This window comes from Corapipo altera, unplaced genomic scaffold (assembly GCF_003945725.1).
Source record: "Corapipo altera isolate COAL_440 unplaced genomic scaffold, ASM394572v1 74, whole genome shotgun sequence".
NCBI classification, from domain to species: domain Eukaryota; kingdom Metazoa; phylum Chordata; class Aves; order Passeriformes; family Pipridae; genus Corapipo; species Corapipo altera.
The window spans coordinates 3,347,961-3,418,204 of NW_020884934.1; the positions used below are offsets into that span (position 1 = coordinate 3,347,961).

At 48.8% G+C, this 70,244-nt stretch overlaps 1 protein-coding gene across 3 annotated transcripts; it reads left to right on the plus strand.

Annotated features, from left to right (window-relative positions):
- Positions 1-9,157: 9,157 nt before the first annotated feature.
- Positions 9,158-50,324, plus strand: SLCO2B1 (solute carrier organic anion transporter family member 2B1). Of its 3 annotated transcripts, XM_027660080.1 has the most exons (15): positions 9,158-9,426; positions 18,460-18,550; positions 22,818-22,955; positions 23,039-23,201; positions 25,221-25,439; positions 26,496-26,594; positions 28,295-28,425; positions 36,233-36,341; positions 40,076-40,240; positions 41,604-41,796; positions 42,675-42,834; positions 45,915-46,078; positions 47,689-47,753; positions 48,573-48,693; positions 49,494-49,668. In XM_027660080.1, the coding sequence occupies exons 2-15, from the start codon at positions 18,470-18,472 to the stop codon at positions 49,666-49,668; spliced, it is 1,983 nt and encodes a 660-aa protein (XP_027515881.1). In that variant the 5' UTR covers positions 9,158-9,426; positions 18,460-18,469. The 3 variants fall into 3 exon arrangements, with proteins under 3 accessions (XP_027515881.1, XP_027515880.1, XP_027515882.1); XM_027660079.1 differs by lacking the exon at positions 9,158-9,426 and having other exon boundaries at positions 18,212-18,550; XM_027660081.1 differs by lacking the exon at positions 9,158-9,426 and having other exon boundaries at positions 18,214-18,550; positions 22,818-22,906; positions 49,494-50,324.
- The last annotated feature ends 19,920 nt before the right edge of the window (positions 50,325-70,244 follow it).

Sequence of the window (70,244 nt, forward strand, 5' to 3'; positions counted from 1 at the left end):
AATTCAAACTAAAAATTAAATTAGTACAGCATTTAGGAACATTATTAAGCTGTCTTTCGTGGAGGCAACCCTGGAAAGCACAACCTTCATGTAGCTGAGACAGTCCAAATTCAATAAATAAAAAATGGAAAGGCCATGATTTATTACACTGAAAACCAGGAGAACATTTACTTTACAGCATGAGCTTTAAATAACATTAAATTGTATTGCCAGGGTGGTTATTTGCACTAGCAGATCCCTGGATGTAACCACCCTCCAGAATTCTTCCCCACCCCAGGCCTTCACTAATTTCAGCTGGAATGACCTGTGGCTCCAAAAAGGTTTGAACATCAATTACGGACTGTTCAAACTCATTTTCAGATCCGTGATGGTGACAACCACATTACCCTCATCTCGCTCTGGTTGCTCATCACATTTTCCTTCTTCCTGAGTCTTCGGAATCAAAACATCAAAAGGCATTGGGATGTATTTACTCCTTGGGACTCCCAGGAACAGGTTGCAATTATCTGAGTGACTGAGGCCATTTTTCTCAAGCAGTCCCATTTCCTGAGCTTTGATGCATTTGGTGACAGTGCATCACACAGGGCAGGACATCCCTGCTGAAACACAGGCTGGGGGGCTCAGCAAAATGGGGCTTCCCAGCCTAACTGGGGCACAGGGTGAAAAAAGGGGAAGTCAGAGAAGGATCTAGGTGAGATGAGCTTGAAATACAAGACAATAGCTGGGTTTATGTGGAGAGCACAGAACTGCAGGGGGAATAACATTGTTGACTGAAGGACATCAAATCAGGGTTCAGGGAAGCTTTGCACTAATCCTGTGTTGTAATGACAGCTTAAAAATTTGGTACTTTGATGAGTTTTGAGATTGACTTAAACCTCTTTAATTTGGTTTCCCGGTATTTAATCTTTTAACTTTGCATTCTTAATCAAAACTCAAAGTAGATATTTAATCTTGTATGTACAAAACGGAAGATTAGGGGAGCCTGACCTGCCTCTGGCAGACAGCTGTTTGCTTCCCCTTTTCCTTGTCCTCCTCACAGTCAGAACATTTCAGACCTGTACAAAGGTCTGAGGAGGAAAAGGAAAGTGCACAAATATCCTCTGGCAGAGGGTTGGAACAATCCTCTCTCTTCAGGGAAGAGTTAAAATCCATCAGAGCCCCTGTGTGTGCTTCTTTTAAAACATCGTTATTGTGACAGGAATATAATTCTCTTTGGGCCAGATTTCTCATGAGAGAGGGAGAGCTATAGGATCAGGGAATTGTTTAGGCTGGGAAAGACCTCTGAGATCAAGTCCAGCCCCAAACCTGGCTTTCACTAACCCGTGTCCCCAAGTGACACATCCATACATCTTCTAAATCCCTCTGGAGATGGTGATTCCACCTCCTCCCTGGGCATCCTGTGTCAGGGCTGGACAACCCTGTCCATGAAAAAAATTTCCTAATATCCCATTTAAACCTCACCTGGTGCAACTTGAGGCCATTTCCTCTCATCTTGTCACTTGTTACTTGGGAGAAGAGACAAAATCCCTCCTGTAAGAGAGTTGTAGAGGGAGAAAGTCCCCCCTGAGCCTCCTTTTCTCCAGGTTGAGCCCCCCCAGCTCCCTCAGCTGCTCCTCACAGGTCTTGTGCTCCAGCCCCTACTATCAAACATGTCTGGGTTTATTGTAAATTCTTTGCAGTAGGGACAGTTTTTAAAAAAATTAGAAATACAGCAACTCTTTTAAGATGGCCAGGTGTTCTTATAGACTAAGAAGTCACTTTAAACCTATTTGATGTTGGAGGGATTCCATGGTGGCCATGAGACAGGGCAGCTTTGGTCAGAATAAAGACCCTTCTTAATCGGCCACATTAGGAGAAGACCAAACTCGATTTCACAATTCATTTTAAATTCCTTGCATTTTTCAACATAGAAACCCCTTTATTTTACATCATTGTTAGTGATGGTTATCTTGGTTTATCTGTTCCTGAATTATTCCAATTGCTTCAATAGGGGCAAAGTCTATGGGAAAGTAATTTCCTGAAGTTCAATAAGAGTTTTGAACTGTTTTCAACTTAGTTTGCTGCCAGTGAGCTAGAATTAAACTTTTCTTAATCTGGATTGTTTCCTTAAAGAGCACATAAGGCTGGACAGAATAGCAAAAATTATCTAGGGTTTTATTTAGAGGAGCAAGGAAAGGTCAAAAGGAAAAAGACATTTTGTATACAGCAAATAAACACAAGAAAAAAAGTCCTCAGCGAATAAAAAAAACATTTCCAGTGTGGCTTCTGACATCTTGATTTTCGTGCAGTGCCTTTGTAACATAAATGTTATTCATATAATACAAGGATTAGGATGAGATCTTCGTTCCCCTCTTGAGGAAGACAGCTCAGGATTAAGAAACTGTTTAGAAACATTCCTTTCTCCACCACCTTTCCTAATTAAAGCTTAAACAGCCCCACTTAATAATCTCCACTTTTATCAAGAGGTCTGTTAATGTCACTTGAATTGTAAGATTATTTTTTTTCTCAGTGGATCCTGTCACAACTCTTGGTCTTTGAAAGGAACAAGAAAAAACAGTGTGAATAACGAGGAAGATCCTTAATCCTCACATTTAATTTTGGAGTGGAAAAAAAAAAATCAGCAAAGCAGAGGTTGGTTGTTCAGTTTTTTGGAAGCTCCAGCTGCTGTTTGACTGTTGAAAAATTAAGAAGTTGAGATGTTCTGTAAATATTTAGTTAAGCCATTGTGTGAAGTCATGTTAAAAACTATGAGGAGTCATGACCAGTATTACATCACTTTTTTTTTCATGGGTTTTACTTCATACCTGAACAGGACAACATAGGTTTTAAAAGGGATAAAAAGAGCAGAAGAATATCAGCAAAAGTACAGGATTTCTCTTAAGTTTTGCACAATATTTTTACAATTTATATAGAAAAAACCCCATGAATCACATTCTAGTGAACAAGAGAGTCCTGGATCTTACTAATTCCCAGGCTTGAGTGGTGATGCTCCAGGATGAGGGTTCTGCAGCACATATGGGAGGAGAATTCTTCTTTTGGATGACGAGCTGCAAACTGGGAGGAAGAGAAAGGCAAAAAAAGGGACATTATGAAAAGAGAAATCCTGTGTAAAGGGCTTTTCCCTTCCTTAGATAATTACCAACACGAGCAGGGTCTGTGCCAATGCTTCTGAGCATGAAGGATGTCGTGGTGCCCTGGGACATCAAACATTCCCCAGCATTGCTCAGTCTGACTTGACATTCAAGGGGAAAATCAAAACTGCTGCTGCTGCTGCTTATCAATAATTTGCCTGTTAAAGGATTTTTTTTGCAAACATGCACAAATGCATCAGCTGGAGTGACTCTGTCTCCAGCTGCTGCAACTTGTTTTCTGCTGTTAGAGTAAAATCCAAGGATTGTTTTTATCAGACAGGACCTCAGCAGAGACAGTCAGGATTCAGCACCAACAGGACTGTTTTCCCAGACACCTGGAGGAGATGAATGAACACCTTGGACCATGCAATGCTTCCTGCCATGGGATGGGAGACCACATTTCTCCCTGAGCAGCTTTCCCTGGAAAGATTTGCACATCAAAAAACTGCAACGCCCAAAAGCCAACCCTGAGCAGTAGGTGGCTGAGCCTGAGCCTCAAATCCCAGTTCCTCTGGGAGACAAACCCAGAATCCCAGCAATGCTCAGCAGCTGGATTCTTGGCATAATATCTTTTTTTTCATTAATAGATTCCCTAAATTTGTGAGTCAGTCATAAAAATTCACCAAATCACAGAATCAACGAGGTTGGAAAAGACCTTTGAGATCATGGAGTCCAACCTGTGACTCGACACCACTGAGTGCCACATCCAGTCTTTCCTTGAACACCTCCAGGGATAAATACCTCGGGAAGTGTTGGAATTCCCAGGTGAGTGCCTCAGTTGCAGCACTGAGCCTTCCTCCTCCCAGTTTATTTTCTCTCCGTTAAGAGCTCCACAGGGCACTCCAGATGACAAAGAATATTTTTGGGATCAGACACCTGATCACATCAAAGGAATAGGAGAGGAGAAAAGAAGGATTAATGTCCTGTATTCCAGGTTCCATCAATGTTTCAGGCTGTATAATCAAAGTTTTATATCCCAGTGTAAAATACACTCTCTGGGTTGTCGCATAACTGATTTTAAGATAGGGGACAGAAATAATCTCTGATGGCTCAAATAAAGGTTTTCTTAAAGCTATTTTTGAGGTTGGAATTATCCACAGGTCACCCTTCCTTACTAAGAAAAAGAATCTGAAGTGCTTGGAAATTTCTCATAACTTTAAAATAATAATCAGGCTTGAAATAATGATTTTCTTTTCATGACAACAGTACACTCTTGCTTTCAACATTTGCATTTTAATACCTCAAGAACAAAGACTTTTCTACATATTGTTCAACCAAAAAGCTGTTTTCCAGTCGAGCTTGTAATTTTTCAATCACGTTAATATCCCTCAAAGCACTTTCATTACTGAGTTTTATAAAAAGATAATTGTGGCTTTTGTAAGTTGTGGCAAAAAACACACATGAACTAAAAAATTTGGGGTTTTTTAAGTTGATGAGGGACAATAGATAAAGAAGTACCTGTGTATTACTGAGTTTTCAAATATTTTATCTGTGGAAACAACTGAAAACAATACGAAGAGTCAGTCCACAACTGACAATGTCATTTCATTTATTATACACTCTTAGGCTTAATCTGGCATAGCGTTAACAGCAAAGACATTCCCATAGTTTCTCAGCAAAATAATTAGACACTTAAAAATCTATTTTTTTATAACTAAATCTATATTGTTACAATTAAGGATCTATTTTATCACAACCAAATCTCAGCTCCCTTGGCTGTTCCCGGTGCTTCAGGTCCTGAAGCTCTGCAGAGGGTTGTGCTGATTTTTCTACAAATAATTTAAATTCATTTTTTCTGCTAGTTTTGGGGGTGTTTTTTTCTTTAAACCAAGCTGGGATGGTGGTTCCCACGTCGGGAAGCAGCAGGAAAGGCAAGACACAGGATGGTGCTGCCACCTGTGGTTTTAAACCAGAAACAATACAAGCAGCTCAGTTCAAACCACAAGAGGAGCCACTGGAGAGGTGACATTTGAGGAAGGAAAGTTGTCCAGGCTTCCCAAAAGAGGAGTGAGAGAGTTGGACCAATTCCTAGTTGTCTCCCCACCACCCCCATCCCAAATTAACAGATGTTTTTGATGAAAAGTCACAGAATCATGAATGGTTTGGGTTGGGAGGGACCTTAAAGCTCATCCAGTTCCACCCCTGCCACGGGCAGGGACACCTTCCACTAGCCCAGGTTGCTCCAAGCTGTCCTTGAACACCTCCAGGGATGGGACAGCCAATTTTGCAGGAATCTGAGGGTTCAAAAAAATAAATAAATAAAAGTTATGATAAATTTCCATTGTAACAAAACTAGAAACCTCTTTTCCTGTTAAGAAAATAACAGAAAAGTCTTTTTTTAAATGTGGAAATCCTGTGATTTCCCGATTTCTGCCTTCCAGAATCTGACACATCCTAGGTTTATTTATTTTGGTGGTGGTTTGGGGTTTTTTTACTAAAAAACCTGAGACAACAAACAAAGGAGCTCCTTATTTAATTTGGTGCTGACTGAAGTCCCAAAAGTAGATGACCCTTTTCTGATGTTCTCTAAAGGAATTACAAATACATTCATTTTGACCTTCTAATTTTGGAACATTATGCTGTCTCTGTAGCACTGTCTGCTCACAAGAATTGAAATTCCAGTTAAATATCTGCCTCAAAACTTCCCTCCTCCGCTGATATAGAAGAATTCCAGGATGACACTCGGCAGTAGAATAATGAGGATAATTGTCACTGTGTTTGCACAGCCCACGAGATTCCTCTTTCTTCAGAACGGGAGGGAAAGTCCCGTGGCTGCGGACAGCAAAGGGAACCACGTGTTCAGCCTGTTACGGTTTTCCTCTTGTGGGCTCAGCAGCGACATCCCCAGGGCTGCCAACAGCTCCCAGGGCAGCTCCTACGCACGTCAAAAGGCAGGATTCAGGCAGGGATTCACAAAGCAGCCCCAAAATATATAAAATTTCCACCAGTGGCCTTCAGCCACCCAGTTGAAATCCCTGCTCTGCAAACACTTCCTTGCAGAATTCCAAACATTTGTGTCCCAGCTTTTGGCTGGCCCTCTGTGAGACGTCAGCAGAGCCCAGCTGGAAAATCCCAGCCCTAATCCAGCTGGTTTTTTCCTAACCCCACATGCAGAAAAGGAGCCTCAGCCACATAAGTGGAGGTATGTTTCATTTGCCATGCAGGGCACTGAGCTGCTCCTTTGCAGTCCCAGTTTAACTCTTGGACCAAGAGCAGAGTTGGAGAAAGCAGCAGAACCTGGGAAAATATAGGCTTCCTAATGAGGCCTTTTCCAGACTGGAAGCCTCAATTTCTTCATCTGTGGACATCTGTAACCTCATACATGTGAGATTTTCTGCACAAGATAAGTGCTTCTATCATTTCCTGCAAACTGCTTTTGAGTGTTCCAAGGAATAGTCCTCCCTCCACGTCCTCCAGAGGATTTAACACCCCTCACCTGGCTGAGCACTTCGTGTCACCCACTCAGTTTTAGTCACTGGGACTGTGTGAACGCTTGGATTTTAATAGGAATTCTCCTTTTCACTCACCCAGGATGCACTCAGGGTCTGCATGTCCAAATATCCGAAGGTGAAAGGCTTGCAAGGACCTAAAAGCTGAAAGAGCTGCGGGAAAGCTTTGGCCAGAAAGTGGCAGCAGCAGGCAGGAGATGGCTCTGGGACACACGAGGTTACAGCAGCAGGGGAAACACTTCCCTTCCAAGGAGTTCACAGGCATTTTAGAATCACAGGATGGCTTGGGTTGAAGGGATTTTAAAGCTCATCTTGTTCCATGCTGTGTCACACCTTCCACTAGACCAGGTTGCTCCGAGCCCCGTCCAACCTGGCCTTGAATGGATGTGCAGCTTTTGGGGAGACCACGGGGATGCAATGGGACATCGAGGAGCTACCTTGGACCAGTGGGATAGAGATTCTCTGGCCAACACCCTGGATCTGGGATGGAGCAGGACTTGCAGCTGTGCCAGCTCAGAGCAGCTCCAACCGAGGTGCTGAGGAAGAGGAGTCAATAGATGGTGCTCTCCTTTCATGCAATATCCCAGTGTGAGAATCCTGCTGGAAGGGATGTCCATCTTTCCCTGCCTCTCTCCAGGCATGGGGCATGAGGACCCCCCTCATCCTGGCCATTTTGGGGGTGTCTCATGCTCCTCTGCTCCTCTGCAGCTGGAGAGTCTCCTCTTCCCCTCCCAAGGAGCTGTGACCTCCCACCCCCAAACAAACGGTGTTTTGTGGTTTTCTAGTTCCCCCAGGACTGTCTGTGCACACCACACACGGCCTCCCTGGAAAGAAAGGAGCTCTGCAGCTGTAAAATATTAATAATATGGGTTTTCAATCCAGTAATGTCTTCCTGAGACACTGCAGAGCCGATGAGAGCTGATAATGTTTATTTTCTCTGCAGTGCATTATCTGGCTGGAGCAGCCCTGCTTGGGAGGACAGCTCAGGGTCACTTGGGCACAGAGGGTGCTGGGACACGCTGGTTCGGCTGTCTCCTGCTCAGCAAAATGTTTCTCTCCTGCCAGAGCTAATAAAGGGGTTGTTTAATTATTATTTAATGAGCTTGTGCAGGGGAGGCAGATAATCTTCCCTTGGGAAACATCAAGTCCCTCTGCCCAGCGTGTCCTGTTGGTTGTCCCATCCATCAGAGTCCAACAAGGAATGCCAGGTGGAAAAAGTGGCTGTGCCTTTCTCTGCTCTTGCTGTACCTGAGTCAGAAAACATCCTATTTGGGGATTTCATCTAAGAACTCTTTGGGATGAAAAGAGGACAGGGAGCTCACCTGAGGTCTCTCCATCTCCCTTGATACTTTATATTCCCCTCAAATGTGACTTTGCAGCTGTTCTGGTCTCCAAGCTGCAACTTTATGAAATCCAAGTGTGAATTTGTCCTGAAAACCTGAGCTGTGTTTGTGCACCTGTTTGCAGCTGAGACAGCCCATGGCACCCGTGTTCCAGGCAGCCCTGGGAGAGCTGAGGGTGTTCACCTGGAGAAGAGAAGGTTCCAGGGAGACCTGAGAGCCCCTTCCAGTGCCTAAAGGGGCTCCAGGAGACCTGGAGAGGGACTGGGGACAAGAGATAGAGGGACAGGACAAAGGGAATGGCTTCACACTGAAAAGGGGTAGATTCTCCCAGACTTCTTACAGCATTTCATCTCACCTCGAACTTAAAAATCAGAGTTTCAGAAAGACAGGGGAATATGCCCACCCCCAATGCTTTAAGCTGGTTTCAGGGACACGCCAGCTCCACCTCGTGCCCAGGTTAAGCCCACACCCCTCGGAGCAGCAAATGTGCACAACAAAGAAAGGGATGCAGCCCACGATCCCTGGGCTGTTGGGACATTCCCTGCTCAGCAGCACAAAGGCTTCCCCCCTTCCTTGCTTGCTGCCCCCCAAACTGCTCAGAGCCAGGAGGAACCACCACTGGTTCCTCCAGGGATCCTGCCCTGGATCTCTGGGAAGGTCTGGTAGAAGGTGACCTGGCACGGGAGTGGAACTGGGCAATCTCTGAGATCCCTCCAAACCCAAACCAGCCCATGATTGTATGATGTCCCTGCAGCATAGAGATGGACAGAGCCAGGGCCAACTCCATCCATGGCACCATGGGCACACAGAGGTCACATCCCAAAACACAACCCAGACATCCAAAGGCACCAGAAGAACCCCAAAGGGAGGAATTCCGGTTTTTCTTTGTAGCTTTAATGGGGGCCACCTGCTTGTGAACCCTGTTTGTCCTCTGGAAACGCCTCAGTGCTCAGAGCAAGAGAGCACTGGGGAGACTTATTGAAAAATAAACCATCCGGGGTTAGATAAAAAAAGTTTCCCTTTCACAAACCCCAGGGTTACAGCACAGCTTCAAAATGTACAAGAATAAATGCAGATAAAGCGAACTGAACAAGAACACGAATGCAGGGCACATGCCCCGGAGGAACAGGACCTTTGCAGGGAGGGGAGAGGGGACTGGAGCCGGGGGATGGAGAGAAAGCCAAGACCAGTTTGGACTGGGACTGCGTCAGCAGCTCCCAAAGCCCTGGGTCAGCAAACCACACGGGCAGCTCCGCCAGTTTGGGACTGCAGTTCCAGGAGAAGGCAAAGCAAAAATAAAAGAAATCCTTTGGAAAGGGACTGCAAAAGTTTCGGTTGAAACGTGCTCCGGCTTTTGAGATTGCAGCCGAAGCCCCACCTCCACACACCCATTCCCACCTCCAGCCCGGGGAGAGAAAGTGGTGAATGGTCCCAGCAGCTGCTGGCAGAGGGAAACTTTCGCTCCCAGCGCGGTGGGATTGGGATCGGGAGAGTCCTGGAATTGTGAGTATGGCAGCACCTGCTCGCTGCGAGGAGATGCTGAGGAGGACTGTGGTCCCGAGCTCGCGGGCTGCCTCCCGGCTTTAGGGGTTGGGAAAGGTGAAGTTTCTCAAGCTGCTTTTTCCCGGCTTGTTTTGCAAGACTCCTTGAGCCACTTTGGCTCGGGAGCTGGATTTTCCCAGCGACTTAAAAAGTGAAGGGGAAAAAACAAGGAGTGATTACACGCCTGTTCCCTGCCGGCTTTCTGCACGTGTTTTGTCGCTTCGTCTCTGTGCTTATTTATTTAGGGTGTTTGGGTTTTTTTTCCTTTTTTTTTTTTTTTTTTTCCCCAGTGAGGCAGCTCCACTTATTTCTCCCTTCGCAGGGAGTTTTCCCAATGCCCGAGGCTGCCGCGGCGGGTTTCTTGTACAGTTTTGCTTCTTCTACTATGGCAACGCCTCTTCCCAGCCGAGACCTTGTGGAAATGCCAGGCGGGCACGGACCTGACCTGTGCCTGGGCCGGCACAGGGGCACCCTGACCCTGACCAAGCCCCGGCTTCTCCAGCAGTGCAATCATGAAATGGTGTGGGTTTGGAGAGACCTCAGAGCTCTTCCAGTTCCACCCCCGTGCCCGGAGCAGGGTCACCTTCCACCAGAATTTCCCGGCGATCCAGAGCAGGATCCCAGTGGTGGTTCCACAAAGGTGACCTCCTGGCTCTGAGCGATTTGGGGGCAGGGGGCAGGAAAGGGTTAAGTCCGGGAAAAGGGGGAAGCCTTTGTGCTGCTGTGCAGGGAATCTGGGAGCAGCCCAGAGCCCACGGTGCTGGGCTGCATCCCTTTCTTGGTTGTGCTGCTCGGGAGAGGTGTGGGCTTTAACCTGGGGACAAGCCCCGTGTTCAGGGCTGAGCTTCTCCATGGGACCTTGGTCTGGTCAAAAATAGATCCTAACCCCGCTTTCTCTGTGTTTCCTGGCTCCCAGTTTGGTCCCAGTGGTTCACTGGGGGTGCTGGTCTGCCCCGTGCTGCAGCTTGGCAGCACATCCCAATTTTATCCCAAACCTGCCGCGTGTGCCCTGGATTGAGGTGGATGAAATGTGTGGTGTTCCGAGCCATGAGGTGGCTAAATGTGGACTTGAGGGATGGCTTGGGAGCTTCATTACCCATCTTTAGCCCCCAGGATTTGGAAAAGTTCATTTCCTAATGAAATGGAGGCAGTGTGTAGGACATGGCAGGGGATGAGGGGAATTTCTGACTTGAAACTTGATTCAAACCCCACGAGGCTCTGAAATGTCATCTGGGGGAAATTGAGAGTGAGAATTTCTGGGACAAGCTCGCTCCCAGGGATGCAGGAAAGGGCTTGTTGCTGTCAGGCAGCTTGGCTGGGGCCAGATGTGGCTCCAGCTGCAGGCCTGGGGACTTCCAGAAAATAATCTCCATTTTCACTGGACTTTCTTGACCTGTCTGAATGTGTCAACCTGGAACTGCCCTCGGGCTGAGCAGGAGATGCCTCTTCCAAAGTATGTGAAAAACCTGGCAGCAGAAAGAAAAGAAGCAACATTCCTCCATGATACAGATGGCTTTGCAGTCCATTAATTTTAAATAATTGGAGAAGGACATGAATTAATTCCCCTTGCTGCCCAAAATATCCTATGCCAGTTCCAGCCTCCAATGGCTGCTCTGAACTGGGGCTTTGCTGCTTGTCCCAACATTACCCCAAAATGTCACCAGTTCTCTCCTGTCCACAGTGTTTCCTCCTGAGCTTTGAAAGCAGCTCCTCTCTTGCCGGTTACGGAAGTTTCTCACTTCCTAAGCTCTGCTCAGTTCCCTTTCATGGCAGCAGCATTTCCCTGCTCCTACTCTTCCATCCATCCCTCTTGTGTGCAGGTGCCTGGCAGCATTCCCAGCTCCTGGTGAAGCAAATCTTATTGGTCTCCCCCAAACTTTTGGGGATGCAAGTCCTGACCCTGGGCAGACCAGATGTGCAGATAGAGAATACTGGGTTTGTTGGGATGTCTTTTTTTTTTTTTTTTTGAAGTTATAGATAATACACAGCAAAAAACCTCTGGATTGCTTCAGGAAGCCTCAGCTCCAGGGAACTTCTGTGGTTTTCACTCGGGCTGTGTGTTCAAGGCACGAGGCTTTTGCAGTGGCTCCTGCTCTTCATTTTGCAAGAGCTTCCCCTTCTAAAAGTTAGGTTTTTTTCATTGGAGTGGCTGCATCTGTCGCTCAGTGGAGCCACTCTGGCTCTGCCTGTTTCCTCCAGCTGCTCCAGGCACTGCCAAGTCTTACAACTCTGCTGAAGGACTCAACAAAGATTCCGTGTTTTTCTCGATCTTCACTCCCATCCAAGCAGCAGGAAAGTACAGAGGAAGAACAAATATCAGGAAGGTATTTATGGTGTGTAAAACCCCAAATCAGGCAAACTCTGGTTTGGGATCAGACTTATGTTGGCAGGTGTTTGTCCATAGAGCCAAGCACTGTCTGCAGCCTATGGAAAGGCAGGTGTCTCCTGGGGAACAGGCTCTTCATACTTCATTCATCATTTTAACTCCTATCCAGGGGTTTTCAGCTGCTTGAGGCAGGGACTAATTCTCTGCCAAACACACAGGAGGTGTTGCTTAAATAGAAAATCCCCACTGAGGACACCAGACATGGCTTTTCTGTAGCACTCACCACATCTGCCCGTCCCCATCAGGAGGATGTTCAGCATCTGGTACGATCCAGAGGAGAGGGCTGACTTTTTTATTCAATATCCTGCATAAAACCTTCCAGAGGAGGAGTAAAACCTGCAAAGCCGTGAGATCCTACCCTGGCAAATGTCTCACACATCCCTGAGCTGAGCTGCTCTCAGATACAGCACAACTGCCAGCACAAACTAACCCAGGGGTCACAAGAGCAGGAAGGGCAGGTGGTTTAATGGGATGCTGCTTGTGCACAGAATAGGATGCATCCCATGAAAGCTTGGGAAGCAGCAGCAACACGGTTGAGCAGGGGGTGGTGGGGAGGGAGCAGACCTCGAGGGCTCCATAGCCCTGGACAGTGTTTGAAAGCAAAACTGAGCAAGTGATTCATGGAATGATGCAATTCCCAGCCTCACTGCTTATGTAACTGCACAACACCTCCCTCGGCTGGAACCTCTGTCATTCCTTCCCTCTCCAATGCTGTTTTTGGGTGCTTTATGCTCTGGAAGGAAAAGTTACCCCAGCCCAGTGATGGGACTGCCTTGCAAGGATGCAGGAATGGAAGGAGAGCAGCCCTGGGGAGGGTTTGGGGGTGCTGGTGGATGAAAAGCTGGACATGCCCTGTCCATGTGCTCTGGCATCCAGAACCCCCCTGTGCCCTGGGCTGATCCAGCAGGGCAGGGGGGGAATCTGCCCCTCAGGTGAGACCCCCCTGCAGAGCTGCCTCCAGCCCTGGGAACAACAGCACAAGGACCTGGAGCTGCTGGAGAGAGTCCAGAGGAGGCCCCGGAGATGCTCCAGGGCTGGAGCCCCTCTGCTCTGGAGCCAGGCTGGGAGAGCTGGGGGTGTTCACCTGGAGAAGAGAAGGTTCCAGGGAGACCTGAGAGCCCCTTGCAGGGCCTAAAGGGGCTCCAGGAGATCTGGAGAGGGACTTGGAACAAGAACCTGGAGTGGCTGGACAAGGGGGAATGGCTTCCCACTGTCAGAGGGTGGGGTTAGATGGGATATTGTGAAGGCTGTGAGGGTGGGGAGGCCCTGGCACAGGTTGCCCAGAGAAGCTGTGGCTGCCCCATCCACAGGGGATGTTGTGAGAGGTCCCATCTCTTTTTGGTACCACTAGGTGAGCTCAACTCCTTCACCACATCTGGAACAGGTGAGGACCCTTCCAGGGAGAGCAGCCAGTCCTGCCCTGTGCCAGAGCAGAACTGAATCCTCTCCCTCATGGCCTCTGCATGCCATGGGTTTCAACACTAATTTTCCTCTTTCTTCTAATCTTTTAAATTGAAGTAACATTTTTCTTTGTATCTAAGTTCTTCTAAGGTTTCTGGGATGTGTCATTGCAGCCCATTTCTCCTTACACAGAATCACTGAGCTGGGCTAATCTCATTTTCACTTTCTTTTTGCCAGTTGGTTCAAGACAGAAGCAGCTTTTTGAGCACATCTACGCATCCCTTTTTTCCTTCCTCAGTCTTTTTCCAGGGAGGGCATGATGAGTATCCACTGTTCTTTCCTCCTGTTGTGTTATCAATCATCTTTGCCCCCACATTTTCCAAACCAGCTTCCCCTTTAACACAGGCACACTCATAAATACACACACTGACGCCATCTCAGCTTTACTGCCAGTGAATGAAAATTATCCTGCAGAAGGAAGACAGATTAGGGAATATTTGCTGGCATTTCAACTCCCCTGCTGGGATTTAATTTGCTGTGTTACATTCACTGTTATTTACTCGTGCTCCGCTGAGCCCAGCGGGTGCTTTTCCTTGCTCAGCTCGCAGGAGCTGCCATTAATAAAGCCATTGGATAGATTGATGTCCTTGGGAATGGGACAGGATGCTGGTGGCACCGAGCCTGGTCCCCTGCTGTGGCAGCCAGGACTATTGTGCAGGTCCCAGAGAAGGTGGGAGAGGTTTGGAGGGATTTCTGCTGCCCCGGTGTCAAGGAAAGGGCAGCGTGGGGACAAGTGGAGCATCTTAATCTGTGCTGCAAAGGTCTGTGACATTATCTCAGATATGGGCATGGAGTGACAGGACAAGGGGGAATGGCTTCCCACTGCCAGAGGGCAGGATTAGAGAGGATATTGGGAAGAAATCCTTCCCTGTGAGGGTGGGGAGGCCCTGGCCCAGGTTGCCCAGAGAAGCTGTGGCTGCCCCAGCCCTTGAAGTGTCCAAGGCCAGGTTGGACGGGGCTTGGAGCAACCTGGGCTAGTGGAAGGTGTCCCTGCCCATTGCAGGGGGTGGGACTGGGTGGGCTTTCAGGTCCCTTCCAGCCCAAACCAATGTGGGATTCTGTGATCTTTCATCAGTCCTCTCTCTCTGCTCCTCCATAACATTACTTTTCCTTTTGACATAATTTTTTTCAGCATAACTTTTTTGATAAACATTTGGAAAAGCCCTGCTGGGAGGGGTACCAGGGTGGTGGTGGGTGGTTGGACTGAAGTTACATCCAATCCCTGTTTTCCATCTGTGTTTATGTCCCCAGGCTCTGCACAGATAGGGGTTATTCCCCTGCTCTGCCACTTTGCAGGTCCCCGGGAGCAGTGAGGAAATGTCAGGCAAGCAAGGCTGGAATTAATGGCAGTGTTTTATGGCATCACTTGGTGTGGGGCTGAGCTGCTGCCCCTCTAAGCTGAGCTCCCTGTGCCCACTCCATCCCGGGTTTGTCATGCCAGGCCCTGCCTTTCTGAGGGGTGCAGTGAGCCAAGACAGAAGCAGGGAGAAAACAGCGTTTGAGGACAAATCCTTCACCAGCTGATGGATGTGCAGCATCAGGCACCTTTGCTGTCTGAACAATCACCCATCCATCACCTTCCCTGGGGTATCTGAGCACAGCCAATGTGTAGCTGCCACCAAGCCCCTGCACTGACAACATCAGGGGGGACCCCTGGTGAAACCTGGCCACCTGTGCACCCCACCAGGCTCCCAAACACATCAGGTGGGCGTGGAAAGTCCCTCTTTGTTTTATGGGAGAAGAAATTTGACCAGAGTTCCCTTGCAGGTGTACAAGGAAGCAATATTCTGCTCCATCAGGGTGCAGCACTGGTTTCCAAGGACTTTGTGTCAGAGTCAGGGACACCACTCACTGTCACAGACACTGCCACCCCTGCCTGTCACCCTGTGTCCCACCCTGCACCAGGCTCTCCACGTCTGTGTCTCCCTAAAAAACCAATTTCATGCTCCTGTGATCTGAGGGAGAAGAGGTGAGAAACACCACTGAGAGCTCTGAGACAGCAGTGTTTGGTGTCAGAAACACCTGGCTGGGCTGGGGTGGCACCTCTGCCCTGTACATGAGGGATAATATCCCTTCCCATGTGTGTCTGCCAGAGCCTGGACCAGGGCCAGCTCCCTCCTCGTGGTGCTTCAGACGCCCAAAAAGGCTTTGCAAAATGCCTCAGCCTTGGGAAAAGTCAATCCCTGCTGTCCCAACCCACAGGCTCTGCCTGGCCCAGCTCACCCCCTGCTCCCCAAACACTTCTGACAGGTAGATGGGCTTGCATCTATTCCCTGACTTGTTCCTGGGGAAGCTGAGGTACAAAGATGGGAAGTAGCTGGCTGTGGAGCTGAGGTTGGGAAGTGGGTGCTGTTGGTCCTGGTCCTGCAGGGCTGGTCTGGGAGTGTGTCTGGGTCAGGGTCTCTGGAATCCAGGGATGTCACTCTGGGATTGGCTATTTCTTACCTTTTCCCATGCTCCATGGCAAACATGCTGGGATGCCTGGAGCAAGGCAGGAATAGCAATTCCCACTGTGTATCTTCCTTTTTGAAATGCTGGAGGAGACTTGAGCCATCAGGGAGCTGAGGGCTGCAGATCTGATACAGGCAGGTGTGTCCCCCCTAGTCCCCCTGGTTTTGCTCTTTCTGCTCTCTCCTTCCTCTGACCTGGGGATATCGTCTGGGATTTGCCATCATCCCTCCTTTTCCTCCTTCCCCAGCCCACAGCACTAATCCTGTTCTGCCTCCTTCCTGCAGAGGAGCAGATTCACTCACACCTCTTGACCTTACCTGGGAGAAATTGCATTGAATGAAAATTATCCTTCTTTCCATCCAGAGATGGAGAAAAACGTGGCTCTCGCCAATCCAGTGCCATTCCCAGATGGTGCTGCCACATCTGGGGTCGATCCAGCCAAAGGGAACTCTGACCTGAGTGTGCTGCTCTCTTCATGCAATTTTTTTTTTTAAATCAATTAAATCTTATCTGGCTTTTCGTTTGATCTGCTCGTTGTCCTTTGTGCTGGATCAAAGTACTTTTCCTCCTGTTCTTTAAGGAGTGTTGTGGATGAATGGGATTTAATAGGTTTATTATCCTTCTGAACTGCTGGCAAAGCTCTGCAGCATTTGAGATCCCTGCTGAGCATTTCCCCTCGGGGCTCAGCCACATTCCCTCTTCCACAGGTAATATGGGAGCAGGACAGCTCACTGGAGTGAGGTGAAGGTGTGGATGGTGGGATGGAGCCAGACCTGGCTGTGCCTCCTTGGCTGCTGACAGGTGGTGCAGGTTGTCATTAATCCAAAGGCCATCCCTGGGGAAAGAAGAACTGAGTTCCTCCAGAGCAGTGTGGGAAATTTGGGGACATTCTGGTGCACAGCAAAGGGTGAGGGGCTTTTACCCCCTGCTTGGGCAGGGATTAGTGAAAACGTTTCTACTGGTCCTACTGGTGCTAGAGATGCTTTCTAGCATTTTCTTCTCCCAAGAAGACTCTGAAAGCTGATTATGGAAGAGCTTGGACTAATCCCAGGTGTTAAAGGACGAATTAAAGGATGCACACATTTAAAGCAGGGCCTGGAAAGTATGGGCAGGAGGACTAAAATGCTCCAACACCCCGTGAGATTTGGTGGTTTGCAGGTCTAACTAAAATGCATGTTTGGTGAGGAGGGCTGGCAAAGCCATTAACACAGTTAACCAGGGCATTAAACCTACGGTGGTTCCCAGATCCATGAACGTGGAAATCTAGGTTTAGGCTTAGGCTCCTCTTGGTTTCCTCCCTTTGGTTTTCCACCCTTTTCCTTCCCACTGTGTCACCCCTGAGCTTTCGAGGGGCTCAGTGGCTGTAAATAATTCCTCCCAGCCCTGCTCCAGAGTCAGGATATCAGACCCCATGGGCTGGAGACAGGCAGGTGCTTTTGCTCCAGCACTGCTGAACCCTCCAGAGGTTCAGGAGAGCTTTTTGTGGCTGCTTTAATTTATGATCAAATTTACTTTATTGATCCCACCCTGGATTTTGTTGCAGCAATATCTCTGGAAATGGGGCTGAGGGCAGCAATTGCTTTTTACAGAGGATGCTGTGGAGCTTGTAACTCAGGGATGAGCAGGGCCCCTCTGGAATTTACCTCTCCTGTGCACTGTGCTTAAGGGTTTATAAACACCACAGTTAAGACAGTCTCCTCCTGCTAGAATTTACATCAACCCCTGCATTTTTTAATTTGTTTGAGGCTACGGGTCCTCGCTCCTTTGCTTCCCATCATGGGGGAAATGGAATTACACGAAATAATAATGGAAAGCCTTTCACCCCATTTGCCTTGGCGCTTGCAGAGATGAAAACATCTATTACAGTGTGCTGAATTTAAAGCCTAATGGCTTTAGCGTGCCTCCAAACAATGCAGCTTCCTGAGTGGGAAGCCTAAAATCCCAGCAAAGACATCATGGGCCACTCAGGAAAGAGGGAGTGGGGGTCCAGAGAGAAGGGAAGGAGGTAAACAGTGCAGGGAGGGGGGTGGGGTGGCTTCCCACCCTCTTTCTTTCCATTGTTAAATTTAGGTGCCCGTTTCTCCAGCCCATTTGAATCCCTCAATGCCCTTTTCTCCTTGGATGCCTATTTCTCCAGCCCATTTGCTCCCTCAGTGCCCGTTTCTCCCTCCCTTTGAGATCTCTCTGGATGCCCATTTTTCCAGCCTGTTAAGGTCCCTCAATGTCCATTTCTCCATCTCTTTGAGATCTCTCTGAATTCCCCTTTCTCCATCCCACTGAGATCCCTCAGTGCCCATTTCTCCAGCCTGTTGAGGTCCCTCTGGATGGCAGCACAACCATCAGCTTTGCCAGTTGCTCCTCCCAGTCTTTTTTTCTGCTGCCATCTGCACTCTGCCCCCTCACCCAGGTCATCGCTAAGGATGTCAGATTATCCCAGATAATGTTTATACATATTGTCCTTAGTTCTGTGGCACAGCATGTAACCTCCCAGGCCTCCTGGTGATCAATGTTTTGCAGGGCTGCTTTGTTGCTTTGTGGGAGCAAAGTGCTCTGAGAGAATGAAACCCAGGAATAATTAGTACTTTCTTGTGCTCGTTGTGTGGGTGTTCACAGAGCACAACAACATCTTGCCGTGCTGAGCAAGGGCAATTCAGGCAGAGGAACTGAGCATTGTGCTGGATGATTTATTTTGGCAGGCCTGGCAGGATGACAAGCACAGCTACCAAGAGCAGCTACCCGGATCTGACGCGGAAAACACTCTGCGGGAGCCCGTTCCTCAGTATCAAGGTAAATGTGCTTCCTGTAATTATCCTGCTTTCTGCAATACCCCCTTGGATCACTGGCCTGCCAAAGAGGAGTTTGGCTTTCTGCAGAAGGCATTTAGAGGGTTCCTGATTACCAAGTGTATTTGGAAAGTTTTCCATGTGCTTATGTTGGCTTTCCATGTGCTTGTGGCAGAAGCACCGTTTGAGGTGGAACCGTCTCCATCCAAGAGAGAGTGGTGGAACAGCAAGGCTGAAATGCATATTTAACTTCCAGGTTCTGCAGTATTTAACTTCATGGAATCACAGAATGATTTGGGTTGGGTGGGACCTTGAAGCTGATCTTTATGGACAGGGACACCTTCCACCATCCCAGGTTGCTCCAACCTGGCCTTGGATACTTCCAGGAATGGGGCAGCCACAGCTTCTCTGGGCAGCCTGTGCCAGGGCCTCCCCACCCTCATGGCCAAGAATTCCTTCCCAGTATCCCATCTAACCCTGCCATGTGCCAGATGGAAACCATTCTTCAAAGTGTTATGCCCTCCTGGACTCGGTGCAACCTCAGGTCCTCCAGGTGAGTGTTTGAAGAGCTCTGCAGAACTACAGGTTGGACCTGAGGTGGCTCCCCCTGTGCTGCAGCATCTGCTTTGTTCCCTTTTGGCTCAATAATTGCATTTATCAGTAATTAACAACATTAATTAACTGCTGCATTCAATGTAGTTGGAAGCCAATTACCTGGCTTGTTAGAGAGTTTCACCAGCCTGTTGAGCAAAAGATGACAGCTGGTGTTAAAGGCTTAAAATGTCTCTTAAGTGAGACTTGTTTTCACCCCCAAGGCAGAGCTGACCATGCATTATACTCACACAATTATGCTCAGCACAGGATGTTTTCCCCAGATCTCTTGGGTTTTTTTCAAGAACTTAGGTCACCCTGTCCGGTTTCTAAATGACTTCCTCAGAAAACAAAACTTCCAGTGCAGGGTTTCAATGGCTCTTGCAGAAACACAAAACCATTGCACAATGTGGTTTACGGGTTTGAAGTGGCTGGAGGACCAAAAATCACAGCACTGCAGTTTGTATATGTATTTATATCTCCAGAGAGTGTGTCACAAAAAACTAGTTACCACGTGTCAAAAGGCAATTGAAGGGCGTAACTAAAAACTGGCTTGTTTTGGCCTCAAGGAGCATTAAAATTTAGATAAGATATTGGGAAGAAATTGTTGGCTGTGAGGATGGTGAGGGCCTGGCACAGGTTGCCCAGGGAAGCTGTGGCTGCCCCATCCCTGGAAGTGTCCAAAACCAGGCTGGATGGGGCTTGGAGCAGCCTGGGCTAGTGGAAGCTCTCCAGGGGTTAGAACTGGATGATCTTTAAGGTCGCTTCCAACTACACACCCAACCAAACTGGTTTGGATTAAACTGGAACAGGCTGGTTCCTCCCAGCCCCATTTTCTGTAAGCACAGCCCAGTGCATAGGGGTTTACCATGTGCTAAGGCACAAAACCCTTCCTTAAAATAGCAGCCAAAGTCTCCCGAACACATGGAAACAGCGTGACAGGGACTTCCCTGTGTCAGCTGGGGCAGGACAGTGTGTGCAGCTTTCAGAGCCCTCACGGGGAGGATTTGTTGCCAAACTGCACAACCAACCCTAGAAACACATGCAACCTTTGTGGAAAGGTTTTTTTTGACCACCAAGAGAGAGGAGATGTTGGTGTTTAGTCCCCAGGTCTGCAGTTTCCTGGCTGCGTGGGATGGAGTGTGTTTCTCTGTTCTCTTACACATGTGGGGTGGGAGCAGCAACACCTCAGCAACGTGGTGCGAGGCTTAGCAGAGCAAAGCCAGCAAGAATACATTAAAAATTATCTAGAAAAGTAGAAAAGCAGCAAATCTGATCAGAGAAGCTCCTCCTTGGACGTGTAGCAGAGCAAAAATGCACTTTTCCCAGAACTGGTTGTGGAGGGTGTGGACAGTGCAGAAGGTTGCTCTGCACCCTGGCACTGCAAGGGGATTATTTTTGGTACCAAGCACCCCCTGTCCCTGGTTCAGGTGTTTGGTGTCGCCTCAACACAGGCTCTTCTATTAATGCTTCACAGATGTTTATTTAAAAAAGCCATTGCAAAACCTCTCCCTTCCTTCCTCCTCAGCCTACGGAAGTGCTCCTGTGGATTCTCCGAGTTGTTTTATAATTCTGCTGATGTAGAGAGGAGATGTTACAAGCATGTCCTGGCCTTTCCATGGGAAACTGGTGCCAGACAGCTGAACTTGGGGTTTTTTCTGGGAGCACCCAGCTCTGGGGCTGCACCTGGATTTGTTGTGCTGTGAGGATGCAGCACTTGGGAAAAGGCTGGTGCTTGCAGACCCAGGTCAGCTGCTGGGGCAGCCCATCAGACCCAGGCCAGCTCCACCAGTCCAGCAGATCTAAAGTCCAGGAGTCTGTCCTTTCTTTCCCTGGCAGAAGAGCAGCTGTGCTGTGGTCTGGTAGCTGACAGCAAACAGCCCCTGGAGCCAGAACTGGGGGCCTTGCCTGGTGCTGACCCCAACCCACTGCAGGTCCTTTGCAGGGCCCTCTCTCTATTCTGTGCTTTACTCTGCCTAGATGAGAGGATAAAACACCAGATTCCCAAACCCTTTTGACCTCCTGAGCTGCAGAGGATGTGGGGCAGTGGTGGGCAGCTGCTGGGCTGATGTAAACCAGCATGATTTGAAGGTCCTGGATTGGGATACACATTGGGCTGTGTGCTGTGGATGTCTGGAATAAACGAATCTGGCTTCAGCCTTTCCATTCTGAGCTCTTGTATTCAGGAAACAGAGCCTGGACAAAGCCAGTGTCTTGTAGGAATATAGGAGTTTTGGCAAAGCTGGCTCTGGGGAAGCTTTCCTTTGGCTGGGTGACATTTTCCTGGTCTGCACACGTTGCACCCATCAGTGGTGACATGAGCCTGGAAGGGGGGAGGTCCTGGATTGTACCCTGGTTTGCATGATACCCACCCATCACTTTGGGTGGCGGTAACCTCAGCACTGCAGTTCTCAGGGACCCAGGGGGGGCTTGACCATCCTCTTTGTCCCCTTCTGTGCTGTAAATACTCCCCTGGCTGACAGAGCAGCCCAGTTTGGCAGTGATCCCACTCTAGCCCTAGATCAGAAGGAGATGTGGCAGAAACCCAGGCCAGGCTGAGCAGCTCCTCTAGGTGAGGCTGCTCTGTGGTGGGAGCTGCAAAATCAGAGCTGGAGCAGTGCCCTGCTCTGGTCAGCAAGAGAGTAAAGATCTGCAAAAACCAGCGCCCTGAGGGTTTGGGCATCATCCAAGGTTGAGGCAGCAGCTCTGGAAGGACCCAGAGGCATCCAGCCTGTCCTGCAGTGAGATGGGTGGTCCACCTCTTTAGGGAATGTGGAATGTTTGGGCTGGTCAGGTTTTTTGCCTCCTTCGGGCACTGGAAGGATGCCTGTGGAGAGCCATGTGGGGAAGGAGATGACTTGCCAGCTCCTTTCATTTACTGAGTACTTTGTAGAGCTGTGGATAAAGGGGAGGTCCATCCCTCCCCTTCCCTTCTTGGACAGGTCACTTGGCACTTGGGAAATGTTTCTGTGAGAGGACCAGGGAGATAGACTCTGTTCTCTGTGGGTCAGCTCGAGCCACGTATTCCCCTGGGCAGCCCAGCACCTGCACATCCCAAACTCTGGAGGAGATGAAGTCAGATTATCTTCTGGGAGAGGATGGACTTTGGCAAGGTTTCCTTCTGGAAGTGGAAAAGAACCCTCACATTTTCCAAAGGAGATGTCCTTTACATCCAGGGTTTTTTAAGAAGGAAAGGAAAACAGCCTGAATTATTCTCCCTGACCTTCTCCTGGTTTTCTCTGAAGAAGTTGTTTGTTGCTGTGTTTAGAAGGGCTCATTCCTGTCCCAGAATTGTTTCCAGCACTGGGGATGGCTGCTGCCTCTGGCTGGATGGGAACAGGAATTGTGCAACCTCCCACTTCTGCTTCTGGATCTTAGGGACAAGGCCAACACAAACAAGCATCATCCCAACTGAAACAACGTGTTTGTCCAAAGCCACTTTTCATCTGAAGAAATTACACCCTCCTTGCAGATAGTGACCCCATCATTATTTTTGGCAGAGCACTATTTCATGTCTCTATTAATTTCAGAAGATTTCACTGATGGCAGAGCAGGGATAATATTTCAAAGGCTCGTGGTCAAAGGTTTATGTTCAATAACTGTACCTTTCTCTGGAGATGCAGTTTGTTGTGCTGCAGCTCTCAGTAACCGTGCTGGATGCTCTCTTTTTGTGTTGGCAGTTCTTTGTGTTCTGCCATGGGCTGCTGCAGCTCTCCCAGCTCCTGGTCTCCGGGTACCTGAAGAGCTCCATCTCCACCATTGAGAGACGGTATGGCCTCTCCAGCCGGACGTCAGGGCTGCTCGCTTCCTTCAATGAGGTGAAACCAGCTTTCTTCTCCTGCTCTCCCCATGCTCCTCGTGTTCCCCTGCGAGACCTTTTGCTCTCTGTGTCCTGCTGCAGGTGGGGAACACGCTGCTGATCGTCTTCATCAGTTACTTTGGGAGCCGAGTGCACAGACCGCGGTTTATCGGCGCCGGTGCCCTGCTTGTGTCCCTGGCCGGGTTCCTCATGTCCCTGCCCCACTTCATCACTGGGCCCTATGAGTTTGACCAGTCTGTTGCCAGTAAGTGCTCTAGGAGCTTATTTTAGGCCTTTTGGGATAGAAAAGGGAAATAATAGAATCCCAGAATGGTTTGGGTTGCAAGGGACCTTAAACCCCATCCCTTTCCATGGGCAGGGACACCTTCCCCTATCCCAGGTTGCTCCAAGCCCCATCCAACCTGGCCTTGGACACTTCCAGGAATGGGGCAGCCACAGCTTCTTTGGGCAACCTGTGCCAGGGCCTCTCCACTCTCATAGCCAAGCATTCCTTCCCAATAGCCAACCTAACCCTGCCCTCTGGCAGTGGGAAGCCATTACAAAATTCCCTTCCCTAGAGAGGTTGGGAGCTGCAAGTTTGTCCTCAAGGAATTTTATTTTTCTGAGAATGAAACCATCTCAGTCCTGAGAGGCAACAGCTGTGGCGGGAAGAAGAGCCAGGGGACATGGGGACCCTGGAACCATGGGAAAGGACATGAAAACAGTCAAAACACAGGCTGTGCCTCTGATTGCCCTTGTTTTGTGCACACCCATACAGCAGACAAACCCTGGGTGCCAGGAAGGTCTTCTCCAGCCACCAGGGTTCTCATATTCCATGGGTTGAGCCAAGTTGTCCTCGTGAATGGGAACTTATTATAATGTAAATAAGATAAAGTCTCATGAGCTCTGTCACCTGTAGCCCATTGTGGAAAGGAAACAGGAGGTCTGGGAAGGAGCTTGGCTCACTCCAAGGGGTGAATGCTGTTGTCTGCAATGAGAGAGTGCTGGTTTCACACCCAACTTCTCCTGTTTCTCCAGCCTCACCTGTCTTCCCCTGCCTAGCTGAGCTCGAGGGAATGCTTTGAGGTTTTAGACCCCACCAGAAAATCAACCTCCCATGGGGAACATGCAGTTTAAATCATTCATGGAGGGAACAGACCAGGGTGAATTTGGGATTTTTTCCCTGAAAGAAAGTGAAGGGATGAGAAAAGAAGGAGAAAAGCACTTTCTTGTTACCTCTCCAAATCTTTTGCTCCAGCAATTCTTTTAGAAGCCTCCTCTGGCTCAGCAGAGGGATCTCAGCTGGTTCACACAGAGATGATCTGTTTGTCCAAAGCCACTTTTCAGCTGAAGAAAAGCACCACTTTGCAATAGGCACCAGGGAAACAATAGGTGAATAAGTCATGGCTGCAAACAGGATGCTAATGGCAGTTTGGAAATAATTAGCCACCTGTTGGTGCAGGTGACTCCATGTCTGAGCACTCAGAGTTCCACAGGATTTAGGGGATAACCATGGAAATCCTGCTAAAAGCACCTCCCCCTCAGTATTTTGAGGAAGATAAGGGTGCCTGAATCAGCACTTTCACTTAGGCAGCTTTGTAAGCTTTTTCTGGGGAAAATGAGTTCTCATTTCCTGAGTAGCTGTTCACAAAATCTGCAGTTCTCCTCACTTACCTTTCTTGGAAGGAATATCAAAGGTCCTGGAAGTGACCTCAGCTCCACTTCTTCAATGGAGGTGGCTTTTCATGGCATGTGCATCCATCTCTGTGAACATCTGTACAGTAACCTCTGCACTTGCTTTGGATTTTCTCCCATACAACATCTAGGGATAAGATGAGAAGAATGTGGAGCTGATTCAGCAAGTCCAGAGGAGGCCATGGAAATGCTCAGAGGGCTGGAACTCCTCTGCTCTGGAGCCAGGCTGGGAGAGCTGGGGGTGTTCACCTGGAGAAGAGAAGGTTCCAGGGAGACCTGAGAGCCCCTTGCAGGGCCTAAAGGGGCCTCCAGGAGAGCTGGAAAGGGACTTGGAACAAGAACCTGGAGTGGCTGGACAAGGGGGAATGGCTTCCCACTGTCAGAGGGTGGGGTTAGATGGGATATTGTGAAGGAATTCTTGGCTGTGAGGGTGGGGAGGCCCTGGCACAGGCTGCCCAGAGAAGCTGTGGCTGCCCCATCCCTGGAAGTGTCCAAGGCCAGGGATGAGTCACTACCCACATGCTGCGATCTTTGGGAAGCTCTTTCTCCAGACCAAGCTCCTCAGACCTGTTCCCCTTGCCACCCACAGGCACGTTCAGCAACACCACTGACCTGTGCCAGCCCAGGTCCTGGGCGAACCTCAGTGATGCCAACTGCACCCCCCGTGCCAGCAGGGAGAACCACGAGGTTCTCCTGGTCATGTTCATTGCCCAGGCCCTGCTGGGCATTGGTGGTGTCCCCATCCAGCCCTTTGGGATCTCCTACATCGACGACTTCGCCAACAAGAGGAACTCCCCCCTCTATCTGGGTAAGGCTGTGGGAAGAGAGGGAGCCAGGATGAGACTGATGGCAAAGCTTCAAGCTTGGACAAACATTAGACAGACCTGGAGTGCTGGAAAACATGATTTGAGGGAAATGCTGGGATTTTTGGCCTGGAGACAGATATAATAACCATGTCCTCCTCCAAAAAGACTTCAAGAAGGCGAAGAGGAATAATCTGATCTCTGTGTTCACAAAAGGCAGCAATGGGTTTAAGGTGCAGCAATGAAGACTCTGTTTAGATGTTAGGAATATTATAGGAAGCTAAAAAATAACAAATAATTAAAAATTCAAAAATTTTTAAATATTATTACAAAATTATAGGAAGCATCTTGGAGATGGGAGAGTATCCTTCAGCAGAGAGGGGTGCTGGAGAACTGCTTGGGCACAGGCCTGAAAGGAATGTCCCAGGGTGGTGGGATGGACAAGATGGTCCTTGCGGGTCCCTCTACTCCTTTGTTAGCTGTTATCTGTGAATAACATTGAATTGAATTGAATTGAGCTGAATTAAATTGAATTGAATTGAACTGAATGGAACAGCAAAGGTGGATCAAAACCAGGTCAGCACTGTCAAAAAACTGGAAGTACAGCATCAAATTTTGCTCTGGTGGTTGATTCAAACCTCTGAACCTCAGTTGAAAGGATCACATATAAGGCAGGAGTTGAATCTCCCATGTGTTGATACATTTTTGATCAGTAATTCACATAGGACAGTTCACTGATAACTTTTATCTCCTTCACCCTGTAAAAAATCTCGGCATTTCCTGGGTTTCTTATGCCAAGAGGCACATCTTGTTCCTGGGCGTATTCCAGTCTTTCTAGGAGGCTGAAGAAGAGTGGCAGGAAAGGTCTGAGCCTTGCAAAACCTTTTCTTTGAAGGGAGCAAGGGACTGTTGGTGTGTGAAAGGGGCACTGAGGAAGCTGCCAGGAAAATCAGCTGTGCTGGAGGCGGACATGGAGGAGCCTGGTCCTGTCTGGAGGCACCTCCTGTCCCTGTGGTCCTTTCCCACAGGGTTGAGCCCTCTTTGCTCTCATCTCTCTGCAGGAATCCTGTTCTCTGTGACTGTCATTGGGCCAGGGGTGGCCTTCATGCTGGGCTCTGCCATGCTGCAATTCTACGTGGACATCGACAAAGTCAGCGGAGGTGAGTGAACATGCCCTGAGAGGGATTTTTAAGAAAAATTCCACGAATTTCTTACCATATGCCAGCACCACTGGCAGGATTGTTTTGCTGCCAGCCAGTGGTGGGGATGTGGAGAACAACCAAAACCCAGGGAGATGCATGAAGGAGAAAGATGGAGCTGGAAAATGGGTACCAGCCCTGAGGTGTGAAGAAGCATGGTAGGATGGGAGGAAGGTGAAAACAAGGAGAAGGGAAATGCTGGATAGGGCAAGAAAGGAGCACAAAAGGGATTTCCTTTTCAAATGTCTCTCCCTGAGATGTGCTGTTAAAGCATTTGTAATCATCTCCTTTTTGGCTGCTCTTGAATCATGGTCTGGAAAACAAGAGGCTCTTTCCTGGTTGTTAACAGAGTAAATATTCAGCCTGGAGAAGACTCCAGGGAGACCTTAGAGCCTCTTCCAGTCCTAAAGGGGCTCCAAGAGAGCTGGAGAGGGACTTTGGGCAAGAGTCTGGAGTGCCAGGACAAGGGGGAATGGCTTCCCACTGCCGGAGGGCAGGGTTAGATGGGATATTAGGCTCCCTTCAGCCTAAAAGTGTCTTCAGCCACCTGGGAAAAGCTGACAAGCTGTGGCTACTTAGAGTTAAAGCTATTGTTTTACTAGGAGAAAAATAAATTGGTGTTTATCAGGAAAGGATTTAAAATTCCATTTTACTGAAATGCAGGGAGGAGATTATCAAATTTCCTTTTCCTATCACTTGTCACTTCTAGAGATGGGAGATCAGATGTGGCTGTACCAAAACCCGGTAAACTGCAGTTTCACCTGTACCTCCCTGGTGTGAACAGCTCACTGATGTTAAACGTCAAGGAAGAGGTTTCTGGGAGGACTTGTTTCCTGGGATATGCTCCTGAATGCCATCTTACCACAGGGATCATCTTTTTCTGGAGAAATATTTCTTGCTTAGACTCACCCTGTTGTGAATTTACATTGTGGCTTCTGCGTGTCCTGTTTTATCGGTGCCAGGTACCCTCGCCATGGGGGATGTTACTGCTGGCACAGAGCCCTGAGGATGGCAGGAGAGGAGGCTGGGAAAAATGTGGGCAGACAGACAGGAGAATGGGATAGAATTCTTATTAAAGCATCTTTAAAGATCAGCTTCCTTTGCTTGAGCTGCAAAGCAGGCACTGGGTGATGGACCAGAGTGGTGGGCACCACTCCAGGATTCAAGTCTTCTGCCAACAGGGGATCCTTGTGTGGGTAGGGCGATTGTAAACAACTAAACCAGTGCTCTTGGATGCCAAAAGTTAACTGTAATTAATTTAATTTTAAACTTCAGAAGGAATTTTTCCTTCTGTATTGACAGCCATCATGACTTAATCCCCCTGAGTACTTCCAAGCTTTTCCACAACACAGGTGTCCCTTCTCTGGAAAAGCGGTGATAGGGGTGCTTTCCTTTGCCTTTCTAGTTGTAAGATATCCTTGTCCCGGTTGTCTCCATCCAAAGGGCTGAGTGGCTTTTTGGAGACCCTGGCAATAGCAAAAAATGAAAACTGATTTAACACCATGGGGTGAGAACTGATGGTCCCTGGATTGGGAGCCACCACTCTGGAGTGATTGATGTTCAGGGTGCCAGAGGCCACCCATCACCATCCCGTTGGTGCAGTGGGGTCCCTTCCTGTTTTCACTGCTGGTTTGATGCCCCTCTCTCTGTCTGTGTTGCAGCTCAAGTCCAGCTCACCCATGAGGACCCGCGGTGGGTGGGTGCCTGGTGGCTCGGGTTCCTGGTGGCAGCCAGCCTGGTAGCTCTGTCTGCAGTGCCATATTTCTTCTTCCCACGGGAGATGCCAAAAGAGGTAAGAGAGGTGCTGCAGGTGGATCTGTTGGCACTGCACACAAACCCCTCATGTTTAAATGCACATCCCTCCCTCTCCAGCAGAAGCTGAAGCTGCTGCATCCATGGGAAAGTGGTGGTGCAGCTCAGAGCTGCATCCCAAAGCTGGAGGGGAGCTTGGTTTGCTCTCATCTCTCATGTCAGAGGTCCTTGTGATGCTCAGCAGCTTATGGATGTGATCATTTCGTGGTGGAGCACTGAAGCAGTGCCTGTGTGTTGATTCCTCTGCGTGGGAATGTGCAGCAGTGGAAAGGTTCTGTGTGGATTGTGGTCCTTCTCAAAGCCACCCTCCTGGCTCACCTGCAGGTGGGTCTCCTTGGCTTCCTTAGGGAAGCAATGACAATGTTAGATTCAGCGGTCTCAGAGGTCTTTTCCAACCTAAGTGATTCTGTGATTCCATGGTCCTGCTCCTGCAAACTCAGGCATGGGCTGGGTGGGGTGTGGATGGAGCCCTGAGGAGAAGGACTTGGGGATGTTGGTGGGTGAGCTGGGATTGTTCAGACAGGAGAAGAGAAGGCTCTGGGGAGACCTCAGAGTCCCTTCCTGTGCCTAAAAGGGCTCCAGGAGAGCTGGAGAGGGACTTGGGACAAGGGTTGGAGGGACAGGACAAGGGGGAATGGCTTCCCACTGCCAGAGGGCAGGGCTAGAGGGGATATTGAGAAAAAAATCCTTCCCTGTGAGGGTGGAGAGGCCCTGGCACAGGTTGCCCAGAGAAGCTGTGGCTGCCCCATCCTTGGAAGTGTCCAAGGCCAAGTTGGACAGGGCTTGGAGCAACCTGGGCTAGTGAAAGGTGTCCATGGCAAGGGGGTGGAATGAGATGATCTTTAAAGTCCCTTCCAACCCAACCCAGTCTGTGATTCCATTATCTCTTTGGGGAGCTGGTGGGAGATGTTGCACCAGTGGCCCTTGTTTCCCTTCCGGGGAAGCCACATGTGCTCTGTGAGATGATCCATCCAGTTTATAGGAAATGTGAATAATTCATCAGGAGCCTTTTCTTGGAAGTGGGGTGTCCCCTGGGGGTGTTGGTACTACTGAGGCTGGGGGGTGGTTTGTCTTGTTTCCACTGCAAATCCTCTCGTCCACGGGGCTTGGGCTCGGCTGCTGCTCCCACATCCAGCTACCCTCACCCCCTCTCACTGGGACCTTTTTGCTGGCCAAAAGGATTTTAAACGCTTCCCAGCCCATAAACACTCTGGCTCTGTAAAGTCCTTGGAAATAACTGCCAGGGAAAAACCTCCAGCAGCCTGAGACTGTTGCTGCACATCCTAATAGCATCTGTTTGCTCAGGGGATGCTCCTCCTTCTGGAGCCCACTGGAGTCCACTGTCCAAAAAAGGACACTACTTTACTCTGTGTTTACTGCCAGGGTTTTTCCTGCTCTGGAGCCCTCCTGAGAGCTTCAGTGCTTATGCCAAGATGGGAAACAACTTGTGAGCTTCCCAAGCGCTTCCCAGCATGTCGGGAGGAATAACACAGAACAAACTCTGCTTTTAGGGGACGCTGCTGGGACATGCTTAGTTGGTGAAATTGTGCTCATCTCGATGTCTTGGCCACACTCTGACCTGTGTAACTGCCTTCCACGTATTTTACCTTGAGGCAGCATCAAAACTTTCCTGTCTGAACAAGCCCGTGCACTGTCTGGTGCAGAATAATTCTGCCTGAGTTTCCACAGGAATGAATGATTCTTAGGGAGGTTTGGGGTTTCCCTGCCTGGGAAAATGCGACCTGTTTTACCAGTTAAACCTATGGGGATGTAATGATTCACTCCTGGGTTATATAGGCCCTGAGGTTTGCAAAAGTGCTGCGAGGTGATGGGGTGAAAACTGCTCAGTCTTGCAGGATGAGTGTCTTGCAGGATGAGTGTGCTCCTAAATTCAACGTGCCTGATTTATCCTCCTGCAGCTTGGATGGCTTTGAAGTCCTTAGGGATAATCTGTATTAGCAGAGCCTGCTCAGGGTACCACACTCCATCTTAGGGGAAAGGTTCTTCATTAGGGCTGAGGGGAATATTAATTTCATAAACGGCTCTGGAGTGAAAATAATGTACTTTGTACTAAAAGAGGTGCACTTTTTGGCAAGTTCTGCACTCTGACCTGCTCAGAGGAGTTTAAGGAAGGAATGGGTGGATATTGATTTAAAAAGAACAGATTTCACTGCTCTACTGGCTGGGACCTGTAGGGAATGCTCCCACATGGCTGAGCACCCACATATCCCCCTGCTGCCCAGATCCCTAGATCTTCTTGAATATTTCCCCATTTTACCATCTCCCTCAGAAAGCCTTTGGAATCTGCTGACAGTTAAAAAGCAACAACAGGAAAATAGTCTAAGTGATAGCAAAATCCTGCCCTCCTTGCAGGATGGGAGACGCCAGGGCCAGCCAGGCCTATCCCATGGGGGTATCAGCACCATCAGCAGCAGGAAGGGGCCCTGCTTAAAAATGAAAATAAAAACCCTTGTAGAAACTTTGCCAGGTGCTGTTCTGGGTAAAACATTGCTGTGGGAGCACTCAAAGACTTGTTGGAAATCTGCATTGTTACGGGTGCTTTTTGGTTTGTACATATATATATTAATATGTATATCTAAAAATATATAAATGTGTATATATAAATCACTTCTTCTTGCTTGGCCTTGGACTAAATCAGTGTTAGGTAAAGGACACAAGCAGGACAGCTCTTCCATCACAAAGGACTGTGTAATCAGGTTGGGAGAGCTGGAGGGGTTCAGCCTGGAGAAAAGAAGGGTCCAGGAAAACCTCAGAGCCCCTTAAAGCACCTAAAGGGGCTCCAGGAGAGCTGGAGAGGGACTTTGGACAATGGATGGAGGGACAGGACAGGGGGAATGGCTTTCCACTGCCAGAGGGCAGGGTTAGAGGGGATATTGGGAAGGAATCCTTCCCTGTGAGGGTGGGGAGGCTCTGGCACAGGCTACCCAGAGAAGCTGTGGCTGTTCCATCCCTGGAAGTGTCCAAGGCCAGGGTGATTCTCTGATCTCCTGAGTCACTACCCACATGCTGCTATCTTTGGGAAGTAATTTCAGCTTAGTCTTGCCTCCATGAGCTGGAAACATTCCTTGGAGTTGTGTCCTGTATTGTTCGCAACTACAGCATTTAAGGGCTTTCCAACGGCTGTGTAGCCAAGGTTTAGCTCATGCTTTGCCATCTGTTGCTGTTCTTGTATCCCACCCCAAGTAGTTGTATTCCCACTGCTCAAGGTTATCCCTGTGCTGTTCCTTGGGCACAATCTCTGTCTTGGCAGCTCCATGAATGACATGAAAAGGGATTGAAAAGGAGAAAAGTGCTCTCAGCAGCACCTTAAACAGAAGTAGGAGCATTGCCCTCGCTCAGCATTTCTCATGTGCAAGATGTGTCTTGTCCACCCAGATATCTCCTGGTTCAGGTGACACTCCAAACACAAACCCAAACATCTGCATACACTTCCCTTGCAATGTCTGCACTTGGCATCTGCAGACAGATGTCTTGTGACAAAGCTATGATGGATTGTTTGGGATTTTTATAGGTTTTTTATAGGTTTACATGTCCTGGTCATGTCCAAGCCCTGGTGGCTCCAGTTTGCTGTCACACAACCCTCTCTGGATATCAGATCACCTCACCAGTGCTTTCCTCCTATGCCTCACTGCTAGGAGGTTTCAAAAACTGATTTCCCTGCATGTTGCAGAGCTCTGTCCAATCTCCAGTCTGCATTTCAGTCATTAATTTGTTATTCTGTCCCTAATCCTGATTAAATATTCTCCCAATCTTTGCTATACTGGCATGGTTATGGAAAGCCTTCCTTGGCTGGGTCAGGGAAGCTGCTGATCCTCTGTGTTTCTCCATCCCAGCAGCTCTGCTTGTAACCAACCCATCCCATCCACAAGCTGGTTTGCCCAGTGCTGGACCAGTCTGGATCTGGTTTCCAGTGGTGCAGCAGGGCCTGCTGGAAGCACCATCTTCAGTTCTTCCTCACATCACACTTAACTCCTTCCATGGATCCCCCATATGCTTGTGCAGAGATGGTCCTGGAAATGTTTCTCGCTCTCCTCTCATTTCACAGAATCCCAGAATGGTTTGGGTTGGGGAGGACCTTAAACCCCATCCCATTCCACCCCCTGCCATGTGCATGGGATGGGGACACCTTCCACTAGCCCAGGTTGCTCCAAGCCCTGTCCAACCTGGCCTTGGGCACTTCCAGGGATGGAGCAGCCACAGCTTCTCTGGGTAACCTGTGCCAGGGCCCCACCACCCTCACAGCCAGGAATTCCTTCCCAATATCCCCTCTAACCCTGTGGGAAGCCATTCCCCCTTGTCCCGTCACTCCCTGCCCTTGCAAAAAGTCCCTCTCCAGCCTTCCTATAGGTACTGAAAATGGGGGTATTTTTTTGGAAACCTTTGCTCTGTGATGCCTCATTAAAGCTCCTAAAGCACCACCAAAGGCAGCCTAGAAATACAAGGCATCATCTGAGGAGTAAAGAGGGGTCAAGAGGCAGGACACAGGAAAGGAATGGGCTGGTCTCTATGTTAAGATTTTCCCCAGGGAGCTTTAAAGACAGACACAAACAGCAGCTAAAAATACTCATCCCATTTCATGGGAGCAAGGTGCCCCTTGGTTGGTTATTTTAACACTCCAGGAAATAAGGTCCCTGGTGGGACCCACACCTGCTGGAAGAGCCGTAATGAAGTGTTTGTAGGGAGCATGACCTTGTCAAGAGGAAAATAATTCTTTTCCAAGCTGTGAGGTTTTACATTTTGTTTGTTTAACATGAAAATAACTTATCTGACCTTACTTTTCACTGAGTTGGGAGTGCCAGGTTCTGCACAGCCAGAGGGGAACTCTGCAGACACCTCAAATTAAACAAAGAATACCTCTCTGTCACAGAGCAGGTCATTTATCCCTGTTTCCAGTGGAGGATTTGGATAAAACCAGGCTGATGGCACCTCTGGCTGCCCTTCTTGCAGGTGCAGTAGCAGGTGGGTGAGAGCAGGGAAGCTGCATTTGTTATCCTTTCCTGCAAAGCCGGTCAGTCGTACCTGATTTATCCATGTCTGTACAGGGAAATGGGGGGTTTCTTCAGGTCAGGGTCAGGTTAGGGGTGCTCTTCCTAATGCAAAGTGTGTGGGAGCTTCATCCTCCTTCCTCACAAGCCTGTCTGCCTCCTCCATCCCCCATGAGGATGGAACTGATGGTGATAGAAAATCACAGGATGGTTTGGGTTGAAGTGACCTTAAACCTCATCCATTCCAGCCCCCTGCCATGGGCAGGGACACCTTCCACTAGCCCAGGTTGCTCCAAGCCCCATCCAACCTGGCCTTGGGCACTTCCAAGGATGGAGCAGCCACAACTTCTCTGGGCAAAATCTTACGGACAGTTAAAAGTCCCATTGCAAAAACATCAGGTGCACCAGGAACCTGAGTCCTTTGAGGAATCATCCAGAAAAATCCAAGTGTGGGGGCATTTTGCAAAGCTCAGTTTGTTTTTCCTTGGCATGATGCAGAGCATCCTTGCAGGGCTCGAGCATCCCTGATGGTACAGCCAGCATCATTCCAGCATCATTCCAGCATCATCCACAGCAAGCAGGCAGGATTGCTGCTTTCCTTCATCCCACAGGAAGGCATTTCCTGATCTTTTCAGGCAGCAAAAAAATATAGCAGGGGCCAGGCCAGTGTGGGGAGAGGAGTATTCCTCCTCCAAGAGGGCTTTGCTCCATGTGCAGGGAGCAGCTGCTCTTGGGGTGGGTGCTGAGCCAGCACAGAAATCCTACTTGCAAGGGTCACACTCACACATAGACATGCCAGACTGGAGAATTTGGGGGAATTTGTGGTTTTTTTCTGGATGTACAGGCTGTTGACTCCCTGAAGTATAATCAGGTGGAAGCTGAGAAAGCCACAGTCAGTAACAGCTTGAATGTATTTTTGGAAAACGCTGCAGCTTCAGAGCAGAGAGAAGAGACCTTGTAACTAATTGAAAAGTGAAAGGGAGAGCTGGATTTTATCTGTGCATTTGAAAAATGTATTAAACCCTGAGCTCCAGCATTAAAAAAAACAGGAAGGGGGTTTCATCACTTTTGCCCTCAAAAAGGGAACGTGGCACTTGCAGCACAGGCACTTTGCCCTCTCTGGTGTTTAATAACCAGTCTGGGTTTCAGGGCAAAAGAGATCATTTTAGCCCAAGAGCTGCCTATTTCTTTCTGTCCATTAAGAACATTAATTGCTGTTGAATGAACTCATTTGTCCAGCTCAGATCTGTGCTGGGAGCTGCAGCAGAGCTGCTGCTGAGCCAGTGGGAGATGTCAGAACTGAGGCTGTTGGCTCTGTCTGGAAATACTCTGTGGTTTTCCATGAAAACCACACTCTTGCTTGAACCCCTTCTGCTGTTACTCATGCACAGTAGCACGTCTAAACTAATTAATGCCCTCTGGTCCAGTGATTCCCCTAAAAGCCTGCAGAGTAGGCTGCAGCCTGCAGAAGTTCGTCCAAGAAATCCTCCACTCCCTTGGCTTCTGCTGGCTGAGGGAGGAAGGATGCCATGGGATGTTGGACACTTGCCTCTGGCAGGCTGTCATCTAGTGAGGCTACAAAGGACCTTGGATGCTCCAAGCACTCCATAGGTGGTGAGGCCCTGGCACAGGTTGCCCAGAGAAGCTGTGGCTGCCCCATCCCTGGAAGTGTCCAAGGTGTCCAGGTTGGATGGGGCTTGGAGCAACCTGGGCTAGTGGAAGGTGTCCCTGCCTATGGCAGGAGGTGGAACTGGGTGATCTTCCATGATCCTGGGGTAGTGACAACATAATTCAGTGTGGCTAAAAGAAATTAAAAGCACTAAAGGAGGAGGAGTTGCTTGAATCCAGTGGAAGTTTCCAGGAGCAGAAGAAGAATTAAAAGGGGCTGGGAGAGGTCAGGGGTCAGTGGCTGCTCCCTGTTCTTGCCAGTACATCCCTGCTCCAGGTGGCTCTGGGACACAGAACCATAGAATCACAGAATTGTTTAGGTTGGAAAAGCCTTCAGAGACCACCTAGTCCAACCATTCCCCCAGCCCAGACAAAGCCACCACTAACCCATGTCCCCAAGTGTCACATTCACAAGGCTGTTAAATCCCTCTGGAGATGGGGCCTCCCCCACTGCCCTGGGCAGCCTTTGGGAGATGAAAGACATTTTGCCTCCATCCCAGACTCCCTTCTTGCCTGGATTTGTTTCCCCTTACAATTGCTGCCTCTTTCCTTGCTGTAAGAGGGCACTTGCACACTTGGTTGTTGCACCCAGAGGCACGGGACCTGCTCATCCTCCACCCAAAACCAGTGTCCAGACTGGTTGGAAGCTGGGTGGAGATCCAGGTGTGTCACCCCTTGGATTCTTATGGCTGTTCCCTCCCCACACTCAGAGGTAAAAAAGAACCTCTGGGGAGGAAACCCATCTCCCTAAGGGTATCCATCTTTCCCACTGCAAAGGTTTACACCTCCTGGATTTCCATATTCCTGGGAGCTGAGCACACAGTGGGCTGTACCTGGGTAATGTCACAGCTTGGCGTTGATGAAGTGTGATCCATTCCTGTTGGGAAAGGTGGGGAAGCTCTGTGCCCCTGTAACATGGATATATGGATGCTTTCAGCCCCATTGGAATCCTGGCATTGTGGACACAGACAGTGATGGCCAAGCCCAGGAACGTTGCAAACTCCATCGGCAAGAAGCACGATCTGGTGTCTGCAGGGATTTGGGAGAGGAGAAGTGAATTCAGGGGAAACCCTGGCATGATCTGTGCAGTGACAGCCTGTCCTCTGCCCCCAGGTGGTGAGTGGGAAGGAGAGTGACAGCAAGAAGAAGGAGGACATGCTCAGCCAGCTGAGGGCGAGGCCTGAACACACACAGAACCTCTCTCTGGTCGAGTTCATCAAACGTAAGTGTGAGAATTCCCTCCTCCCACACGGACAGGGCTCCTCTGCTGGCAGAGAGGATGAGCCGTGGGCTGCAATGCCAGTAGGAAAGAGGGATATTCCTCCCTGTGCTCAGCCCACCTCCTTGGGAACCCCTCAAGATGCAACTTAGGCACACTGTTGGGTTCCCTGGAAGTGTCCAAGGCCAGGTTGGACAGGGCTTGGAGCAATCTGGGATAGTGGAGGGTGTCCCTGCCCGTGGCAGAGGGGCTGGAACAAAATTACCTTTAAGGTCCCTTCCAGCTCAAACCCTTCTGTGAGTCTATGCTTTATGGCTCAGGTGGGCAGGAAACAGAGGCAAAAATCTCATCAGAGCCCAGATCCAGGCAGGAAAGAGGGGTGCAATCTGTGAGCCTGGAGCAGAGCCATGGGAAGGGAAAGACCCTCTTCAGCTGGAGGGGTTTTGCGGCTTAGGTGCATCCAGAACTGAGCAGGAATCACACCCACAGCAGCACTGGCAACTTTTCATCCTCAAAAAACCTCTCCAGACTCCCTCATGAAGGCTAGTGACAGTATCCAAGCCGGGCTGACCTCCTGTCCCACCGAGGGTGGCTGGCACTGCCTGGAGCCAGGGTCTGAGCAGCTAAAAGCAGAAGGGTGGTTTGAATCCAGTAATCCACTGCAATTAACTTGTTTAGGAGTGAGTGAGCTCTTTGTGCTGAAGAGCTTAGTCTGGGGAGGCAACTGCTAAAGGTTGGGTTGGGTGTTTTTTGAAGGAAATATTCTGCACTTTGGTAATTACTTATAAGAAGTGGCCTTCTGAAGTCAGTCCGTGTCAGCTTCCTCCATATTTCCTGAATATTGTCTCTTTAATTTGTTGGAAACTGTCTGTGTTCTGAAGGTCAGTGCAGGGCAGGCACAGCCAGATGAGCGTGGGCAGGTTTTTATTCTGCTGCTCTCTGGCCTAATGCTCAATTAGGGGAGTCAGGCAGGGGGTTATTCCCCCCCTGACCTTGGGGCATTGTCATTTAGAAAACCTGTGTTTTGGAAGCAATTGCATGGGAACAGATTTATAGTGCTCAGATGGGACTTTCACACTGACACTTTGCCTCTGAAACATGAATAAAAATGAGCTCCCTGCCGCTGGGTGGAGAGAAGGAGATATCCTACCTCTGCTGGAGCTGCAGGTTTGGCTCGGGGCTTGTATCAGAGTTGCTGTGTCAGGGTTGTGCTCAAAACTCATTATTTCTGAGAATTTATCCCCTCAAACCTGGTTCTGAAAGAAACAAAGTGTCTATTTTCTGTCAAGAGAGCGATTTTGCTGAAATCACCAGGATCTCTGATACAAACCCCTTTTTTAGAGCCAGAAACTGGGTGGTGGGTAGTGTGTGTGGTGCTGAGATGGGGACAATTCGGGTGAAGTCTAAAGATTTTTCCTTCCCATTTTGTCAGTCTCCTGCTTGTTTTGTTTCTTCTCTCTATTTTTTTTTTTTAATTACAAACTAATTTATGAAAACAGAATTTGGAGATTTTCCATCCTGAATCACCTTGGAAGTGTCCAAGGCCAGGCTGGAGCAACCTGGGCTAGTGGAAGGTGTCCCTGGCCATGGCAGGGGGGTGGAATGGGATGATCTTTAAGGTCTCTTCCAACCCAAACCATTCCATGAAAAGGAAGCATTTTGCCATGTGTCCTGTGGCCCATGGGGACAAGTAGAGAGCAAAATCAGGCTTGTGGGATTTTTTGCCAAGTATGGCAAACAAACCAAGGATGAGTTAGAGCCCATCCCAGGAGGTTCTTCAGGATGTCCCTTTCTCTGGGCTTTGAATCTCTCTGGAGCAAGGTGTGATGAGCAGTTTGCAAAGCCCTGGAAACTCTGCCTCAAGGACAGGAAGGGCTTTTCCATCCCCAGTCAGCAATAAGAGGATGGAGCTGTGGACAGGATAAATGCTCAGGCAAAGGCATTTCAAAGCAAGGAGGTCGATTGCCCCAGAAGGGAGCAGGCTCTGCTGCCTGGAGTTCTCCAAATCTAGGAAAGCCAGAGCTCTGTGGTGAAAGATGTGACACTGGCTTGCACCCTGCTCCTCACACTCACAAGGTGCTCCTTTTGCAGGCATTGGATCTGCTCACAGTAATGAAAAAACTAGGATTTAGCCAGCCTGGAGTAATTTCCATTGCTAATTTCCAGGCTTCTGTTGAAAACACCTGGGAGGACGTGCAGATTCTGTTGCACACACTGGGAATTAATCCATTAAAGGTGATCTTCAGAGCATTTAGAACACTGTGCTTGTGACTTGTTTGTTACTCTTATGGTCCCTACAGACAGTTTCAAAGACATTTTTTGATTATTATTGTACAGTTTCCACTTGCTTTTAATATCTGCCCAGCTTCCTCCCTGGAGCTGGGAGGGAGATCCAATTAGTCACGAGGAGGTGATTGCAGAGGACAGAAATCTTCCTGTGACCTGCTCAGTGTTGTACTTTTTAGCTCTGATCTGGGGTGGCAGAGGGGGCATAGTTTGATTGAAAAGACCAAAAACTCTGGGGAAAAGAGCTTTTTTGTGGAAGATTTCCACCAACTTCCAGAAAAGGCTGGATTAGCTCGCAGGAGGTCTCAACTGAGGTTTCATATTTGCAATATGGCTGGAATATGCTTCAAAAATCAGGATTTTAGTGGTACTTAGGAGAAAAACCACCTCCCTTCTTGGGTTCACGTTGGTCTAACAGCCCATTCCCTCTCCAGCTGCCTGCTGCCCTCCCAGCTCTCCAGTGGTTTAGTATTTTAGGGTCCTTGACCATATCTTGCATGCTTGGACCCTCTCTAGTGACCTGCTTTTGCTACTCCCCAACATTTTTGGCTGCTTGCCTGACCCCGAGAGCAGAGTGCTGACCTGGAGAGGCAACACTCCCATGAACAGGAGCTTAGCCTGTGGATTTGGAGGACCCTGCTGCATCCACAGAGGGTTCTTTTGCTCTTCACATAACATTTAGGACAACTAAAATAAACACACAGCTTGGGGCACCTCCCAGAAGAGCACCAGATAGTTCTCCCAGAGCTGCTGTGCTGGAGCAGATAGAAAGATTGTCCCAGTTGTTTGGGAGCTGCTAAGAGTTAAAACCATTAATTTATGGCAGGCCCTTGCATTAATCCTCCCTGTTAATTCCTTATCTCTGCTCCAGCATGTTGGCTTTCCGAGCCCTCATCTGAGAAACTCGTCATCTGTTTGTCTGGAAGTTGCCCTTTGCAAAGCCAGGCAGGGAGCATGGGGGGGAGGCAATGGCTCAGGGGGAGCAACAGCAGCAGAGAAAGTGGGTTTGGGGTGTCACAAAGGAGAAATCACTCCAGGATGGACAATTCCAGCCTCCCAGCTGGAGAATGTCAGCACTGGGCACCCTGATTCCCCCCGGGGTGTCTGTCTTTGCTAAGAAGGCTGAAGATCCCTCTTCTCCAGGGTTCAGCCACAGGGGAATTTGCTGGAGTGTTTCTTGCCTGTAAACAAAGAAAAATTGCATTTTTTATGATTGAAACAAAAAGGACATTGAAATTGCAACTGCAGCAAACAAATAAATTAACTTTTAATGACTTCCCATCTCCTCTTGTGTTTGTGTTAGCAGAAGCCCTGCCAGAAAGCTCCAGGGAAAGGGCTGGAATGAGATGAGCTTTACAGTCCCTTCCCCCCCAAGCCTTTCTATGATTCTAGGAATAATATTTTGCTGTACCCCTGCTCTGTATGCAACAGCTTTGCCCTTCTCCTTTCAGGTTTTCCTCTGGTGCTGTTGAGGAACCTGCGTCACCCCGTTTACCTGCTGGTGGTGCTGGCTCAGGTCAACATCTCTGCCATGGTTGCTGGTTTAGCAACGTTCATGGGCAAGTTCCTGGAGAGACAGTTCTCCCTCACAGCATCCTTTGCCAACATGATCATTGGTAAGTGTTGCTGAGCACTCCTTAAAAAATGGTGTGAAAATTACAAAGAATTCCTCTGGAGCTGCTGGTCTCCTTCCATGACCCACAGACAGACATGGCACAAGGTCCTTGCCCATACACTTGCTCAGCTCCTATCTGCTTGCTTTCCTTCCTTTCCACTGCAGCCTGAGCTTGCTGGGATATTTTAAGACCTGGAGAAATGTGTGTTATCTAAAGCTGTTTTCTGTAATCAAGGAGAGGAAGGGAACTCACTGCATCGAGGGAGCAGGGAAACATCAGATGTGAATTCTGCGTGTTCTGTATCAGGGATTACTTCACATCCATCGTTGGGTTAACAATCTGAGGTGTGCAACAAATAAATCAGAAGAAAGTGAGCAGAGCAGGCTGGCAAAGCCCACCACCCTGAGCTTAACACAGGCAGGAAGGTTAAATGCTGAAGCAGTTGTGTCCTGCCCAGCTGAGCTGTTCCCAACCTTGATTTACCCTCTCTGTATTTCACAGATGAACTTCCCTACCCTTTGTTCCCACCACCGAATCTTGCTTTGCCGCCTTCTGATAGATCAAAAAGCTTTCTGTAGTTGAAAATTCTTTCCTTTCAGGGTATTTATGGGCTGAAAGCAGCCTCCCCATTGGTTCTTTGCTGAATTAAAAGAGTTTGCACTTCTGGAGCTGAACTTTGGGCTCCCATTGTAAAAATGGGGTTTGCAGAACACTAAGTCTGTGGTGGAAATCTTCACAGTTTTACAAGGGTGACAATCCTGCACTGTGTGAAAATTAAACATTTTAGGTTTACTTGGTGTTTCCTCCTGTCTACACTGAAAAGTCACAGTTTCTGGGTGAAGCACAGCTTCCCACTGCTCCCTACATCTCTAATCCGTGGGTACAGAAGGCAGCCAGTTTGCTTTGGGATCCTGCTGGGTTTGAAAAGCAGCTTTTTTGTAGCATTATTTCACCAGTCCCTGCAAAAACCTTGGTCCCTTCTGGATCACCTCTGCTGAAAAATAGAACTTCAACAGCAAATCTTCTGGGTCTTTGCTGTGTGAAGGGACTGAGATGGCTCAGAGGATGGAAAACAACATATGATGATAGGACAAGGGGGAATGGCTTTAGATCAGATATTAGGAAGGAATTGTTGGCTGTGAGGGTGGGGAGGCCCTGGCACAGGTTGTCCAGAGGAGCTGTGGCTGCCCCATCCCTGGAAGTGTCCAAGGTGTCCAGATTGGACGGGGCTTGGAGCAACCTTCCAAAGCTAGTGGAAGGTGTCCCTGCCCGTGGCAGGGGTTTGGAACAAGGTGATCTTTCAGGTCCCTCCCAACCCAAACTGTTCTGTGACTCCATGATTCCATGACCTGCCTTTCCCCAGGTGCTGTGAACATCCCGGGGGCGATGGTGGGGATCGTGGTGGGCGGTGCCATCCTCAAGCGGTTCCAGATGTCCTTGAGGCAGTGCAGTGCCATGTGTGTCCTGGGCATGCTCCTGTGCCTGCTGGTGGCCTTCCCCCTCCTCTTCCTTGGTTGCCCTACGCAGAAGGTCGCGGGCGTCACCTACAGCGGCAGGTACCAGGCATGGGCAGGTCACTCCCAGGGCTGTGTGCACACCCCAATCCAGGTGCATTCCTCGGGGGGGAGGTGTGAGTTAAGCAGAATGCCCAGAAATAGGTTTATTCCCTCAGGAGAAATATTTAATGGTGATAAAATAAGGCTAGAAATTATTGTGGATGAACACGGAATCCGCTGTGTCCTCAAGTTTAGGGCAGAAAATATATTTTTAATTTATCCCATGCATGGGATCATTTGAGCTTTATCTCCTTAGAATTAAAACCTTTTTAACATAAAGATATTTAGGAGCAGAGTTGTAAGAGTCCAGTTGCTGGGATTTCCTACTGTAGAACAAGTGTAGCATACAACCCGAAGTAAACACATTTTTGGCACAAACAGCACAGGATTAAAATTCCATCTTGGAAAGCAGAGCAAGTTATGCACCCGTGAATAATTTGGGCAGGGGCCAGCCCTGGGATCACACCTTTAAGGCTGTGGCTGCTTCCCTGTGCAGCTACAACGTGGGCAGGATCTTCTTGTCTTCCCTCAAGGCTTGATCCAAGTTTCTGTGAATCCACACGTTCAGTGTCTTGTGGTTTTGGTGGAACCTGGTCCTGGCCCTCAGTGGGAAGCTCAGAACATTGCAAGTACCCCAAACCCCCAAATATGAGGGAAGTGGGTGACTGTCTTGACCATTTGTGGTCAGGATGCTTTGCCCAGGCAGAGCAAAGCCTTGTGGGGTTACAGTGGAATTTCCCCACTCACGTTTGGGGAAGGTTTGGTTGAGCAATCAAGGGGTTTTTTACTAGTCTCAATGTACACGTGGCATGTTTTCTATGTAAGATGCATATTAGTGATGCTCAATACCTTGCATTAATATTTTCTCCCTGCTGCAGCTCTGAATTTGGGCACCACGAGTTGGAGTGTAACCTGCAGTGCAACTGCCCTGAGAAGGCCTATAACCCCATCTGTGGCTCCAACTCCATCGAGTACACCTCACCTTGTGCTGCTGGTTGCAGGGCTGTCAACATCCAGGAGGGCACCAACGTAGTCCTGGTGAGTCATTCCCACTGTGCCTGTGGGATGGCTGAGGAGGGATGACCAAGGCACTGGCAATTAGTGGTGTTTGTTAGTGTTGGACAAGCTCTGTGTGATCCATGTGGAATGAGCAGGGAAGGTTGGGCAAAACAGCAAGAAGAAACCTCTGAGGCATCCAATATTTTACATGTCCTTCCACACTCACCTGACCCCCAAGGGAAGGTTTTGCTTCCCAAACCCTGGCTTCCTTTCTTGAGCGGACTTTTTCCATGGAAGATGCAAAGACCTTCTGCTTTCCCCTCATCCCCAAATGGTCACCAGGAAGGTCACCTTCCTGAGCTGTGTCTCCTGTGGTGGGACAGGAGGATGTGCAGGATGGGAAGGCCAAGCAGAGCACTTTGCATGACCCCAAGTCTGTGGATGCCCTGCTGTGATTTGCCCCATCCTTGAATAGGCACCTCCCAAAACCAGGATCCCAGTTTAGGCATCACATACCTGAAGTTCCCTGGAACTGGATGGAATCCATGTGCTTCCTCTTTTTTCTGGGGTTATGAAGGGAAAATATCCATACAGGAGGTGCCCACTGTCACATACCTCCGTGTCTTGCACCAGGTGTCACCCAAACTGCTCTCCCAAGAGGATTTGCCTCAGGGAGCAGCTCTGAGTGCTTTGAATACCTGGAAAATCATTAGCAATCCATATAGGATGAGTAGTTTCCCTGCTGTGTTCTTGGCACAGGATATAATGGCAGCATGGGACTGTCTGGGCAGTTAGCAGCATTTTGTTAATTAACAGCTCTTCATTTTAATAACAATTATGTTTTCTGCCAGAGCTTAGTCCCAGATGTGCTTTTCTGCATCCCCGGGCCTGCCTTTTGTGCAGCAGATCCTTTTCAGCTGCTTTTTTCTTGCTTAAAGATGCCTCCAGCCCTTTGACATCCTGTTCTCCTCAGTGTGTCCCACTCCTGCATCCATTAATCCTATAATTATGTGTAGCCACAGCCTACAGCAAAACCAGGGCTGCTCTGATGGTGCCACGCCAACACTACTCGGCAAAGCCATCATCAGCTTTTCCTTTCAGGTATTACCTGTTGAATAAAAGGAAAAAAGACATTATTGCATTTATGGCATTCTTCCAGCACCTGTTTTGTTGGAAATTTTACACTTTTCTTACCATTTGCAGCCTCTCTGCCAGGGCAGGGACCCGTGGCACTCATTACCTGCTGCTTTCCGTGTCCTAGGGTTTCCAGAAACCCTCCCAGTGTGCAGAAAAACCTACAGCTGTGTGCTCACTTTGCTGCAGCCCTTCCAGAGGAGCCTTGCTTTGACTCCTTCTAAAGTTCTTGGATGCTGAAAGCCATTTGCTGTTTGCATCAGCTGATATCCCCAAATTCCACAGGCAGCAGCAGGAACCTCCACATTTTATTCAGGAGTAGGACCTCGCAGTGACAACCTGTAGGTGCTTTGCTGTTTGGTTGGGTGCAGTGTGACCTGTTGAAGTGAGGTGGCCGCAAGGACTTCCCTGGGAAGCTCTCCCTGCTGGAATCTCCATTGCCACAGGGCTCTCCTGGGTTTCTGTGCCCTCTCAGCTCTCCCTGTCCGCAGTCATGGGTGGGATCAGCTGCCAGCCAAGTCAGATCTGAGCTGGTCAGCACACATCCCAGAATTTAGAGTCCAACAGGGTCCCAGCTGGGACTTGCTTTCTCTCAAGAAAGCAATTTCTAAATGGTGCTTTGGTGATGTTTGACCTTGAAAAACCCTGGGCTGGCTGTGTGCCAGAAGCCACAGCCCTGGTTTCAAGGCTGCTCTTGGGTTGTTCTCCTCTCGCCAGGTGGTTTTTCCCAGCCCTGGTGTTGCATCAGCCTTGTGGCACTGCTGCCCAGACAGTGCCTCTCCCAGGGACAGACCCCCCAGAGGCTTTGTGGTTTTTGCCCTCTGCTCAGAGGGTTTTGCAGCTGGGGTCATGCTCCCTGCTCTACAATCCTCTGGGGTTTGGAATGAAAGGGGCAGAGCCTTCATCCCCAGCCCTCTGTCTGCACTTGGCTTTGTGTGAGTCCCCTCAGTGTGGTGACCCTGATTCTCTGTAGAAGGTGGTGGTGACACAGATTGAGAGAGTTTTTATTTATCTGGTTGCTTTTTTGTTCGCTGCTTGGGCCCAAATTCGCCCCAGCTCTCACTTATCTGTGGGGGGTGCTCTGCAGACCCACCTCTTCCTCCAGAGAAGGATGAGTTTGGTTTAGTCCTTTTCAGGTGGCTGAAGATGAATCCCAGTGTTCATTTCAAATATTGAATCCTCTTTGCTAGAGGTGGGAGGAGGGATTGTGTCCCTTTTCACCCTAACTCTCCCCCCATGCTCTCAACCAGGAGCAGTTCCCTGTGGTCACAAAGCCACTCTGCAGGCAGTGCTGTAGGAACAGGGTTTTGGGGGACCCTGAGCTGCTCCTGCCTCTGGGATCAGCTTTCTGCAAACTGCCACCCCTTTGTAAAACTGTGCAACCAAAAGATCATGCTGATTTTATTTAAAAGTCACTTCCAAAAATGAAAAGAAAAAAAAAAAAGGAGAGAACTGGAACTAAAAAATGGAGAAAAGGAAAAAAAATCCTCATCCATCACCTCGAGGCATCTTCCCTTTGCTAAGGCTCTGCCAGTTATTTATGACCCTCTCTCAAAGGTGAGGTTTTATACTTTCCCCTTGTAAGCATTTTCTGATTTAAGACTCCTCTGAGCCTGGGCTCTGGCTTTGGCTGCAGCTCTGCCCTGCACACAGTCCCTGTGTGAGGGGTCTCCCAGCAGGACACAACTTGGGTACAGGTGACAGAGCCCAGGCAACCTGTGCCAGGGCCTCACCACCCTCATAGCAAAGAATTACTTCCCAATATCCCACGTAACCCTGCCCTCTGGCAGTGGGAAGCCATTCTCCCTTGTCCTGTCTTTCAATGCCATGTCCAGCTCTCCTGGAGCCCCTTTGGGCACTGGAAGAGACGTGTCCCTGAGTGCTAATTACCACTAATTAGTTACAGACACCCTCAGTATGGCAGCTGGCAGCTTTCCCTTCTACCTTCAGATGAGCAGCCTCTGGCTTTTCTCTCCCCTTTCCAGAACTACACCAACTGCAGCTGCATCTCCGAGAACGGGAGTTTTGCCACTCCCGGGACCTGCGGCACCGGCTGCTCCCACCTCTTCCTGCCTTTCGTGGTCCTGTCCTGCCTGGCTGGGATCCTCGCCAGCACATCCCACACCCCGTCCTTCATGCTCATCCTCAGGTGGGCTGCTGGGTCAGTCACGGTCTGGGTGCAGCCACAAAGGCCTCCAGAGGTGGTGGTTGGGGGTCCTTGGGTTGAGGAGGAAGGTTTTCTCCAGCTGAGGGTTAAACCAGCCCTGTGTTACACCTCGTGCCCAGTTCCTCCCGGTGCTTTGACATGGATTCTGCATGTGTTGGTGCCTCTGCTCCTGCCATCTGGCACTGCATGTGGATGTCCACCTTTCAGGCTGGGAATGGGAGCAGGCTGGGCTTTGCTGGCAAGCCCTGGCATGGCTGGGCAGGACGGAAACATCAGAAGTATCTCCAAGCTGAGACTTGCTTTTGAAGACCCTGCACTGGCAGAGTTCCTGCTGCTGTGGCACCACAAAGGCTCTTCCAAGGTCTCCTTGGCCATTGCTGCTGAATCCTGCAGAATTAAGCAGCAAGTGGAGACTTCAGGCTGCTGGAGGCTTTGCCATGGAGCTGTGTGGCCAGGTGCTCCTGGAAGGCACTGTGGTGGGTGTCACACCTGAGCAACACCTGGTGGGTGTCACACCACAGCATCTCCACCCACCCACGGGGCCATGAGGCTCACAGGAACCCCACATGGCCCTCAGCAGCCCCAGTCCTGGTCTCAGCACAGCCTTCAGAGCCAGCAGCCATCCTGTTCCTGCTCCCCACCCACGGCTGGTACCTCAGCAAGGAGATGCACCATTAACTCAGCATTGATTTAGCTCAGCAGTATTTTGGCTCGTTTTAATGCGGCTCTGTATTGAGTTAAGAAGTTTAATTACCTTCCTTTGCTTGGATACAGCCTCCCTTCCCAGGGCAAAGAGGCGATTAGTTCTCCAGCTTCCCACCCCCTTGGAAAGGTGCCTATGGGGCAGCAGCAACAGCCTAAACATGAGACCCAGACTAGTGGGGCTGGACCCCAGGATGGGCTGACCTGGGAATGTGCTGGAAGAGAGGGGAAAACCATGGAGGAATCCTTGTATTAGTCTATAAATGATGCTTCCAAGCACACTTCTGTGGTTCAAACATTCCAAACAGTTGCTTTTTAGAGAAAAGCTGCGGTTAAAAATCTGTTTTTACTTTGACTGCAGGAGCTGTGAGTGCTCCAGGCAGTCCGAGAGGAAAGGGGAGCTGAGTCCCCTGAGGGTGATGACCTGGATGTCCTCTGCCACCCAGTCCTCTCCCATGTGTGACCAGCAGGAACCACAGCCTGGAATATTGATTCCAGAAAACTGGGGTACCACCAAAATAGACACTGGGGCTTCCCACCCCAAAACCAGCCACTTCCTCAGCATGTAAATCCCTTGTTCGGTTACAAAAAGCATCCCTTGTGTTGCTTGTGTTTTACTCATGGGGATTCTTTAAATGAAAAGCAAAAATACTTTACCTGAGCTCCTCCCTGTCTTTTAGGGAGGATTTTCAGGCCAAGGAAAAGCTGTGGTCAGTGTGTGACCCTAATGAATGAAACCTCATCATCTTTGCTGACCTAAATGGGAACTCCCTGAGGTCCTTGGTGGCTGGGATGAAGGACAACTTTTTGGGTGAGGTGTTGTGCCAGGGAGGGAAACATCCACCTTTGTGGGATTGGCCAGAGGGCAAATTTTCCTTTTTGTTTTTCAGGAGCATCCAGCCTGAAGACAAATCCTTTGCTGTTGGGATACAATTCATGCTGCTGAGAGTTTTAGGTAAATTAAAATGTATTAAAAACCCATCCTGGAGAATAATGGTAGCTCTTGGAGGTCTGGAGGGATTTCATCCCTGATGCAGCAGGCGTGCTGTGTATTCAGACTAATCAAAGCCTGTCCTAAGCCAGAGAAAGATGCTACATTGCAGGGTCTGGGGGGCTGCACATGGGGAGGGGACAAGGCACTTCCGTGGGGATAAATTACATAATTTAATAAAATAAAAGGAGGCTGGAAATACCTTTAGATTCAGGAGGTTGCCCCTTGGTTGTGGGTAGATATTGCTGTGTTTGCCTCCAGCACATCAGGGTGGCTCCAAACCTTGTCCTGTAATCCCACTAGTTATTTTTCCGATGGTGAAAATCCACATTCACCTGGAGGCTCCCAGAATATAGCACAGCAGTGGTGGAAGGGGGCACAAATGCTCAGGGCATGAAGGAGGTGAGCACTGAGATAAGTTGCTCAGGGAGGTGGTGGAGTCACAGTCTCTGGGAGTGCTCAAGAGGTGCCTGGATATGGTTTAGGGGTGATTATGGTGGTTCTGTGTTGATGGTTGGACTTGAAGATCTTGAAGGTCTCATCCAGCCTTGATGATTCTGCGATTCCTGGGATGAGCAATGAGAAGGAAGAACTTCCATCTCGATGGGGAGCAAACACACAGCCAGGCCTTGGCGTGTTGTGCAAGACCAGTGGCTTCATGGGCCACAGCAAAGGCCATCCCGAACCACTTCCCAGCCCTTTAGCACACGGGGAAGTCACCAGGCTTGGGTGGGTGCCAGCAGAGCAGCTCCCTTGGCATAACCAAGCCCTCTCTGCTTCCAGCGTGGATGCCAGGGCCCATCCTGTACGGCAGCGCCATCGACACCACCTGCATCCTGTGGGAGAAGAGGTGTGACAGGAAGGCAGCCTGCAGATACTATGACAACACCCTCTTCAGGCAAAGGTAGGGCTGACCCAACAACAGGAGGGCTGAGGGGGCAGAGGGAAACCCAGGGGGAACGTGGCACCCACCTCTGACATGGGATAAATTGCTGGTGAACAAACAGGGGCACTCACAACCCCCTGGGCCAGGGTAACCACCCAGCAGTGGCCAGGAATGGTTTGGAAAACCACTGGCACAGGTCCAAACCCCACCAGGGACTGTGCAAACTTGCTGCTGTAGCCCACACAGGTCCAGTTCCAGGAGAACCCCTGCAATCCTTCACTGGAACAATCTCCCTGGGGACACAGTAGAGTCCTCCTCACTGGTGGCTTTCAAGATGAGAGTGGACAAAGCTCTAGACAATCTCCCCCAGGCTCCCTTTCCCATGGAAGGTTGGACCACATGGGTTTTTGAGGTCCCTCCCAACCTGAGCTGTTGTGTGATGCTGTGGTGACTCCTTTTACGTGAATAGAGAGAAGCAGCCTGTCCTGATGTCTTCTCCATGGGGGAAATGCAGCAGTGGGGATCAGTCCAGCCCCAAACCTGCCTGTGAGGTGCTGCAGGGGGCCTGGGGACATTGGGTGTTGGTGCCCTGGGGTTCATCTTCCCATAAAACACCCCATCTCGACACACAGAAGACACCAAATGCAGCCTGTGCATGGTGAGGAGGCTGGGAAGGAGCTCTAGGTGATGATATTCCATCCCCATGGCAGGTTCATCATTGAATGACTCTCTGACCAGTAACCGTGTCAAGTTCTTTCCACCCTCAAGCCCAGGGCAGTGCCCTGGCCACCCTGATTTGTTGTGTTCCCACACCACAGGTACCTAGGTCTCCAGTTTTTCTTTGAGGTGGGAGCCTTCCTGTGCTTCGTGGCTGTGTACGTGATCCTCAGGAAGCAGGAGAGGGAAGCCAGCAAGGCAGCAGAGACAAAGGCAGACCCAGAGAAGGAGAAGCTGGCAGGAAAGTCCACAAAGACCCCAGAATCCAAAGTGTGACACCAAGAAGGTGACTTGTGATCTGTGTCCGGGGAGGTGAAGCCACCCACCCGTTAACTGTGAAGGGTGGATGGTGGTGGACCATGGGGCTGCTTCCTGATCTTCTGGGTGGGAATAACTCCTCCTGCACTGCCCGGAAGTCCATCCATACGTTGTTCTGCCTCTTCCACCTCGGTGGTGCAGCTTGTTCCTTCACATGGATTATTCCACTCACCGTAACCTTTGGATGCTGCAGCCTTCAGGATTTATGTCCTCCAAAGCATTTGTTCCTGCTGACAGTCTTGGTGATGCCAGCACTGAACATTAACCACACAGCTGAAGAGTTTTGTGTGTGTGAGTGGTTTTTTTTTAGCAATAAATCATTTTTAAAAAATGGTTTTGTACTGAACCCATAGATCTCTGTGAGTGATGGTCTGTCCTTGCCTCCAGAATGTCAGCTGTGCTTATTACCTTTCCTCTCAGGGGGTTAGATGGTCTCTCTTCCTTGAAGGCTTCATCCAGCTCCACCTGACATTGCTGGGATTTTTGTCACTGGCTGTGGACCTTTCCAAGGACCAACCTACACATCTGCTGAAGCTTTGGTGGTGAGGGGCAGGGATAAGGATCCTGGGGAGGGGAAGACATCAAAAGGAACTGGAGAAACTCCAATACCTGCAGGCTTGGGGCACTTTGCCAGCAGGGCCACATTTTGCAATAATAATAATAATAATAATAGTAATAATAATAACTCTTATTTTTGAGTTATCAGTACTTATTTTCTGATTCTCAGTGCTTATCATAGGAGGTTACTGAAACACCTGAGTGTTCAGGCTCTTTCCTAGTTTGCAGCTTGACAAAGACAGGACTTTTCCCAGAGATGCAGTATCAGAGAGGGAGGTTGAAGCCATCCCTGTCCAGACTGGGCAGAGCTCTGAGCTGAGCACAAAGCCCATCAGCCTTGTGCTCCTTTAAGGGGTTTCTGTCTGTGGTTATGGGGTAGAAGTTGAGTCTGGGGTTATTTTGGTGTAGCTGCCTCTATTTTCTGCATTTATCCTACCCTGGAGCTCCTTTCCTCTCAAGCCCAGATTGTGTTGCTGCTCTCCTACCACCAGTTTGCAACCACAGACCACAGGGGGAACTTGTCATTTTTGGCTCCAGAATGGAATTTAGTAGAGAAGACAAAACTTCTGAGTTCAACCCAAATATGCAGAAGAGAAATACACAGTGGAGAAAATTCATTAACTCCTCCTACCCTGGAAAATAGTCCTCTGGTGAGGGCTGGGGTATGCAGAGAAGAGCTGTGGAGGAGGATAGAAAAGCCTGTAAGTGACTGGTTTAGATATTTCTAAATATCTACCAGGCTCTTAGCCCAGCCATTTTGAGAGACCCAACTACCACAGTGCAGACTGGGAGATTAATTTGAATTTTTTAGGGTCTTGGGGGTTTTTTTCCCCTATTTTTGTGCAGTGCTTCATGTTCATGGAGATGGTTGAGAGAGTCTACAGCCCTGTTCACAGGTATCAAGTCAGAACTGACTTCTGGCTTCAAAGAAGGTTCTAGAAGGCAGACAGTTGTGTGAGTGGATGTGGGTGGACCCACTCAAAGAAGGACAGGCAGCATATGCTGGCCACGACACCCCAGATCTGGGGGAGTTCTGCACTGTTCTCAATTTTCAAGGCAGCATCTGTTGCTAAACGAGACAGGAGTGGAATAAGAATGAGGTTCTTCAGATTGGGGGAGGGAAGAGACAGTCCAGGATGCTCTCAGGGGTCACTCCAGCTCTTGGCAGCCCAGGAATTTGCGGCATCCTTGCTGCATCCTGTGGAGAAGAAGGTTCTTTCCTGGCTCTGCACAAGCCCTCGGCTCGCAGGCGGTTTCCTGCCTTGCTCTGCACAATACCAAGTCGCTCCAAGGTACTTTCCAGACCACAACAAATAAATAACAACACACTTTGTTTTGCATGGAGTGAAAAGTCAGGAGCTGCCACGTGCTTTGCCAGGAATCTGCCACAGATTTGCTTCTTGGCCCAGAGAAGCTGTGGAACTGTCCAAGGCCAGGTTGGACAGGGCTTGGAGCAACCTGGGATAGTGAAATGTGTCCCTGCCCATGGCAGGGGGTAGAACTGGATGATCTTTCACTCCCAGAAAGGCCTGTTCTCCCTGCTGGGCTTGGGGCTCCACTTCCATTTTCCACTTGGAAAACTCCTATCCCATCATATGAAGTTTTTTTGCTCAGGCAATGCACAAGGTGGCACAGCCTGAATTCTTCCTTTCCTGGTTACCCCTCCAGCAGAGGAGAGATCCCTGTGGATAAGCATCCAAGGTAATTGCAAACAGTGTGTCAGCTTTGTGGTCAGCTGTGGGCCTGTTATTGTGCCTTTGCTCTGGTAATTCCCATCAATTTGGGCTGGAGTTTCTATCAAGAGAAATAAACCCACTTTTTCCCCTTCCCCTCCTCTGTGCTCTTTGAGCAGGCTGTTGAAAGGGACTGACTTGGCAGAGAAGATTAAAAGGAGGCAGTTTGGAAAGGCTGGGAGGAGGATAAAACCCAGGGAATATGAAAAGGTTGTCAGCACCCAGGGAGCAGGAGGAGAAGTGTTTGATGGGGAGCAAGTGGCAGGCAGGTAGGAGGGTTGCAAAGGGAAGGAAGCAAAGGAAGTCATAGCAGCAGCAAAATCCACCCTGTTCTGTTCTCCAGGTTTTCCCCAGGGGAGACACTCCCCTGGAGACAGCTTAAAATAGAATTTACAGAGCACTTCAGGATATACCTCAGCAGCCATACATTTCTTGGGGAAGACTAACAGGGCCAGAACTGGGCCAGAACTCCATGGACTTCTGGAACTGAAGCACTGGATGTTTTCATGCAGCACTTTGTTGTAGCAGGAGGTCACAGACCTGAAGGTGCTGGTGAGAATTGGACAGGGAGAAGAGGAGGAATTAAAACAAAGCATTAAAACAGAGCCCAGAGCTGCTTTATAGCTGATCATGATGCTCATTCCTCTGGAAAAAGAGCAAAGCTGAAGATTTTAAATAACCTGCAATCCTCCTGTGGTGTATTTAGCTCAGCTCCATCTCTTCCTGAAGTGTCCCTGGGCCCCTGCTCCACAGCAATCAAACCCAAAGGGTTTCTCCTGCTGTTGCAAGAGCAGGTTTTTCACCAGAGGGGATGGTCCTGGTCCCATGTGGATTTGGTGACTGTTCACAGAGTGCCAACAACATGTGTATCAAAACTCTGTGCATGCTTCCATTCAGATTCACCCAAACTGCCTCTGGCAACCTGAAATCTGTTCCCAGGAAATGCTCATTGAAGAGACACAGTTTGTAGCAAAAAGACAAAGAATTGCTGTGCCTGGAATGGTGGATAAAATCCAGTCCCCAGGCTGGGGAAGAGGAAGGCAAGTAATCCAAATACCTATATATAAAAGGTAGAAATGCTTAGTTTAGAAAAATCTGGGAAGTTCCCACCAGGACACTGGAAAGATGAGCCAAGGAATCACTGAGCTGCTGCCAATTAACCCCACAATTCCCAGAAGTTGAAGGTTTCTGGAAGATCTTAGGGAAAACAGAAATCAGGCAGATCCAGACCCACTGAGCACTGGAAAGATGCTGAAGAAGTTCCTAATCCATCACTTGGATTATGATGTCATGGATTGTCATGGGGAGATCACATAAAACATTTGATTTCTCCTTTGGGCAGGTACGTGGCCCACCTGGAGAAGCTGTGCTACCTCTTGACTGAGGGAAGCATTTTGACCCTACCCCACCTTATTCTCATAAACTAATTTTCAGACACATAGAACTATGCAGATAGGAGGGGGAAAAAAAGGGAGAAAGAACAGGCTTAATTAGAAAGCTTCATTTCCAGGGGTTTCAGGTAATTTGCTGCCTACTCAAAAGGATTTCTCCAGAAGGATCTCACTAGGAGAGGATCTGTCCTGTCTCTAGTGCTAATCAATATTTTAATTAATTACTTGAGTGATGAGAGAAGCAGGAGCTAATAAAATTAGTGCTGTGGATGGCAGGGTTGGAATTCAAATAATTTCTGGCAGATTGGGAGAAATGGCCTGAAATGGATAATACTGGGATTTAACACCCAGAGCAAAACAAGGAAGGAGGGCTGGGGTGCAAAATCTGCCCTGTGAGAAAGGAGATGTGGCAGCTAGTTCATCCAAGGGCAGAGGGAAGATCAGTTGTTTTTAAGGAGAAAAAAATGTAATTTGGGGAAAAGATGGAGGGGCAGGAACAAGCTTCCCTTCAGTGAGGAGCCTGAGTGAGCTGCAGTGCCCTGGATCCAGTGGTGGAAGGTTTTAGGCAGGAGTTTTAAGCTCATATGATCCTTTCAAATTAACTTGGCATTCACCAGAATTCACTTGCTGTCCTGTGAGGAGAAGATACAACCCCTTGCACTCTGAGGCATAAAAATTATCTCCCCCTGTTGCTAAATAGAATATGTTTTCCTTCTTATTACAGAGTGTATCTCCCCCAGCTGGGCCCACTCGAAGGTCCAAGTAAACAGAGCAGAATAAATCAGGAATTATCTGCTGTGTTTGGAGACAGGTTGAGTAATGATTACTCATGAAATATGAAATTCATCTTTGGGGCTTAATGTACTCACTACGAAGTTGTGCAGGAGCTTGTTGTGGAAGGTTCTGAAATGATTGTGGCGAGGGAACAACATCCTTTATCCCAAGGATCTGATAAGAGCTGACACTGCATCATTGAGCATATTCCCAGCTTCATCCTAATCTGCTGCTTTCAGGGTGCTGAAGGACAGGAGTGTTTTCAGACAGAGCTGATAAAATGCTGCTGGAACATTTTAATCCCTCACTTTTCCAGTTAAAATGTCATTTGCTAAAGAGACCAGAACCTCGGATGGTTCCAAGCTGTGCACACTGGGATAACTTTCTGACAAAGCTTCAGGAACAAAAAACAACATTCCCAGGCTAAACTTGCTATTGAATCCTTATAGTTGCTCTTAAAAAAGGTTTCCCTTTCCACTCTCCCCACCTCCTGCTTCTCCCAGTGCTGTGACCTAAATACACACTGGCCACTGTGTGTATCCAAATTGTGCTCAGGAAGTTTTGGGGACTCTGTACTCATCTTTCTTTACCCCCCAGTTTCTGACTTCTTTCTGCAGGAGTGCTCTGGAACAAAGGCTGGGCACAAATAAAATAGAGATATTCCAAAATCCTTGCAAACAGGCCACTGAGGGAGAATGAGGGTCTGACCAGGCTGAGCTATGGTAGGAGAGGCCAAGAGGAGGTACCATCTCATGCTCCTCATCCTGATGTCCCCTGGGCAAACAGGATGGATCCATGCCCAGCCCCAGGGAAAGGAGATGCAGCAGCTTTACTTAATTCACAAAAAATCACAGACATTCACAAAAAGAGCCAAAATAAGCAAGATTTTAAGGAAAAAGACACCTGGCACAGACCCCTTTCCAAAAAATATTTGTTATTGCCATTGAAAAGGAATCTGAGACAGACGGAAAGGCACAGACATTTTGGAATCATTGCATAATTCCTCAGGTGATCCTGAGCAGCCTTAGTGCTGGCAGGGGGAGTGGGTGAAATCCAGGGGCAAAAGACTGAAACTCAGTTGGACTAAAAGAAATATCACCTTCTTTTCCAAAAAGGTCTCATGCTGAGTCTTGTTGCACTGCTCTCCCATCCCTGGAGCAGAAAGGGGCACAGCCCTCCTGGCTGTCCCCTCCAGCAGGGATGTGACACATCCAGATGTCCCAGGGCTGAGCTGGGGCTCCTCCTGGCCTGAGGATGTTTAAGCACAGAAGAGTTGCCTTGTGAGCCTTGTTGAGGTTTCTCTTGGACCCTGATGATTTGACAGGCAAGCCCGGAGGAAATTACAGCTTTCCAGTTTCCAGGAAACTGGGGAAAAAAAGCTGTGATTAGCAGCTGGAATGTTGTTCCCTGAAAGCCCAGCTGCAAAGTTTCCTGCGTTCCTCATTCCTCGGGGGAGCAGTTGCAGGAGATGTTCTGGGAACAGAGGATGCAGGAGTGAGGGGTATCCAAAAAAAAAGCCAGGAGTGTGTGGCAGCTCAAGCAGGAATCTGCTGCAGGGACATACTGCAAGGCAGTGACATCTCCCAGCAGGGTGATGCCCAATGTCCTAGGTGGTCTCCACCTTCCATCCCATTCCCACCCTCTGGACCTGCCCCTATGGACTCTCATCCACCCATTTTCCTTAGGTTGGGAGACATTGCAAGTGGAAGCTGTGTGCAGAAATACAGGGATATGAAACCCTCCAGCAAAGATTCCTCCTCCTTTTAGCTTGGAGTCTCCTCATGTACCACGGGAAGGGCAGGGAACACTTCCCAGCAAGCTCTTAGGTGCCTCTTGGCTTGCAAAAACATGTCAGCTGGAGAACTGAGTGACAGTTTGGGGCTGCTGGAGACAAGGATGTTGCTCCTGGAGGCACTTGCTCCCTGGGATCCAGCCCTCTGTGCTTCATTCCCCTCAGATTTGTTCAGACACAGCAATAAAAACGGAATTCAAAGTCCTGAAGCCAGGAATAAATCGTGACATGGGTGACACTTGTAATTGAGAGCTTCTTAATTGCTGTGGTTGATTAAAGAGAGCTGCTGGCTTTGTGCATAAAAGGCAGAGACTCCAGAAACCCAGGGAAGGAAGAAAAGAGGCTAAGAAGATGGTGGGAACAGAAAAAAGCAAGATCAAGGAGAAGAAAGACTTGGGAGAAATCTTGTTCAAGTACCAGAGATAAGGGAGACAGAAATAGAACGAGTGGTTTCACTTGTGACTACATCCATGTTTATTCCTGCCCTTTTGGGGCAGAAATACAGGGATTTGTGCTCTCCTGGAGTGAAATGCAGCAGCTATTTAACACCACAAAGCACCAAAGATAAAGGCAGCATATCAAAAAGAACTAAAACCAACTGGGAAATTGCTTTTTTTTGTTGTTGAAATGACACCCCAGGGAAATAGGAAAAGCTTTCATTACAACTTTGATGGCTGCACTGCCAAGAGGTTTGTGCTCCAAAAAGCCATGAGCCTGCACCCCTGTGAGTCCCAGGTGTGTCTCCTGCTTCTTCAGCTCCAGCCTGAAGGACTCCATCCCAGGTCAAGGAGACATCCCTGTGCCATGACAGGTGGTGCCAGGCCTGAACGGGACCCTTCTGGGATGGGGGTGGGATCTCCTACCCTAAGACACCTCCAGGGATATTCCTGATGGGGAATGGGGGATCCAAATGGTCCTCAGGGTGATGATGAGCATAGAGAAGGAAAAAGAAGGGGAGGAATGAGGGAAGATTCCCTTATTGGAGGGTATGAGGAAATCCATGTTGTTCACTCACATCTCAGTGTGGTGCTCTATGCCATCACTGGTGGGCAGAGCTGTTGAAGAACCCAAGAGATGAAGGGAGGGGGTTCCAGCCATTCCCCACCACCCTTTGGTGAAGATTTGGGGGTAGGAAATCCCCTGCCATGGTCCCAGGGATGTCCTTCCCACTGTGCTGGGTTACTTGGGAAAAGGCACAGCTCTTGTTCCTGCTGCCTTGGGATGATCTTTGTCTTGGTTGCTGTGAAATGGGACATCCTTTGTGCCCAGCTTTAAGAAGAGCACGGTCACCACAGGATATGTGCACCCTCCTCAGACTTTACTTTCTTCTTTTCTATCATTTTCTTTATTTCCAAGTGAATACTCAGAGGAGGAGCCTGGCTATGGTGGTCACAGTTGTATGGATGTGGATAAGAATGGCTCAAGGCTGCAAGATTGAGCTTAGTTTAGGTAAATCCTCCATGCTTTACAGACTTTTTCCAGCTCAGATGCCTTTTTTCTTTGTATGAACTCCTCAAGACTGACCTCATAGGCGTAAAAATACTCCATTTCCTCAGCCAGCACTTCCACCTGCTCTCATTCCTGTCCTGGCTGTTGTCTGTCTTCTCCAGTCTTCTCCAGCCAACTCTGAGCAAGTCTAAATAACGTCTCAGTTAGAGGTTAGTGGGAAAAGAGAAAAAGGAGAAGCCTTGGTGCAGCAGAGGAGTTTGTGCCTGGGCTCTGGGCCATGTTGGGGCAGGTCAACAATTCCACTGGGGATTTCCAGAAATAAGTGCAAAACCAGCTTCAGCTGGAGACAAAATCTTCAAGAGACCCCTGAAACAGCTTTCCACTGAGTGATCCTGGGGCTTTTAACATGCTGTGTATACACCACAGAGAGCTCCACCTCTGTGTAAATTTTGACCCTGAGAAATCTTTGTCTTGAACAGACTGTAAAATTTGGGGCAGTTTTTAAATAGTTTTTTTTTTCCCTTTAGAAACCTTCAAATCTATGGTGAATACACATACCCTCCCCAATAACCACCCTGCTCCAGCAGCACAGGCAGTAAAACAGGCTTGAGGAACTTCCAGACTCATTAGTTTAGAGAAGCATCGTCAAAAACCCCTCAGGTTCACTGATGATTTCCTTTGTGAACAGGGAGTCAAATCTGACCTGCTTTGTTCTTATAACTGTCAGTTACTTCTCACTGATGGTTTTTTAAGTCCAGGGCGGTTGTGTTGGGTCCTCTTCAAGCTTTGGCAAACGTGAGGGTTCCTGTCCCAGACAAATGATGCATCACATTTTTGGAAAGCTCAGGAGCATCTTAATTACCTTCCTCTTGTCATCCCTCCTCCGCCTTCCTTTGTGTGACAGCAGTGTCCTCAGTAATTTCGAGACTGTCACTGTGGCTCCCTGAGTGAAACTGGTTTTGGAGATCCACAGCCCAGTTATCTCCATGATTTTGCTGGGAAACTACAATTCCCAGGAGCAGCATCCTCTTGGCTTTTCAGTATTTAAAGGGGATAAATAGGGACAATATTCAATATTTAAAGGGGATAGAAGGGGACAATATTCAATACTTAAAGGGGATAGAAAGGGAAAATATTCAATATTTAAAGGGGATATATAAGGACAGACATTTTAGTAGGGCAATGGGGTGAGGGGTGACGGCTTTAAACTAAAAGAGGGAAGACTTTTTCAGACTAAATATAAGGAATAATTTTTTTTCCAATGAGGGTGGTGAGGCACTGGCATGGTTTTCCCAGAGAGGTGATGGCTGCCAAATCCCTGGGAACATCCAAGGTGACACTGGACAGAGCTCGGAGCAACCTGATCTGGTGGAAGGTGTCCCTGCCTGTGGCAGGGAAGCTGGACTAGGTGACCTTTTGAAGGTTCTTCCAACCCAAACCATTCTGTGATTCCATGAACAATCCCACCCCATCTGGCTTTATTTGCCCTTTGCAGAGCTCTGGCTGATCCCTGCAGGGCTGACACAGTGAGAAGGTGACAGCAAGGGTGGCACTTCCCTTCTTCTCCCCTTCCAGGCCACGGCTGGACCACTGGGTCCAGTTTCAATATCTCTCCTCAAGGGCAGCCCAAAGAGAGTTCATGTCTCAGGAATAAGGATAGTCAGAGGCCAGGAAAGCATGAGCCCCTGGGAAGCAATTGGTGTCATTTAACCTGGAGGAAGGACAGTGAGAGGAGACACAAGAGCAGTGTTCAATTATGCAGAAGGTCACTGCAAAGGGGGGGAGAACAGAACTTCCAGGAACAACACCAGCAGTCCTGGACTGAAATTACAGCACAGGGAGTCTTTAGAGCCAGGAGAACACAGCCTGGGGCTGAGTGTGAAGAGAGGTGTCAGCCAAGAGGGGTTTCATTGGGAGCCCTGTTTTTGGGACAGTGAGGGTCTGTGATGAATTAGTGCCTTAGGATCCCTTAAAGAATCATCATATTAGCAAAAATGGGTTAATATAAACTCATAAAAGTGCAGCTTAACCAAGTTCAGTAGCAAGGCTCACTCTGTCACTGACCACAGGGATGGAACATGCAGAAGAAAATCGAGTTACAATCAATTTAGAATGATTGACACAGAGACTGGAGACAAAAAGTGGTGAGGAAGACCCTCCTGCTGAGTCACCAGTTTCAGAGTAGACCCTCTCAGTGTTTAAACTCCTGATGGAGCTTAGGTCTAGCCAGGTCCAGTCTTGGTCTCAGACTTGGACAAGGATTTATGGCTAAATGAATTGACTACAGGGATTTAATTAGTGTTAATTCAGCTTGCTGTCAGAGACTTAGTTGTGCATAGGGGGTCTCTCTGCCTTGGGTCTCTTGGGTGAGAAATCTCAAACCCTGAGAGACATCCCAGCTCAAGGGGAGGTCCCCACTACACAGCCATGCAGGGAGAGCTCCAGGAGGGCTCTCTCAGGGCATTGTATCCATGGAATAAAGTGTTTGGCTAATGGCCAAAGTGCATACAATGGGAAAGGTAAGCATGAGCCTCCCTGTACCCACAGCTGTCTGTGTCCCCTGATGAATGAGACTTGGAAAAGCCACCACAATTCATGTGTTAATCACGTGATTGGGGTTCCCAAGCTCACACACAGCGATTCTCACGGGGTCACTCTCCTGCTTTGTGGGTTTCCTGGAGGAACTCTTGGCTCAGCTGCAGCTCAAGCCTTCACCTCCTTCAGAGCCAAACTGCTGCTGGTTCTGTTCAGGGGGTCAGGTGCACCCACCACAGTGTCCAGCTGAGCTCTCCCAGTCCCCCCCAGTCTTGGTTTTGACTAATCTGGTCTCACAGACCTCGAACACCCCAGCTGGTTTCGCTGTGTTTGCTGTGAGCAGCCCATGAGCTGAGCACCACAGATTTTGGGGTGACCCTGCTCTGGGATGTGCTGAGAGGAGAAAGCTGTGCAGGATCTAGGAAGTTCCATTACCTTTGGAAAGTAATTTTGACATGATGGATCTGCTCCTGTGTCCAGGCTCTGAAAGAACAGTGAGATAGATGGGAGAGGCTGCAGGGAAGAGTTATAGGAATGATTCAGGAGCTGGAAAAGCATGTGAGAGATGAAAGAAGCCCTGGCTGTGGAGGTTATTGCAACAAAAGTTGAGAGGCTGCTGAATTGCTCTCTGAAGACAGAGAATAGGAAGGGATCTCCAGTGATCCTTGAGTTGGAGTTCAAGAGTTCAGGAAGCATTTGGACAGTGCTCCAAGCACATGGTGTGATTTGGGGTGTCCTGTTCAGGGCCAGGAGTTGGACTGGATGACTCTTGTGGGTCTGTTCCAACTGAGAACATTCTAGGATTATTTGGAGAAGCCCTGGCTGGCACAGGCTGGGGGAGAGCCAGCAATTAGGCAATGTGGCTGATTTCAGGTGGCATTCCTGGGAAGTCTGGGAGCACTCTAACCCCGAAGGAATTGGCGGTTCCAGCACTCTTCCAATTACAGCCCCTCACATGTCCTTCCTGCTGCTCCAAGGATCCTTCTCCAGGGTGCTTTTGGGAAGGACAGATGTTGGAAGCTGGAATCTTTTTGCCAGCATTAATTGCACTGCTTATGTCCCTTTCTTACAGCTGAAATTTCAGTTTTGAGTCATTTCAGCCCCTCTTTCTCTCCACATCCAAAGCTGAACCAGATGGCCCTGCTGCAAAAGGCAGAGCACAACTTCGCTTACAACTTCCTAACCAGGTTTTGACTCTGTCCATCATCAATTAAAAGGGAGATAGAACCCAAAAAAAGTCATTAGCAGTTTAGCAGAGGGTCAGAAAACAGGTTATTGACTTGCTTTATTGCAGCTCCAAAATTCTCTTAAGAATAGAGCACTTTAGATTAATTGGGAGGAAAATGGATTGGAAAGTTGCAATTAAGTTGATGTCATAATTTTGGGGAAAAAAACAGGTGTTCTGCTACAGCCGTAGCTCTCTCCCTGACTTTAATTGGTGTCCCAGTCCCAGTTGTCTGTGTTGAAAAAAAAAAACTGCCCATAAAAAAAGGTATAATTAGCATTGGTTTAAGAGGTACAAACTCTTTAAAGAAAAAATTATTAAAATCCAGACTAACTGCAACTTTTTTTTTTTAACCTTCTGGAAGTTTTGGGGAATTCTCAGAGCTTTATGCAAGAATGAGGTGGGATAAAGTTTGGCAGTGACCTCTGAGCTCCCTTGATTAACACCAAGGATCATTAGCTGGGTTATCATTTGACTGTGATCTGAGCAGGGCGGTAACATTCTACAGCCCACTGAGACACAGAGGGGAACTGGGGGAATCCGGGGAATCCAATATTGCTGGGAATGAGCATTTCTGCAAATAGGAAATCAAGATTGGTTGTGGAAGGAAGCACAGCCCATCCTTTAGATGAATCTTTCCATTAACAACCCTGTGTGAGAGGCTTTTTCATAGAATCACAAACTCATTTGGGTTGGAAGGACCTTAAAGATCATCTCATTCCACCCCCTTCCACCAGACCATGTTGCTCAGAGCTCTATCCAGCCTGGTCTTAAACACCTCCAGGGATGGGGCAGCCACAGCTTCTCTGGGCACCCTGTGCCAGGGCCTCCCCACCCTCACAGGGAAGAATTTTTTCCAGCCTGGATAACTTCTGTCTTTCCCCCACTGCACATCCCTCGTTCTGCAGAGGCAGCTCCTGCCCAGCACTTACAGACTGAAGCTTCTGATCGAGCAGGTTTCTGACAGCAAAATCCAGTGCTCCAGAGAAAAGCAGGGATTCTTTCTGTGCCTCTGCCTTGCCTGGGATTTGCAATATGTGCCAGGAGCAGGACAAGCCTGTGAGGGGTCCCCGGTGCTCTGGGCGTGCAGCAGCACTGAGCACAGAGCAATTTGAGGCACTGGGGAGCCTGTGCTGGGGAAAAGGAGGTAGAAATTGAGTTTCTGGCCTTGTAATAATTTCTCTTCAATATTAGAGCCAATAATCCTTCACTCCATTTAAATTAAAGGACTTGGAAGTGTGGACTGATAACTTCAGGCTGGCAAAGGGCAGCTCCCTTCCCCAGGGGCTTTTGTTGAACTGCCCAATCTCAGCAATGCCACCACCTTTTTTGGGGTGTTTATACCCTTCAAACCACTCTGGACAGGCATCAGCTTCTCCTTTACCATCATTCACTTGAGCTTTTCATATTTAACTCTTTTAATCTTCCTCCAATAAATCACTCTCTTCTAACCCCTCATCATTTTCAATGCTGTCCTCAAAAATCCCTCCAGCGTGATGACACCCGTCAGACACTGAGGTAATTAATAGATGGTAGATCTCTCCCAGTGCTGGAGCTGCACTCCTGGAAAACAATCTGGAAAGGGCAAATGAAAGAGAAGATCAGGTCTGGCTGCTGGGTGGGGCAGCCACATCTCCAGAAAGGGAGGAGGGAGCTCAAAGCAGGGCTTTGCAAGGTAGGTGTCACATCTCTTTGCAAGGCCAGGAATGGGGTAAGGACACTGGGATGGACACTGCTGAGAAGAATATTTATTAACCTCTTGTTCCCTTTTTTTTCCCCAGCACTCTCAAAGTCACCTACTCGCTTCTGCAACACTTCCAAAAAAAGAGTTGCAGGTGCTGATAACATCTGACATCTCTCTGATCTACTGAAAAACTGCTGGGGAAAGGAAGCAGAGATAAAGAAAGCCAATTCATCCAACTATTCCATGTGGATGGGTCCTCTGGAGACTCCAGAGCTTCATACCTTGTGCTGAAAACCATTTAAGCAGCCTCAGCTGCATCAGGAGCTGTCACAAACCCCTTGGCTGCAGGGAAAATCCCAGCTCCAGCTCCTGGGCAGCACCACCACGACCTGACCCAGCCCTGCCTGCCCTCTTCAGGGGTGCAGCTGGGCAAGGAGGGGCTCCTGCTGTGCAGAGGAGGCAGGGGATGAGCTGGGTCCTCACGTTTGCCCCATGCCCACAGGGGTCTAAATGCCTTGGAATTGTTCAGGGCTTGGTGTCTGTGGGGATGGGGAGGGGAAGGAGATAAGCAGGACAGCTTTGTGCACTGGAGGTGTTGCAGATGCATCAAATGCTTTTGCCCCCTGGGGCCCAGGATGCTCATGGTGGCCACCACCAACTCCAGGATAAAGATGGGAAGGTGCAGCCTTCCCCTGATCTCTCTCTGGCATCCAGCACCCATTCCTTGCCTAAGTCCCTTCCCAGAGTCCTTCCAGTGTGCCATCCACCCCTTTTTTCTGTGCCCATGTGGGCAAGGGAGCTGCAGGCAGGTCCTGGGTCCATATTCAGGCTCTGCCCTGGGAGGGCAGGGAAGATCTGAGGGCAAGTGGGGCAGGTGCCAGAGCTCTGCCTGCCTTGATAGACCCTGACAGGGAGAGATACCACCACACTCAGAGCATTCCCAGACTGTTTCCCAGAGAAGATGTGGCTGCCTCATCCCTTGGAAGTGTTCAAGGTCAGGTTGGATGGAGCTTGGAGCAACCTGGTCTGGTGGAAGGTGTCCCTGCCCAGGAACTGGATGACCTTGGAGGTCCTTTCCAACCCTTCTAGTGGGTTCCTCAAGGAAAATGGCCCATCCTCTGGCAGAGAGCACCAGCCTGCTGGCTGCTTTCATGACTAACCAGCTGACAGGTGGCTGCAGAAAAATCAGACAGTGTCTCCACATGTCCCTGTAAGATTCCTACTGTCATTCCGAACTGTTTACCCTTAGATGAGCATGAGAGAAGAAACAAGTCCATGCAGATGTTATCCATCTGAATGAGACTGCTGACCTTGCACTTGACAACTCTGCAGGCATTAAATCCATCGACTTTGGGGCTCAACCTAGCACAGATAATAAACTTGAGAAACAGTGTATGAAGCAGTTTTGCTGCTTTCTGGTAAAAGGGAGGGGGGAAATACCCTCAAACAATGGCAGCCAAGAGAAAAGTTTCAGGGAGAGGTCAAGGATGGGAGGATTGCTGGGAACTCAGGGAATCCTCAGAGGCTAAGTAGGTGTGAGCAAGGCTCTGGGGAGCTAAGGACAGCCAAAAACCACTTACAGCACACTCTGAAGAGGGCTAGGGCAGAGCTTTGGGGATTCTTGCTGGCTCTGAATACCATGCAAGGACTTTGCTTTCAGTAGTTAAGCTGAAAGCAAAGGATATTTAGGGGGCCTCTTCTGCTTGGCTCTGCTTGCTCATCCTTCCTTTGCAGCTCACTCTCACGGCAGCAAGTTCAGTGAAACAGGATGATCCTGGTAAAGAGAAATCCAGCCTCAGCAATCTGATTTTCAGCAGGGAAATAACTCTCAAGTGTTTGCTGGGTTAACAGTGGTGACATCAGGGGGCAGGGGGGGCTCTGCCTTAACCAGCTCCCAGACAAACTGTTTCCTTCCTTCCAAGAGGAGGGAGGTGGATTTTGCAAGCAAAGGGGGGGGGAGAGGGGGGCATCAGCACATTCTTGGTTCTCCCATCAATCTTCCTTTGCCTCAGGAAATAAACACCAAGGCAAATATTGCCTCGGTGGCCAAACAGAGAATGGGGCTGTCTGGACCCTTTGCTCCTGTTTGTGTTGGACTTTTGAAAGAGTTGTGTCACGGTGACATCAGAGAAAGTCTGAAATGGAGCAGGAGCATTTCAGACAGGCCTGGGGCAATGCATGAGGGTTAGGGAGGTCTTGGGAGGGGAAAAGCAGGGACCTCAGCTGGTGGGAAGCAAGAAAGAGGAATTCTCGAGGCAGGAATAATTATCTACACTGCAGAAGTGAAGTGCTGTGGTGTGGACACCACTCGAGGCAGCCATTCCCAGAGATTCCCACTTCCACTGTGGACCCCACCTGCTCATTGGGAATATCTGCTCTGAGGGGAATAAGGAGGCAGGAGATGTGTCCTCTCCTCCTGGGCTTGATGTCAAGCCTGGCTATACCTCATTTAGCTGTTTCTTCTCCCCTCTTACCTTCTGTTTCTCTCCATTGTAAGAGCCTCATGGCAAGTGGTAGCTTCTTCTTTTACTCCAGAGGGAATATTGGGGCAAAATCCAAAGAAAAAGCCTGTTACCAGCTGTGGGGCTGGAAGCTGCCAAGCTGCTGGAGGAGCATGCATGACTCCTTGCAGGAGTGGGTGGGCACCATCCCTGCCAGCACAAGCTGCTCTGAGGATGCACAGCACCTACACCCCAGATGGGATGTGCCCCTGCTGCTTTAACACCACAATCATGGCTCCCATGAACCCTCCTGATCCCTTGGTTTCACAAGTCATCACCATTTTCCACAGAAAAAAAATGCTTTCTTTTGCTGGTGTTCCCTGACTCTGACTCCCTGTCTCCCTAATTTCTCCTTTCTCCAGGTACTCTCCAGCCTCTTCCCTGGTGGAGAGCTCTCCTGGTAGGCAGGATCTGCTGTAGAAATGCTGGATCTTAAAGAGACCAGGGGAAACTCTTGAGGACTGGCAACTGGATTGTCCTTGAACCCCTTTTTGGACACCACATCCCTCAGAACTAAGTCCAAGCAAGACACACACACTCGTCCCTCCTCTTCCAGACAGTGTTTGACCAGGACAAACCTTCCCTGGCTCCTGTCACTGAGAAGAGCAGCAGGTCCACATGCTTCCTGCTGTTTGTGTTGGACCAATATTTACAAGTGGCTGTGTGACACCTCAGCTATTTAACCCCTGAGCTGTTGCAATCAGAGCTGTGTCTCAGGATGGTTTAGAGGTAGGTTTGGTTCCTGCCCGAAGCAGAGCCATGGATTTTTAGGGGCACCAGGGGAAAAGATAAAAGATAAGATGGAGACAGAGATGAGGATTGCTCTCGTGCCAGGTCGTGATATCTGAGTCAGTAATTTCCCTCCTATCTGCAAGGTCTAAAGTGAAAACAGGGAGCTAAACATGACCTCTGATCACCACCTGGCTGGGAGGTGGGTACACAACCCAAGGGAAGCCTCTCTGCTCCTGGAGTATTCCCTGGGTGATGGGCTGGATGTTACAGGGCATCTCCACCAGCATCGGGTGCCGGTGTTCAGAGAAGGGAGACCCAGGGTGAGGTTTGGCAGCACTCAGCTCAACCCCCCCAGCTTGTACACTGAACAAAACACCCCCGCAGCTCTGTTAAACCCTTTGCACTTGGGTGCCCACCCTCGGTTTGTGTTCTCCTCTCCTCCCACCCTCCTCAGAGGACGATGCTGGAATGCAGCACCCTCACCCGCGGCTTTATTCAGCGCGGGGCTGCCTCGGCGCTGGGCTTTGAAGAAGGTGCCTTAATCCTTATCAGCTGAAGAGAATTTCATCAAACAGGCGGCAGTGGAGAAATGGAAATGCAAAGATCCATAATTCATGACGGAGCAGACACAATTTAATAGGTGTTCTCAGCTGACACCTTGTTCTCCACGCTCAGGCTGATGTCAGGTCATGTGGGATTAGCCAGACAGGAGGTTTTCTCGGAGCCCTTTGTTCTCCCAAACACCATCTGCACATTCGGGGTTCGCTGCGGCGTGAGCTCTGTGCCCAGAGCGACCTGCAGCACCTGCCTGTTGGCAGAGAGAAAAGGGCTTATTTACACATAAATGAGAAAGGCAAAGACCCACAATAAATGCCGGCGGTGGCGAGGAGCGAGGGCTTATTGGCAATTTCCTTCCCTGTTTTGCAAAGATGCAACTTCTTCCCCCCGCCGTCCTCTCACCTCTCCGGGGCAGGGATGTGGCCCCGGGAAATGGCAAAAACCTATGGGATCTCAGCGCATGGAACAGCTCTGTTTTGGGATTGAGATGTGCACAGGGAATAGGGCAGAGCCTTGGGTCCCCTTAGATCCCTGAGCATTGAAAAGCCTGCAAGGAAAAGTGCCTAATTCCTATCCGGGCTTCCCAATCCCCTCCCTCGGGTTCCTAAATAAGCATTGCCATTCAAAAAATGCTGATGTCTCCTTGTCCTCAATACACAGATGGGACACAAAGATGGGATCTGAAGACAGAACCTTCACCTGGGGAAGATGAAGATGCAGGATCACAAGGGACGTGGATGACTCCAGGGAAATGTGAATCCCAGGGGAGTTATCCCTCCCAGTGTCTGCACAGGGAACCCAGCGCTGCTTCTCTGGGGCATCTGTCCTGCATTAGGGGAGGAAAACTCTGGGGTTTTTTTTTCCAATGGGGAACGTGGGAAGGATGAAAAGCCCAATCTGGTATCTCCCCCAACTCCCACTCGAAATATCAAAATAACGGTCCAGGTTCTTCCCAACCCATCCTGAGGGAGGGGGAATTCTCCTTCCCTTGCTCAGATTCGAGCCAAAGGCAGATTGATGACAAATTCCTGGGATGGGAGGGGGAGGACCCAGCACTGCATCCCCCACAGCACCGCTCCCTGCGGGCTCTGCCTGAGGAAACAGAGCTTTGCCTTTTCCTTTTTCTCTTTTCCTTTTATTTTTTTTAGCTTTTTCTTCATATTTGTCTTTTTCTTCATGTTTTTCTTTTCCTCTTCTTTCTTTATCGTTTTCTTTTTCTTCTTTTTCTTTATCCTTTTCTTTTTTCATATTTTTCTTTTGCTTTTTTCTTTTTCTTCATATTTTTCCTTAATTTTTTTCTTTTTTCTTTTTCCTTTTTCTTTTTTCTTTTTCTTTCTCCTTTTCCTTTTTTCTTTTTCTTTTTTCTTTCTCATTTTTTCTTTTTACCTTTTCTCCTTTTTCTTTTTACCTTTTCTCTTTTTTCTTTTTCTTCTTTTTCTTTTTATTTTTCTTTTTTCTTTCTTTTTTTCTTTTTTCTTTTTACTTTTTCTTTTTTCTTTTTATTTTTTCTCCTTTTTCTTTTTACTTTTTTCTTTCTCCTTTTTCTTTTTCCTTTTTCTTTTTTCTTTTTCTTTCTCCTTTTTCTTTTTTCTTTCTCATTTTTTCTTTTTACCTTTCCTCCTTTTTCTCTTTTTTCTTTTTCTTCTTTTTCTTTTTCTTTTTTCTTTCTCTTTTTCTTTTTACTTTTTCCTTTTTCCTTTTTACTTTTTCTCCTTTTTCTTTTTACTTTTTTCTTTTTCCTTTTTCTTCTTTTTCTTTTTCTTTTTCCTTTTTCTCTTTTTTCTTTTTCCTTTTTCTTATTTTTCTTCTTTTTCTTTTTGTCTTTTTTCTTTTTTCTTTTTCTTTTTTTTTCTTTTTGTCTTCTTTCTCTTTATCCTTTTCTATATTTTTCTTCATAGTTTTTATCGTTTTTCTTTTTGTTCTTCTCTTTTTTATTTTCTTTTTCTCTTTCTTTTTCTCTTTCTTCTCCTTTTTTCATTTTCTTTTCCTCTTCCTTCCTCCTTTTACCTCCAAGCGATGCTTAATCCCTCAGGCAGTTCTTGAGTGAAGCTTTAGCAAAGCAGCCAGGCAGAAGCGGAGCCTGCGGGGAAACCTGTCCCTGAGCCCACCACACCTTTTTGGCAGCGCCAGACACGGCGTTTCCTCCAGGAACGAGCTATTAAATTCCATTTAGCACCATCGCTCTCGGATTCAGCTTCCCAGCGCGGCCAAGGCTCTGAGCATCCTCCCAGCTGGGCCTGTCCTTGCTGAGGGCTCGAGGGCCCTCTGCTGTCCACCCATCCAGCCCCCTGCACTTGGAGCACCTGGGATTGGGGTCCTGCTGCTCCTCCCTCTGCTCTGCCCCGCCCGGGGCCGAAGGTCTGGAGATCGATGTGCTGGAGAGACCCTCAACAGGTTCCCAACAGTGCTGCTTTAAAAACGGGCTCATGTGGCTTCAGGACAGCTGGGAATTCAGGGAAAGTCAGGGAAGGAGACCGATGGAGCTTTCTTGTGTCACAAAGCCTCCAAAGTCACTGAGGTTTTGCTCCTGCACAAACACCACGTGCCCTGTACCTGGTGGATCTCCATCGCTCATCACCTGCAACAACTGTTCTACAGAGGTGCAGGATTCCCTGCAACAAAGATCATGGAATCACCAAATCACAGAATTACAGACTGGCTTGGATTGGAGGGACCTTAAAGATGACCCCTTGGGCAGGGACACCTTCCACTAGACTAACTTGCTCCAAGCCCTGTCCAAGCTGGCCTTGGTTGAGTTCTCTCTCAATCCAACCTGCTGAGCCCCTCTGGGCCATCAAAATCATCCTGAGCTCCGCGGACGCTCTCCTTTGCATGTGGAGAGAGCTCCCTCTGGAAGGAAAGGATGTTCCTGTGCTCCGCGCTTTGCTCCACCCACTAATTCCTTCATGGCTGAGATTCTGCCTCCAATATCAACACTCACTTCAGGACTCTGTTTTACTTTGTGCCAGATAACCTTAATCTTATATTCATTATAATTGAATAATTAATGCAATGTTTACCTATAGCACAATAAATGTGTGTACAATGCTCCTGTTATGTGTAAAGGTGCTGGGAAAGTTGGATAATCTGTGCAATTACCAGCACTTAGATCACTCCAGTTTTCCTACAGATCACTTCAGGGACTCATTTTATACACACACACAAAAGATCTGTGGTCATACCAACATTACCACAAGCCTTCAGCAGCATTTCTAGTTGGAAAGCAGGGAAAAATTGCCTGGATTCAATAATTCATATCCTCATAAAACTGGCCTAAATGGTGAAAGGGAGAGTTAAACACAAAGTGGTCCCCAGAGCCACAATTCCTTGCTCATGCTGGCAGTGTTACCTCAGACACAAGAAGATTTTTCCTGTTTGCTTTATTAGTTGTCCATAAAAGCCTTATTAGCCCATTCCACTGGTTATACATTATTCATACGTGACATGTCCTAATTTGGAGGGATTGGATCCCTTTTCTGGGGTTTCTGTCCCTCCCTGGGTTACCCAGGTGTGTCCAGAGTCACAGAAGAGGACAGAAACCCTCCAGCCCTATGACTAGGACAGTTCCAGAGCCCACAGTGCTCCCAGGATCACCAGAGGGA

Excerpts from the sequence above, each read along its gene's own strand:
- SLCO2B1 (XM_027660079.1), top strand. The coding sequence starts at position 18,443 with ATGATTTATTTTGGCAGGCCTGGCAGGATGACAAGCACAGCTACCAAG. Across the intron at positions 18,551-22,817 it reads GCCCGTTCCTCAGTATCAAG|TTCTTTGTGTTCTGCCATGG; the intron begins GTAAATGTGCTT and ends TTGTGTTGGCAG. Across the intron at positions 23,202-25,220 it reads GTTTGACCAGTCTGTTGCCA|GCACGTTCAGCAACACCACT; the intron begins GTAAGTGCTCTA and ends TGCCACCCACAG.